The 63,552-nt window shown below is 47.8% G+C and overlaps 2 protein-coding genes across 8 annotated transcripts; both read right to left on the bottom strand.

Annotated features, from left to right (window-relative positions):
- Positions 1-23,305: 23,305 nt before the first annotated feature.
- On the bottom strand, positions 23,306-34,025 carry LOC105547925 (putative alpha-1-antitrypsin-related protein). The gene is made up of 5 exons (XM_011991706.1): positions 33,890-34,025; positions 27,646-28,298; positions 25,952-26,222; positions 24,415-24,562; positions 23,306-23,573 (listed from the first exon to the last, which is right to left on the bottom strand). The coding sequence occupies exons 2-5, from the start codon at positions 28,292-28,294 to the stop codon at positions 23,382-23,384; spliced, it is 1,260 nt and encodes a 419-aa protein (XP_011847096.1). The 5' UTR covers positions 28,295-28,298; positions 33,890-34,025; the 3' UTR covers positions 23,306-23,381.
- A 5,947-nt stretch (positions 34,026-39,972) lies between these two features.
- SERPINA1 (serpin peptidase inhibitor, clade A (alpha-1 antiproteinase, antitrypsin), member 1) lies at positions 39,973-52,318 on the bottom strand. 7 transcript variants are annotated; one of them, XM_011991701.1, is made up of 7 exons: positions 51,903-52,318; positions 50,254-50,462; positions 50,013-50,116; positions 44,077-44,726; positions 42,485-42,755; positions 41,098-41,245; positions 39,973-40,251 (listed from the first exon to the last, which is right to left on the bottom strand). In XM_011991701.1, the coding sequence occupies exons 4-7, from the start codon at positions 44,720-44,722 to the stop codon at positions 40,060-40,062; spliced, it is 1,257 nt and encodes a 418-aa protein (XP_011847091.1). In that variant the 5' UTR covers positions 44,723-44,726; positions 50,013-50,116; positions 50,254-50,462; positions 51,903-52,318; the 3' UTR covers positions 39,973-40,059. The 7 variants fall into 7 exon arrangements, with proteins under 7 accessions (XP_011847091.1, XP_011847092.1, XP_011847093.1 ...); XM_011991702.1 differs by having other exon boundaries at positions 50,013-50,113; XM_011991703.1 differs by having other exon boundaries at positions 50,272-50,462.
- Positions 52,319-63,552: the final 11,234 nt, after the last annotated feature.

Here is a 63,552-nt window from a genome sequence, read left to right as displayed (position 1 = left end):
TTGTCTGGGAACTTTCCTGGTTTTAGCATGAAAGTTTGCATCCTATGACTTCTGGTTTGAAAACTGAAAGATGCCATGTCCTGGAACCCTTTCATTTCCAGGCAAACTGGGGTGGCTAGTCACCTCAATTTGAAGACAGGGGAATAATTAAGTTTTTCAAGCAATGGTGTGTTAACTGGAGGAGGAAATGATATCTATCTATCATCTACCTACCTACGTACCTACCATCTATCTATTTGAATATGGAGGCAAAAAAGTGTGTTTGCATCCTGATAGAAAAAGCGCAGTAGATAGGGAAGATTTCTGAGTTAAGAGTAAGAGGGAAGGGTAGCTGGTGCAATGTCTTCATTATTGTATTTTATTAGAGTGAGATAAAATACAATGGCAGCATCAGTGGATGGGTGACCCTAGCAAGGAGCATGGCCAGGCATCCATTGTGGCAGGAGGGATGGCAGAGGCATGGCCAGAGCGGCAGGTGAGTGGGCAGATGATTGCCTACATTTTGCCAATGAAAATGGAAGTGATGTCATCAGCTCAGAGTGATTTGGGGATGAGGGTGTGGGAGGTGAAAGTATGAGAATGAAGGCATAAAGTATTCATTTAGGGCACTGGGAATATGGAAGGGTTCCAGGAGTAGAGAATGCTTGCTCTCCAGGATCCAAGCTCTCTTGAGGTTAGTGATCACGAATTTAAAATGGGGCCAGCCTGTGTAGTGTGGTTTTCTCTGGCTACATTTAGTAGCTTGAGTGTTGGCATGGAACAGGAAGTTGGAGGGCTTCTCAAGCAGCTCTGATAAAGTAAGAGGAGGACAAAGGAGCAGAGGCTGTGACTGATTATGACATTGAAGCTGGGCAAGATGGAAGTGAGGACCTGAGAGAAGAGAGATAAATGATAACAAGTAGTATCAATAGATGTGCATCCCAGTGAGACTAGAGGATTGTTGGAGTTGGGTACCAAAAGGAATGAGCTAGAAAGAAAGGAGGTGGTGGTTGGTCTGAGAGTAGAATACTTGAGATGGTGGGGGTTAGCTGTTGTAACAGCAATGACTATGGAATGACAGTAAGAGCAGTCAAAGTCCTGGTGGGTTCCTGTTCACTTGCAGCGGTTCTTTGACACCAGCTCAAAGTGAGGCTACACCCTTCTCCCTCTTGCGCATGAATCAGACTCTGTCACTACTGGGCTGCTTGCCCACGCAGCTTAAAACCATCTGGCACACCTCCCAGCAAGAACATGGATTCTATTTAAAGAGCAGGAAAATATGTCACACTGATGAACATTTGCCCACACACCCAGGGTGGCTGCATGATGGTAGCATGTTGTATACACCTGTGTGATGAGTTCTTGTAGGATGGACCCATCACCTCCATCTCTGTGTCCTTTCAGCCCTAGAACTGTGTCTGGCACACAGTTGCTACTCAATGGATACTTACTCAAATGACTCATATAGGATTGAATGTTAAATGGAGACTCTTATGAAGATGTCAGTCTCTGCTCTGCAGTCTGCTCTCATGCATTCCCTCATGGAGAGAATTTTACAGGCGGAGTTTAGGGACCCTTTGTTCTTGCTTCCCTGAATCCTTTGCAGGAACACAGCTGAGGCATGTGAATGGCCTTCAAATGCAACATAACACTAAGTAGCTCTCTTTTCAAAGAGAATCAGAGACAGTCCCTGCATGCTTTCCTTCTCAGACACTTGTGGAGGAGACCTGACACCCCATTTGACCCAGTGGATACCAGCGGGCAGCAATGACAGGACGGTCCTGCTCCCTCCATGTCACAAACATGTTTCCAGGACACTCTCCACAGAGTCCCCAAGTCCTGCCAGGGGGACCACCTGTTCGGCATCACCAGAACACCCACCCCCGCCACACACACACACAGAGTTGTCATTTGCTGCTTTATGAAGCCAACCTTTCAAAGGAGAACAACAGTTCTGCTACAATCCAGGTGGCGAGGGTCTGAGAAAACTGGAAGCCAGGGAAAAGTACAGAAGCCAGCAGAGGATAGGAAGCTGGTGAAAGTCCGTAACGGTGACTTAGGTCTAAGATCCTCACGGGAAAGTTGGCATTAAGGCAGTGAATGAGTTTGGCTGGTGATCTGTGTAACTGTGGACCTTGGTTTGTTGATCTGTGAAATGGGAAAATCACTCACAGGTGCTTTGTGCAAAGACCAGAGGATGGAGCCATAAGTTGCGTGCTGTGCCAATGAGCTCCAGCCATTATTTTCCTTTATCTTCAGGAGCCCCAAGCATTGCACAGCACTGGGAGGGCTGGGGGTGGGGACAAGGAGGCATGAGCTCTTGTCACCTGATGGTGACTTTGCTTTGGGATTCATCACTTCCTCTATGAAGGGGAGGTTGTGGCTGCCTTCCTCAAAAACGAATAGTAGGAAGAGCCTGTTGAAACGGAGGGTGGGAAGAAAGTGCCAAGGGAGGGACTGGAGGTGGGTGACATCTTCCTTTTCTGTTCCTTCCTCTTGCTCGGTCAGGTCCACCCTGTGCTCTGCCTTTGAGGGACTATGGTTCGCAGTGTTGATCCCAGCAGAAGCTGTCCCTTCCTCCAGGAGGTGCCACACTGAACCTCAGTCTGAGCTTGGCCCAGGAGGTCCAGATTCGAGTCCTGGTTCTGTCCTGATTAGAGGCATGAACTGGTGCATCTTGTTCCCTGGTGGAGTCTCGGTTTCTTCGTCTGTTCCTTCCCTCTCCACCAGGAGTGTGGGTGCTTGCCTTAGCAGTGAGCTTGGGAAACCCTTCCCCTGCGTCCCAGCCCCAGCCCGCCCCTCAGATCAGCTGTCCTCAGGACACCAGTGGGTGTTGTAATTTGACATTTCCACCTTTGACTTTCCCCAGCAGTGGAGCAACATCACAGTGACTCCATTGGTGCATGATGAATATATGAGAAAATGTATGCACTTTTAGAAATGACCGGACACCGGTGGATTTTAACTTACCTTGAAGGCCTTCATGGGCGTGGTTTGCAGGGAAATTCTCAAGGCCTGCATGGTAACTGAATGTATCTGAGATGCCCATTTCGGGCAAGAGCTGGTCCAGTTGAATATTCCCAGGTAGGGAGAATTTTGGAAAATATGGCCTCCTCCTTCTATTCACGGAGTGAGAGGAGAAAACAGAGCTGAAATAATGTCATCTAATAAACTGCCCCAGCCAGCAATCTCACTGCAGAATAACAGAATAAAATTAATGTCAGCTGTGTTTCCCAAGTGTGCCTGCAATACACGTGTCTGTGCCAGGTTCTTTACAAGGAAATTTTGATTCATCCTCCCTGTAATCCCAGGGACTAAGTGCTCCAAATATCCACTTAAAAACGAGAAAATGGAGGATTGAAGAGGTTGAGAAATTTGCCCAGTGGTTAGGAACATGGTTCGTGAAAGGCTCAGAGTGAACCCAGTGCTGAAGCCCCTTCTCCAGCTGCGTTGCTGCTTCTCCGACTGGACGTGGCCTGCTCCTGAGTGCAGTGGAATAGGAGCATCTCTCTGTCCGTCTGCTTACCTTTGTTCCAACACATAGCCTCGCCCTGTTTTCTTCCCTCTCTAAGCCCAGCCTTCAGGGCCTCGAAGGTCCCAGGGGAGGATTGAGAGCTACCTTTTTTTGTGTTTACCTTTCTATGTCTTACATCAATGGCACATGATGGGGACATGCTCTCACTTAGAAGTGGAATCTAAAAAGTCAAACTCGTAGAAGCAGGAGTTTTCTGGCCAGGGGCTGGGGAGAGGGAAATGAGGAGAAATTGATCAAGGGGTAAAAGTTCAGATGAATGCATCTGGATTTCTACTGTGCACCATGTGCCTAGAGGTATGTATACAGCGCTGTGTGCTTGAAATGTACTAAGAGGCTAGATCTTAAGCATTCTCACCATACACACAAAAATGGTACTCGTGTGAGGTGATGGATCTGTGAATTAGTTTGCTTATGGGAATTGTGTTCAATGTATACATACATTGAAACTGCACGTTGGACACCTTAAACATATGCAACTTTTATTTGTCAATTCTACCTCAAGAAAGCTGGAAACAGATACAAATGAAAAGCACAAATTAGAAAACAAAGACAAACCATCTGTGGGCACAGTTTCTGTGTGGCAACCTGATTGTGACTTGTGTCCACAGCCTGGGAGGTGACTCACCATTGAGAATTTATCTTTCCAGCTTTAGTTTCCCGACTGCCTTGGCTACAAGAAAGCGTGCCTTCTTCCCTCTTCCCACCATGACTCACCTAGTAGCTTCCTCGTGGCAGGAGGCTGGAGCCCCCTAGCAGCTCCAGCGTGGATAAACCAAGCAAAGTGGCGTGTGGAGGGGAAAGCTGGAGGCTGTCAGCCCTCTCCAGGGCAAGGGCACTTGAGGAGTGTTAGAAAGTCCCATCAGGATGGGCTCAACCCTCAGATCAATGCAGCCCGTTGCATATCTGTCAGACAGGCCTTTGGTGGCGAATGAAATCTCAGGACTGAGCGAAGTCCATGGTCCCCAACTTCTAGGATCCCACAGTCCACACACATAGTCTAGAATAGGAGTGACTCTGCTCCCTAGGAAACATTTGGGAATGACTGGGGACATTTTTGGCCATCGCTACTGTAGGGGTGCATGTGTGCTGCTGGCATCCAGTAGGTAGAACATCCAGGGATGCTGCTAAGCATCCTACAATGCACAGGAAAGCCCCTGAACTACACAGGACTCTCCAGCCCATGATGTGATGAGGTTGAGAAACCCTGAGCTGGAAGAAAGGGCCAGGTCTGAAGTCAGAATGATGGGTGTAGAGAAGGCACTTCAGGGCACAGCACGTGGGTCACCACTTGGTGATTCGTAATGACAGGTGATCTGGAAGATCTATCAGGAAGCAATGGGATTTAGGTCAGAGCTCCCCAGTTCTTAATGTGCTCATGAATCTCCTGGGATCTTGTGAAAATGAAGATTCTGTTTCAGTAGGTGTGGGGTGGGATCTGAGAGCCTCTAATTCTTACAACTCCCGATGAAGCCAGTGATGTTGGTCACAGACTACACATTGAGCAGCAAAGATCTCAAATACTTGAGAAAAGCAAGGAACTTGATCACAGAGTGTGGCCGAGAGGAGAGACGTACGGATAGCTGGAAAGTGGCTTTTGTGTAAAGCCTCCCTGAGAAGTGACCAGTAAAGCAGACGGGTCCCAGCTCCCTCTGAGTTAATTACCAGTCATGTTGACTGCATCAGTATATGAGCCGGAAAGATAGCTCCTTGGCCGCTACCCACCTACAGTCCATGGAACTGCAACTTGTTTAAACATCTTATGTTAAAATACCTGCCATGTTCACGTGCTGTTTGGGAAATGCTGAGTAAAGTTAAGTTAGACATTGTTCCATTCTGTACAACTTCTCAGTGCTTTGAAGTGCTAAAGTGAATTGCAAATCTCTCAGAGGAAGATGTAATGTGACAACATGGTGGTGGTGATGATGATGAGAATGATTTTATTGTGCCGGCACACTTGTTTCCATCTCTTGGAGGGATGAATGGCTGAATCCTGTTTGATAATTAGTGCGTGACCTAGCCCCACCCCCTCACGTCATGGTCCAGAAGACCAGAGGGATTTCAGCCTCCAGCTGCAGAGACTGCAGAGGTGGATGTCGAAAGGGTTCCATTGCATGCAGGGGGCAGGGATAGCTGAGGTTTTACCTTATTGGGAAGGGTTGAGTCCACGTATCAAAATTTTCCTTCATCAGTGCCCCTTCTATCTCTCTGACTTTCCCCATGTCAGAAAGAATGAAGACTGCAGTGCCATTGCAGCTGGATGGCAGCTGGAGGGCGTAACTGTGCAGGTGATAGAAACACAGGAGCAGGAACCTGCCCAGCCGCTGCACTGTGGGCACCAGGATCATGAGATCCTTGCTCATTGAGAAGGGCCTTGTCTCAGTGAGCTTTGGGTCAACCAGGGGAACAGTGCTATTTATCTTTATTTATTTATGTATTTGAGATGGAGTCTCACTCTGTTGTCCAGGCTGGAGTGCAGTGGCATGACCTTGGCTTGCTGCCACTTCCACCTCCTGGGTTGAGGCAATTCTCCTGCCTCAGCCTCCTGAGTAGCTGGGATTACAGGCACATGCCACCATGCCCAGCTTGATTGTTTTTTTTTTTTTTCTTTTTTTTGTATTTTTAGTAGAGATGGGTTTCATCATGTAGGCCAGGCTGGTTTTGAACTCCTGACCTCAAGTGATCTGCCCGCCTTGGCCTCTCAAAGTGCTAGGATTACAGGCATGAACCACTGCACTCGGCTGCTATTTGCCATTATTTGGGTGAGAGAAACTTATCTAGAGAGAGGGGGCTGGAGAAGGGTTACACAGATGCTCCATAAGAGATGGAGTGAGGACTTCTGGGTTCTTCAAGGTATTCCTGGTCTAACCCTGAGGCTTAAGGCTCCCTGCTATCTGTCAGGGCTGGCAGGCCATCCTTCCACTGTCCTCTGCTGTGGCCATCATTCTTCACGTCTCCGAGACCCCTGTGCATGGTGCGCCAGGGTTTGGCAGAAACCTTCGTTCAAAGCAAGTCATCAAGGAAAACCTGGAAGTGGGAATGGGAGTGGGGGTGTCACAAATCCCTGATTTCTTAAAAATGCCTCAAGTCTGAATTCACCTTCTGGTTCAGTGGGATATTTCATTCAGCCAATAATACAAGTTATAGTGTAGTGAGTGCCCCTGTGCTCAGGGCTTAGCTCTTTAATGAGCTGAGAAAAGAGACATAGTGTGTGTGCTCATGGCACACAGTAAGTGCTCAGCAAAAGCTGGCTATTACTGTTACTAGCAGTGATGCCTTTTCTGCAGGCTGTTCTCTGTTTGCCAGTTCCTGCCTGCCCCCCACCTCCTACCACCAGATCCTTTCTCTGCCCTGTTTTGTGCCCTGAGAGGCTGACCCCTTTGGACTGAGCTTCCGGACTCTCCTGCCAACTGGCTTCCTTTTGCGTTTGGCAGTGGGAGCCCTGGGCAGGAGAAGAGAGAGGCTAGGGTGTTCCTTCCCTGTTGGGGGAACCAGCCCCCAATATTTCAACACAGGTTCTTTCTATTTTCCCCTAAGTGTCAGCCGGTCTGAGAAATAAAGAGAAAGAATACAAAGAGATAAATTTTACAGCTGGGCCTCCGGGGATGAATTACATATTGGTAGGACCATGATGGTGACCTCGAGCCACAAAGCCAGCAAGTTTTTATTAGGGATTTTGAAAGGGGAGGGGATATACGCATAGGGAGTGGGTCACAGAGATCACATGCTTCAAAGGGCGATAAAGCATCACAAGACAAAGGGCAGAGCAAGATCACAAGGCAATGGTGAAATTAGAATTACTGATGAGGCTCCATGTCCCCTGGGCATGCATTGTCTTGATAAACATCTTAACAGGAAACAGGGTTCAAGAGCAGACAACCGGTCTGACTAGAATTTACCAGGCTGGAATTTCCCAATCCCAGTAAGCCTGAGGGCACTGTAGGAGACCAGGGTGTATTTCATCCCTTATCTCAACCACATAAGACAGACACTCCCAGAGCAGCCATTTATGGGAATGCATTCCTTCACCAAGGTTATTAATTATTAATATTCCTTGCTGGGAAAAGAATTCAGCAATATTTGTCCTACTCACACATCCATCTATAGGCTCCCTGCAAGAAGAAAAATGGCTCTATTCTGCCAGACCCCACAGAGAGTCAGACTTTATGGTTATCTTTCCTTGTTCCCTGAAAATCACTGTTATTCTGTTCTTTTTCAGGGTGCACTCATTTCATATTGTTCAAACACACATGTTTTACAAAAAATTTGTACAGTTAACACAATCATCACAGGGTCCTTAGGTGACATACATCCTCAGCTTACGAAGATGATGGGATTAAGAGATTAAAGACAGGCATAGGAAATTATAAGAGTATTGATTGGGAAGTGATAAATGTCCATGAAATCTTCACAATTTATGTTCAGAGATTGCAGTAAAGACAGGCATAAGAAATTATGAAAGTATTAATTTTGGGAACTAATAAATGTCCATGAAATCTTCACAATTTATGTTCTTCTGCTGCAACTTCAGCTGGTCTCTCTGTTTGGGGTCTCTGACTTCCCACAACACTTCCCATTCCCTCCCTGCTTGTGCTCCACTTCTTTTGGAGTAGCTGCATCCCCTGGTCATTGCAGATTGCCCCCTCCAAGCACCCCTTTTCTCCATGGCTCCAGCTCCCACCCTTTCCTCCCCTGGCTCCTTCAGCTTTGAGCAGGTAACAGCTCCCCGCTTTTACTAACCTCTCACCTTTGCATTTTTTTTTCCTTAACCCTTTCCACACTGCTCAACATAGTCTCTTCATTAAAGCCTTCTCCTTTGAACCGTTGAAGGGACTCTGAATAATACTCTATTTAATCCTGATGATCAACCCCTGCAAAAAACTGAGTCCCAGGGAGGTAAAGTGGCTTACTTGAGGTCAACAGCTTGCCAGTGGCTGAGCCGGGATTCCAGGCCAGTTCTGCTGCCTCCAAAGATGGCTTCTTTATTTGATCCTTTGCCGGCTGCCTTTTTCAGAATAAGGTAACCCACAACAAGATCCCTCTGCATGTGAGCCCTGCCTGCAAGGCTGAGCTCTTCTCCCCTCTTATTGCTGACAGCTATGCAGAGAGCTGTCTCCTCAGGTGCAAACTGGGAGCCTTGGGGACCCCCAGTGAAGCAAGGGGACAGGTAATTTTTACCTACAGATTGTGTACTAGGAGTCTGATGCATCCACAGCACCCTCAAGTCTCACCCTGGGCTGAGGAGTTCAGAGGGTAGCACATGTCATTTGCCAATTCTGGTGGTGGACATAGAGTTACATGAGAAGGTCAGCTTGTATCTTCCTTGGCAAATGTTTCAGCCCTCAGCTCACCGCGCTTATGTCTTTTGTGTGCTACAGTGTGTGGTGCTCATGGTGCCTGGGGAAACTGGAGGAACAGAACCTGCTGGGCTGGCCTAGCTTGGAATGTGGTCACACCTCATTGACAGAGAAGCTGAGAAGGGAAGAATGAAGGCCACCTTCTGCAGGGCAAGTGATTTCCAATATTTCCTTCCTCCCTCTCTTCCTCCCTTTTTCCTTCCTTCCTTTCCGCTGTCCACCCATCCGTGCACCCATCCACTTCTGAAGCACTTGCTGTATGTCTAACCATGGGTAGGCATTGAGAGGGATTTAGGGAAGAGTCAATCTTATCACTGCCCTCAACAGGCATGTCTCTCTTGATGCCCTACATATTAATCAGGGTTCTCTAGAAGGACAGAACTAATAGGATAGACGTATATATGAGAGGAGGTTTATTAAGGAGAATTGGCTCACATGATCACAATTCCACAATAAACTGTCTGCAAGCTGAGGAGCAGGGAAGCCAATCCAAGTCCCAAAACTTCAAAAGTAGGGAAGCTGACAGTGCAGCCTTCACTCTGTGGCCAAGAGCCCCTGGCAAACCACTGGCTTAAGTCCAAGAGTTTAAAAGCTGACGAACTTGGAGTCTGATGTTCAAGGGCAGGAAGCATCCAGCACACGAGAAAGCTGAAGGCCAGAAGACTTAGCAAGTAAAGTCCTTCTATGCTCTTCTTCCTGCTTTATTCTAGCCATGCTGGCAGCTGATTAGATGGTGTCCACCAGATTGAGGATGGATTGAGGGTGGGTCTGCGTCTCCCAGTCCACTGACTCAAATGTTAATCTCCTTTGTCAACACCCTCACAGACACACCCAGGAAGAATACTTTGTATCCTTCAATCCAATCAAGTTACACTCAATATTAACTATCACACCCTGGATGCATATTGTCTCTATCCTTCAATCCAATCAAGTTACACTCAATATTAACTATCACACCCTGGATGCATATTGTCTCCACGTTCAAATCCCACTACTTCTGGGATGGGAGGTGTAGGTGTAGAAAAAAATCTCTGAACTTGGGAAACACTGAATTGACTAAAAGAACACTGAGCTGACAAAGTTTATGCTGAACGAACAGAACTCAACTAGAACTGAATGAGGTCAAGTCTCCTCCACCAGGCAGGGTTGAGGTCTGAGGACTCAGTGGTGGTTCCTGTGAGCATGTGGCCTTGAGCTGGGTCCTGAAGGATGGGCAGGATTTCAGCAGCCAGAAAATAGGGGAGAGAAAACACTGGCTAAGCAACCACATGGACTCAGAGCCTCTTGCGGTCATGCTGTATTCCTCCAGTTTGTTCATCTGCCTTTGCTCCATGTTGTACTTCTCCAGGCATGAACAGCATCTTATTTCTGTATGCAAAAACCCAAGGACGTGGCTCAAGGACTGACAGATGAATATAGAAATAGTACTAATAATGATATTAACAACACCTTCAAGGATAGCAGCCATTCTTTTTATTTGTTAAGTGTCTTCTAAGTGGGAGAATATCTGCTATGTGCTAAAATGACCCTATGAGGAGGCATTAGTCCTGTTTTTCAGATGATCCCAAGAAAGGTTGAGGCAGTTGTTCAGAAGCAAACAGCTTATAGAGGCCAAGGCAGGCTTGGCATGTTGAGCTATGTGACACCCAGTTCTGCATTCTTTCTATTCTAACATGACTTCTTGGGAATAAGCACATTCTCAGGTTGCTGCTAAGGTAAGAAGAGAACCAGAGGGTGTCTTGAAGGCTTGGTTAGGCTCTTGACTATTGAAAAGAAAGAAATTCATTTGGTACTGGTTTGAAGCTGATATCTGTAACACACAAACACACACACACACACACACCCCCCCACACACATGAACAAACAGCTGTTTTTTTATTCTTGGTTTAATAATTTGACCTAGAGATTTTTGGACACACTTTCTTGGGATGAAATGGCCCCATCTCTACTAAAAATAAAAAAATTTCCTGGGCATGGTGGTGGGCACCTGTAATCCCAGCTACTTGGGAGGCTGAGGCAGGGAGAACTGCTTGAACCCAGAAGGCAGAGATTACGGCGAGCTGAGATCGCACCACTGCACTCCAGCCTGGGCAACAGAGTGAGACTCTGACTCAAAAAAAAAAAAAAAAAAAAAAATTTGTCTCAAAAAACCAAAACCAAAACCAAAAACAAAAACTGTTCACTGAACTTACATGGAATTCACACATAGCATGATGTGTAGCCAGCCTAGGACTGGCATGTGGTGGGCACAGAGTATAGGATACATAAGTGAGTGAATGAGTCACACAGCATGAGATGGTTGAATGAATGAATAATTGATTGACTGAATCTATTTTTTCATAAGCCTAGTTTGTGTGAACAATGACTAGCAATCAAAAAAATGTGTCCAGACACCAAACACAGGGAATGCCCACCAGGAAGAAATATACTCTTCTTAGAAACAGCTTGGATGGCACAATTACTGAAATGACTCAGATGACAATTATTCTGAAACCCTTGCACTGACAATTCATGTTGCTCTTGTTAGATTTCTGCTCCCACTCAGTCCCCCACCAGATTCTGGGAGGAACTTTCCCAGTGTGTAATGATAGAGGTTCAAGCTGTATATGTATGTGACTGTCATTGGGATCACCATCCCAGGCCACGAGAAAAGCCTTGAAGATCCAGCCAACAGAATGAGCAAAATCACGTTTATCAGGTCAGTGACTCTTGGGGTTGCTGGTGCTTCCCCAGGCTGGAGATTGAGTTAATATTAACAGGCCCAAGGTGATGTGGGCTTGTGCAATCACAGGCCCGGCCACCTCCCCCCAAGTGGACAGTCCTGTTCATTCACCCCACCTCCTGCACCCCAGGTATAATGCTCAGGAGGGAGAGAGGTGGGCTGGGACTCTGAACAGCAGCATATGTTGTCTCTCTGAACCAAGAATGTCGAACTCCAGGGGGCCACATCAGCATCTTTTTAGTGGATGCCACTGAGTCCTGGGGGTGTCTGAAGGCACCACATCACTGTCTCTGGGCACAAGGGCGTGTTGTCACAGAGAAGGCAACAGACGTGCATGACAGGAAAGTAAGCTGTGGGATCTCCTTGCAGCTGATCTTGTCTCCCAACAGATTCCCTTCGCTGCTGCCACAGTGAGCCACCGAAATGCAAACCTGCCCTTCCCACTACCCCATTTAAGAGCCTCGTCACCCCAGCAGCATTTTGCAGTGTGTATCCCATGGAACAGTAGAGATAATTTGTGAATAAATAGGCTCCATAGTCTAATAAGTTTGGGAAACCGCATCCTCTTTCTCCCACATGAGGAAGTATTTTCATATCCTAAATTGTAACATTTTAAAGGATCTGTGAAGTCCTGCAATAAAGATTTATCCAATTTTTCAAACCCATTTGACCAAGCAAACTTTATTCCCCTAATGCAAACAAACCCCAGAGAGAATTGTCTTGGGGGACCATCTTCCTTTAGGACAGCACCCTGCCTTCTCTGTCTAGGACGGAACCACCTGAGCTCCCACTTGCCCACCCACCCTCCCCCATCTCCCAGTACCCCCTTCTATTAGGTTGGTGCAAAAGTAATTGTGATTTTTGCCATTACTAATATTTGATTATTAAATTAATATTTGGTACTTTTTAAAAACAGAAAACTATAAAGAAGAAAATAAAATGGTCCACGATTCTACTACCCAGAAATACTCCACTTATTATTAAAAATAATAGTATGTGTCTTTATGAGAGTCTGTAAAAAAATCATTTTGTGCTTCTGCTGGATATCCTCTTTAGGGTCTAAGTACTCCTAAGGTTACTTAGAGAAAAAGTCAAAGTCTTTATAGGTGCACAGTTGAAGAGCCCCTGTCCACAGCAGGCACTGCTGTCATTTCCTGGGTCTCTTTTTTAGCTTCTCTCTCTCTCATACACTCCACTGCTCAAATCATGTGGTCTTCCTGCTTCGCTTGATCATACCAGACACGTTCCTACCCCAGGGCTTTTGCACTTCCTGTTTCCTTAGCCTGGCTGATCTTTTCCTACTCACATGGCTTGCTTTCTCACCTGCCTTGGGTCTCCAATGCCACCTTCTCATTGAGGTCTTCCTTGGCCATTCTTCATCTGAGTGTGCCCCACACTCCAGCACCCCCATTCCTCTCCCTGCATTATTTTTTCACTATAGGACTCATCATCTTCCTCTATTCTATGCATGGTATTGACTTACCTGGTTTATTTTCTGCATCCTCACTGAGCTCCTATGGGCAGGTATTTTGTCTGTTTGTTCATACCTGCACAGTCAGTGCTTGGCACCTACTACACACTCAATAAATAGTTGTTGAATAAATATGTGTGACATGGAAGAAGTCAGGCTGTGTACACCGTTCTGTGTTTTGCTTCTTACCATAGTTTTTGCTTTTAGAGATCTCTCCCTATGAGCCTCTACAGAGCTAGCCTGCCTCATGATATTTGAAGACTGCACGTCTAGTATAGAGGTGCACCTAAATTTATGTAATCAATTTCCTATTGATAGAATTTTTTTTTTTTTGCTCAGCAAACAATGCTGTAATTAAAAAGAAGACTTTTTTACATTTGTTTTGTTTGAAAATATTTTCATGGGGTAAGTTCCCATTAATAGACTTTCTGAGTCAAGTAGTAGGGTTTGTGTTCTTTTAACTTTAATAAATGTTACTAGCTTGTCTTCAGAAATAGCACAAATTTACATGCCCTCATATGACAAATGACAATGTCTGTTTCTTCACATGCTCATAGCTCTGCATATTACCAACCTCGTACATTTTTGCTAATCAGATAGCTGGAAAATGCCACTCTGTTAAGTTGATTTGCATTTAAAAAATTGAGAATGGGGTTTAGAATTCTTGCATATTTCCACTGTTAATTTGTATTTTTTTATAGACTACCTACTTAAATCTTTTGTCCATTTTTCTTTCGGATTGCTTACTGTTTCCCTATGGATTTAAAAGAGTTCTTTAAAACTAAAATGTTTATCTTAGTCATATCTGTTATACAATTTTTTAGTTTATCCTTTAGTTTTTTACGGCATTTTAAAAATATGCAGTTGAGTATCTATTTTTCTAAAAATTGATGTAAAAGTACCATTAAAACCATAAGGATTATGAGTAATAGTAGTATGTCAGAAATTTGACTGGTTTATTTTGAAAATATTGGCTGTACAATTATTATTATGTTATTTAAAGATAATTTGTATTTACTTTTTTTAATCGTAGTAAAGTACACTTAGTATAAAATTTATCATCTTGACTATTTTTAAGTATATAGTTTAATTGTGTTAAGTACATTCATTGTTGTGCAATCAATCCCAGAACTATTTTCATCTTGCAAAACTCAAAATTCATATCCATTAAACAATTACTCATTCTCCCCTGCACCCAGTACGTGGCAATCACCATTCTACTTTCTGTCTGTATGAATTTGACTATTCCAGGTACCTCACATAAGTGGAATCATATGCCTTTTGTTGACTGATTGATTTCACATAGCATAATGTCCTTAAGGTTCATCTGTCTTGTAGCATATGTCAGAATTTCCTTCCTTTTCAATGCTGAATACTATTCCATTGCATGTATATACTATATTTTGTTTATTTATTCACCTGTTGATGAATTTGGGTTGTTGTACTTTTTACCCATTGTGAATAGTGTTTCTGTGAACCTGGGTGTACAAATACTTCATCAAGAGCCTGCTTTCACACTTTGGAGATTTCTCAAACAACTTAAAATGTAATTCAATCTAGTAATACCATTACTGAGTATATACCCAAAGGAAAATAAGTTGTTCAACCAAAAATACCCATGCACATGTATGTTCATTGCAGCACTATTCACAACAGCACAGACATGGACTCAGTGTGTCCATCAATGGTGGATTGGATAAAGAAAATATGGTACATGGAAGATTCTCCTTCTGCCATAATTGTAAGTTTCCTGAGGCCTCCCCAGAAGCTGAGCAGATGCCAGCATCATGCTTCCTGTACAGCCTGTGGAACTATGAGCTAATTAAACTTATTTTCTTTCTTGTGTGGAAACACAGCTGATTTTTGTGTGTTGATTTTGTATCCTGCAACTTTGCTGAATTTGTATGCAGTTTAACAGTTTGTGTGTGTGAATCTTTAGCGTTTGCTACGTATGAGACTATGTTGTCAGTGACCAGAGATAAATTTATTTCTTCCTTTCCCATGTGGATACCATTTTATTCTTTTTCTTGCCCAAGGGCCCTGGTTTGAACCTCCAGTTCTAAATAGAAGTGGTTAAAGCAATCATCCTTAGTGAACATTATGTTAGGATTGTACTTCTGCAGAAATTTGAAAACTAACAGGTACAAAGTGTAGAAAGGAAAATACAAAATAAAATTAATACTAACATGGCAACCCCAGTTTGCATAATGGACTTGAACTATGAACATAGGCTTAAGGGCAACTAATTGAATAAATGAAATGACCATGAGAAATTAGGTGAGACCAGTTCACCATGTGAACTGTTTTTCTTCATTTTCTGTATATGGGTCTTAACTTCCCAGAAGAGTTTATTCAGGTACAGCATATAGTATTAGCAATAGCACAGACATTTCCTCATTTAGCCAGTAGATACTAAAGGATCTCTTCGGTCAGGTTCTGTCAAGTTACCAACAGAAGCTACTTACTGATTGTGAAAGTTCAATTACACCATTATTCTGTCAAAAGCAAAAAAGGTAGGCATAAAAAGGGAAAAATTAAAGGGCCAAGAGTTTCGTTATGACGGGTAGTCTTGTTTCTTTGTCTTGGGAAAATTGCCTACAGCATGAGCCCATCAACTTCTTTTCCTGGTTTGCAGTTTGAATGTCCCTGGTATGGTGTTAGGCAGTTTGGTGAACTCTCTGTGTGGCCCATACATCAGGCACAAGACTTGTCCCTTGAAATTTATACTAAATTGTCTGCTTTCAGGTTCTAGGGCTTTAGGAACAGAGCAATTCTTTTTCTTAGTTGGATAATTATAGCCAAATATTGAAGGAAATTAGGAAGTTAGGATCCAGTCCAATTTACAGGTAGATGACAAGAACTCAAAATATTAGGAAAACAAGGCACAGAGCTACAATCTAATAACAGGTGTATTACAGGGATTTTGTCTCTAGAAACATAACTTTTTCTCTCTATAGTCATCCTGATTTTTACTAAAGATGGTCAGAGTAAGACGAATTTCTTTACATATAGTTTAATTTTGCTTGCAAATGTAGGGATTTGTCCACATACCAATCTCAGATTTAAAAACCTCATGAGGCTAGGAAGCCAAGCCAAGGTAGACTACAAACGTTGTTGGTAGTACCTATAACAATTTAAACATGACATTCCAGGCACAACCTTGGTAATGTAATCAGTGTTTCCAATTGTATTCTGTTATAAGGAAAGCAGATTCTTAATGACTTACGTAAATAATTACATTGTCATAAAAATAAGAATACTCAGGAATAGTTTCCGAAGTCTGGAGGGATCAGGCAGGAAGAAAAAATAAATGTTTTCACTTTTGTTCACAAATATATACTTTATCAAGTTGCTGTAAACTATAATTTAAGACAAAAAGTATCCTTAAAACTGGAAATAATGTTTAAGAAAAGAACTCACAGTATTTCAAATAAAGAGGCTATACAAAGCCAAAATTACTTTTTATCAGTTCACTTAGTTTCAGTTCACTTAATTCTTGTTTTGCTTGATCTTGATTAGCAGTTTTATGAATTCATGTTTCTCCATTAGAATTCTGAAAATTTTTATTTAGCCCTTTTATCATAAAGTTATTAGAAGCCTGGAATAATCATGGTTAAAAATCTGATAAAAGTTCACCATAGCCAGAAATTCAGAAGGAAATTTGGTAATTTAGTGGTATACAACATGATAACTAGAATTATGACTAATAACATATTTGATTTCTAAGAGTTCTATACAATTTTAAAACATTCATATCAATATTATACTCATAAATGTAACTGAAAGAAGATCTAGCATTATTTATCATTTGAAAATGCTTCCCATACAAGTTACCCAATAAAGCTAATCATTTAGTATCTCTACAAGATGAGAGATATACCCACTGAAGCCCTCCAGGGGTTCAACTGGAAAATTTCAAAGATAATTTTAGGTCAGAAAAATTTAATTTAGAACTTAAACCTTAGGAAGCCTGTCAAAGATGTCAAAGGTTCAAAGCAATCAAAAGAGAATCACAGTTTACCATGGAAATAATAGTCACTCATTTAACTAGAGTGATCATCAAAGACATCAAAAGCAATAAAGAAAGTTACATGGATGTGAAAAAAAAAAGCCCTTCATCCTTTCAAAGCTCAGTTTCCCTAAGTAACTCAAAAACAAACAAACAAACAAACAAACAAACCAAAAACTAATAAAGAAAACATGAAGGACTGGAAATGACAAAAGTATTTTTTCCTAGGCCAATTGCCAGTAGGTAAAAATAAACCTCTTGCAGTGTGATTGCTTCCCCTTACAAGAAGCTCATGTAGATAAACTGGAAGTCAAGCTTTATGAAAGGGTACTTGAATTTAGTCAGAAGAAGAATGTGTTCAAGGTTATGAGTATACACCATATCATAGAATAAGTAAACAAAAAAATCAGTACCTGAAGCAGGGGAATACATGGCTCTTAGAAAAAGTGAAAGCATATGAACTTGCCTGGTTACAGGAAACAATTCAGACACATCAAGAAAACCCAAGAATTCAGAATTGAATTATACTGGAGAGAAACATTGCTTTTCTAGACCTTCAAGACAAATATTTTCATGTCAGGCCACAACAGCAGGGTTCGAACCAGGGAAAATGATTATAGGAGAGAAGAGGAAGAGTGGAGAAAGAGGAAGAGTAGAAGTCAATGATGTATGGCAAATCCCAGACTTTAAGGTACAGCAAAAGTTGAACTGAGATACGAATCTGAGAAGCTTCAAGAGGAAAACTTTACCTTGAGAAAGGAAATTACCATTGTAAATGAAGATGACAACATTTCTCACCTGAAACCAGGAAATAAAATGAAGACTAAAAAAGAAAAAGTCTTCAGTTTAGAAGATTGCTGAAAATGTTCAGAATTCAAAATCAAAACCTCTTGCAAATTTTACTAAGATCAGATTGATCAGATCAATACTTCAAGATGATTTTGTTGCTCTAACATAGGTGACCAAAATCTTAGTTTTATATCTATCTACGTATCTCTATCTATCTATCTATCTATCTATCTATCTATCTATCTATCTATCTATCTATCTTTCTATCTATCCATTTTATCAAAGCTCAATCTTTAGAAAGACTTATAATTTCTTTTTAATGGTAGCCAACTTGATTGCATACAAAATTCCTTTCATAAATTCATCCTTTAAAAACCTTTCGCGACCTGCACAGACCTTTGATGACACACTTAATAGTTTAGTTTTATCCTATACTTCCTCTTTTTTAAAAAAATAGTCATTTTACTTTAGGACAAAAATTGATTTTTTTCTCACTATTTTGAAAAGTTATTCTCTTCTCTTTTTAAAACTTTCTTACCAATAATGCATCTTTATACTTATAACTTTCTTCACATCTCTCTTCTACTTACCGGTTTCTTTCAACCCTGTTAATATTTCCTTTCCAAATCCATATTTAAAACAATCCTTAAATAACCTTTTTTCTCAATAAAGAGCATAGTTTTATGCCTGTCATAATTTTTCTCGTCAAATACACATTTTACTTTTTTGTACATTTTGTATACAAAATTATATACGTTAATTAAAAATTTAACTCTTAGTAACTTTATTTCTAATGAAAACCTAGAAAGCAAGAAATTTGGAACTGTCTGTTACATATCAATATTTCGTAGATGAGAACCATTTTGTAATTTTAGAAATCTGTTTTCCCTTAACATGGTTTTTTACGTATATTAATAGACCTAAATATATTTAATCTTTCTATAGAACTTAAGAAGCTAAGAACAAGCTTATATTTGTATTCAGAAATTTATGTTTCAGTATTTTATTTTATTTGAAAATAACCCAGACATTTCATAAATATCTATTACTTGATTTAACATAACTTTAAGATTTAAAATTACCAACAAGATTTTTGAAACTATAAAGTTTATTTATAAGTGTTTATGTCATTTAAATTTACCTTATTTATTTTTTAATAATTATACCTAGATTCCTTATGAAAACTGATATATTAAACAAAGCCAGTTATTATTTCAAGCTATTTCTTTGTTAACCATTTTTATGGCCTATGAATATCAGGCATTCGTCTTCCAAGTTAGTACCTTGCAGATTAATTACCTGGGTATCTTGCCCAAAAACTGGGGATCTGTAACACCTTTGTTATGGATCCTCATAGCCAAGGATAGTTATCTCAAAACATTTATGTAATCCTCCATATTTTTCCTTTAAAAATCCTTGTCTTCCTTTACCTTTCTGAATATGCACATAGCTTATGATTGTATTCCCATTGCAATGCCCATTCCTGAATACACACCACTTGCTTTTAGAGACTCTCCGTCTTTGTGTGTTACATAGGTTGGCATAACTGGAGTCAGAAGTGGGACCTGAAGCAAGATCACCTTCAGTGGGCCTCTGCGATGCCTGAGACTGGTGTTCAGTACTCACTTGAGCCCTCCGAACTCTGGTCTAAGGACTCCAGACCAGGAGTCGCAGACTGGTGAGTCGTCTCTCAGGCAAAGCCTCCATTTTTGTAGAAGCTCTTTGACTTTACTTGAGATCTGATTCCAGTAAGGCCATCTTAAATAAAGAACCTCATATTCCTCCCAGGATGATAAGAGACTTTTTGGCATTTCTGACGAGCCTTTTCTGGTACAAAGACCTTCATCTCTATGGTGAGTATACTCTTCTGGTTTCTATAGAACTTACCTTCTGTGAGGCATGTCTTTTCGTGAATTCACTTTTGGTGAATTCTGCTTGCCTGATTTAAGGTTTTGTTTCATCTGCACACCTGGCTTAAAATTTGTGGGCAATCTGATTTTGGTCTCATTTTGGTTTGGTTATGCACATATGTAAATAATTTAGATCTTTTACTTTTTTCCCGCCTCGCTTGTTTCTGAACATCTTCCAAGAGCAAAAATCAACGTTCTAAATGGTAAGCATGAGACAGCAAATTAAAAGTCATTCAGGCAGTTGCCACCATCTAAAACAAACTCCTGACATTACCTGGCAGGATTTACAGGACTTTCTTTGCTCTTGAGAGAGTAAAAGTAAATCAAATCTAATTCAGTTTGCATTTTATAAGGGTAAATATTATCAGTACTTGCTTTATGATTTTTGGGTTTTCTGCCTTCTTTAGAAAGGCCTTATCCACTTAAAAAATCAAGAAAATAAATCACCTCATACTTTCTTCCGGAACATTGATATTTCTGTTTTAATATTTGATATACCCAGAGGTCTCAACACCGTTATTTACCCTGGACTTTATCCCTTAACCCCTGAGCTCATTGTGGTCCACAAGAATACAGATCCCAAAGTTTTCTCCTCATTGTGTGGCCTCCCCAATTTACCCTTTTGTTACTCATGTCCTCTTTATTTATCTCTCCTAAAAAACTCTAAACACTCAATTAAGTGATCTGACCCACCTCCGGAAAGGTCTCTCTTTTGTCATTGCTGGCTCTATCTCTTAAATTTCCTCCTAGGAAATAACTACCTTTTATATCAGATGAGCTGTAGAGTTAGAGATACACGCCAGGGAAACAGTGAGGGCCCCAGTAGGTAAAGGATGGGGCCATGAACCCAGATAAGAGAGAGGGAGAAGGTGATGGAAAAGATCACCAGGTCATCTGAGGAGTTAATGAATACATATCTCCTTTTCAGGCCAGGAGTTCTAAACAAGAGATCAAAGGTAGAGTCCCCCTGGGATGGAAGGGTGGGGCCCAGAGAGCCGTGGGGAGAAGACATAGTGTCCTCTGGAATCTGGGTAACAAGCTCTGAGGGGCCAGAGCTAAAAGGACACTCTTTCCTCCTCTGAGACCCTTAGGGTGGGGGGCAGGGAGTCCACCAAGGTCTTGGACTCTGGGGTTTCTCAGGCTGGAGTTTCGAAGGAGTTGCATAGGAAAGAAGAAGCCTGAGGCAGTGGGGCCTGTTGCAGAGCTGGGCGGCATCCCCAAGGCTGAGTCCTTCCTGGCTCTGCAGGTGGAGACACAGGTGAACACCAGGACACCACAGGGGAGTCCCAGCCCGGGGAGGGCAGGAGAAGGGGAAAATCATACCCGACTGAGCCCCGCCCCCCAGCTCTTACCCTCTGTAGGGGCCCACCCTATGCTGGGCACTTTGTGAGAGATGCAATTCCATCCCCCAACTCACTCTGCCCCTCAGGATCACCAAGGTTCAGATGCCTGGGTTCAGATCCTGGCTCTGGCCAAGAGGAGTTAAAACTCTGTGTGCCTCAGTTTCCTTCTATATTAAGTGCAGATAATAATCCAGGCAGGGAGGCTCACGGTGCTCTCTCCAGTGTCAGCTCCAGAGGAGGCTGAGGGAGAACTCCTCACCCAGCGCAGCCTGTGGCTTCTGCAGAGAGGCTCGCTGCGCTGCCTTGCACACAGGCCACCCCCACGCACTCTCAGGGCTTCTCGTGCTCATGGGCCAGTCTCGGGGTGTGTGGGGATGCTCAGTGCCTGTGTCCAGGAATCCCCATTCCCAGAAATCAGCCTGGGGCTCCTCCAGCTCCTGTCAAGGTGTTTGTCTCCAGTGAGTCCGATCTCACCCAAGGGTCTCGCTGTTCTTCCCTGGATGGGCTCAGTCCAGCAGAACCAGCCTGTGCTGTGCAGCCATGTGGGAGTGTGGGTGGAAGGAAGCCCCATGGCCATCCAAGATCCGGGTTCCTCTCTCCTTGACACGTTCTCTGAGAAGTGAGGAGAGGAGTCAAGGAATTCGTACACGCTAGGGGCCTGGAACCGTGCCCGACCCTTGGAAGATGCCCAGTAATTGCCAGCTGCCTGAAGTCACCAGGCTTGTGTCTACCAAGACCCTGGCCTGGGAATCTCTCACCAGGAGCTGGAATTTATGTTGCTTGGGCTTCCTAGTCCATTTGTGTGGGCACTTAGGGTGGTGACACCAGCTGCCAAGCGCCACCTGAGGGCTCCTGGGTGTGACTGGGAAGGACTGGTTCTCTCCACCCCAGTGAGGGGTCCTTGTTTCAGGATAAAGAGAGTTAGACCCCCTCATTCTCACTACATCTGCTTCTGTTTCATGTAACACACACAGTCACAGACGCACACCGACTCAGAGACACACAATCACAGAAACACACACACACACAGACGCACTCACAGCCACAGACACATCTTCAGTCTAGATAGAAACACCTAGACACACAGACACATCTAGACTCAGACACACACTCACACAAACAGAGAAACATCGCACACACAGCCTCACCCACAACCACATGCAAGCACACAGGAACACCTAGGGACCCTAACACACATAGACTCAGACACACAGACACACAGACTTAGATTCATATTGACTCAGGGACACACAAACACACAAACGCACAGACACACACATACATATCCACAGCCATATGCAGACACACACAAAGACAGAAATACCTAGACACACAGACACAAACACACACACTCACAGACACTGACACACAGACACACATGGTCACACACAGAGAGACACACGCACACAGACATACGCACACAGAGACACACACACACACACAGACATACCCACGCAACCACACACATACACACAGACAGATGCACACACAGAGAGACGCACAGCCACACACAGAGACACACACATACACAGACACACAGACACACACAGAGACACACACACACAGACACACAGACACACACAGAGACCCACACATAGACACAAACAGACATGCCCACACAGAGACACACACACACAGAGACACACCCACGCAGCCACACACACACACAGACACACACAAACACACACACGGTGGAGCCCCTCTCACTCTGGGCCACACGGACGCCACCAAAGGCTGCACATCTGGCTTCCCCGACCCCTGGGTTAGGGCCTGGCGGGGAGGGAAGGTGTGGCAGTGGCCCCGCCGACGCCTCTGACAGCCTGCTTTGCACTCACAGGGTGGGGGCGTTCTCTCCTCATGCTGCCTATGAGAACAGGAGGCTCAGCAATGTGGCTTCTCTGGGTCCCACAGTGCCACAGCGTTCTCCTAGCACTCAGGCCCAGGCCCGGCTCTCTCCGGGTGACCCACACTTGGCGGCCACTCCTGGTAGCCCCTTGCTCTTCCATAAGCTCCCAGGTCCAGGCCCTTAAACTGAGGATTCGGCCCCCTCCATCCTGGCCCAGCACGTGCCTGCCCAGCCAGGTGCTCCATGAACACAGTTGAGGGGGACCTGGAGTCCACACACGGCCTCAGCGCACAAAGGGAGACTCAGAAACAACAGGGGAGGGGTTTGCAGTCACACGCAGGCAGGGGGCAGGTCAGCCTTTCTTTAATGTCATCCGGGGAGGAGGCCAGGGATGGAGGGGAGGGGCTGAGGCGTGACAGGCAGTTATTTTTGGGTGGGATTCACCACTTTTCCAATGAAGAGCAGAAAGTTGGTGATGTCATCCTTGATGATGACCAGGAAGGGCCGGTTGAACATGATTGTCTGATACTTAGACCAGGCCTTCTCTTCCAAATGGAGGGCTCCGGTGGCTTCGGTCCCTTTCTCATCAACCGTCAGCACAGCCACATGCACAGCCTGGAGCGGAGAGAAGCAGAGATATGTTCCGAGGCTGAGCTTTGCCCCAGCCCAGGCCTGGAGCAACGCCCATGTGGACAGCCGTATCCTGGGAGGTGAGGCACTCACTCCAGCCTTTCTCCACTTGGGTGGCCCTGACCCTCCACGTCCTCTCCCTCCCTGTCACACAGGCCTTGCTCCCCATCAAGACTCTGGGTGATGGGGCTGGCTCCCCGCTGTCCACCTTCCCTACAAGTGCCTCTCCCCTGCTCAGGATGCACCCACAACTCCCCGCTGCACGTCTGCCTCCAGGGCTCTCTCCTTTCTAGTACCCGGCTTTAAGCTCCTTGGGGACGTGGACTCTGACAGTGACCTTCACGGTGCCCAGACCCTGAAATAACGCAGCCATTCACGGAACTGCAGTTGCTCTTTGGTCACCTTTAGTTTTCCTAAATTAGTGTCATCTTTTGCTCAAATCACTCATTGGTTCAGGCTTGGTGATGCACCAAAAACTCCAAATCTCACAGATGAGAGGGGCCAAAAAGGCTTTCAAAATGACTGAGCCTAAGCTTTTTTGTATCAATACGGATAAATTAAGGCCCAGAACTAGAAGGTCCTGGGCAAAGGGTCAGTGACACAATAGCAGGCGAGGCCCTGAAAGTGGCAGCTGCACAGGAGGCACCTCCCCAGCTCCGCCGTCTGGCCGTGGCCCGTCTCAGTGAATCTCGGGCATCCTCAGGGCTCAGCCTGGGTCTTCATTTGTGTCTCTTAGCCCCTTCCTCAGCCTCAGGATGGAACTGTGACTGCCACACAATCTGCCAGCTGACACCAGGGGACGACACGGTCTTCTGGGTGACCTCACCTTGGAGAGCTTCAGGGGTGCCTCCTGACTGACTCCAGAGAGGTCGGCCTCGTTGCTGAAGATCTTGATGATGCCCAGATTCCTGAGGACTCTCTTGAGTTCGTAGGTTCCAGAAACGGACAGTTTGGGGAAATGTAGACTGACAGACCTGCCATGCAGGAAAGAGAGTCAAGGCATGGAGCAGCATTTCTCCTGTTCTTCTGGAACCCACCACAGTACCAGGGCTTTCTTTCCTGACTGTTTCTACCACTTAGTGCCGTGTCCTCACCCATACCAAGATCAGAAGTCAGAGGGAGAGGATCAGAGAAAATAACTATTGGGTACTATGCGTAGTACCTGGGTGACGAAATAATCTACACAACAAACCCCCAGGGTTTACCTATATAACAAACCTGCACATGGACCCCTGAACCTAAAAGAAAAGTTAAAAATAAAATAAAATAAAGCAATCGGAAGTTGACCTTGGTTTGTTTTTCTTTGAGCTCCTCTATACCCAGAATCAAAGAATGTTAATACCAAACTAATCATCTTGTTAAGGCAGTTTGAAATGCCACCTCCGTTGAGAAGCCCTCCAGGCAGATTCTAGGTGTCCTGGAAGCGTGTCTCATCCTGTAGTGTTGGGTCACCTGGCCCCCAGCCTGGAACATCCCCAGGGCCTCACACCCAGGGGAACATGGGGCTGGCAGCAGTACCCAGTGACGTCCATTCAAGGTATGATAGAAGACTGACCACACCAGGTTGAGTGCTCCCCTCTTGTTTTCCATGGGGAGACAGAGCCGCCCCGGGCAGGGTCTGGTGTGAGCGGGTAGCCTGGCTCTGGGCTCTGATCAGTTACCCTCTCAGCCTCCTTGTTCTTTCTCAACCCCTGGAGCAGGGACCTCAGGAGGCGTTTGCATGGGACAGAGAAATTCCAGCCTCCATACTTACTATGAACCTGAGACCTTTCGTATTTTCATCTTGGTTTTACAGCGTAAAAATAAAAATAAACCAGATCAAGAGGACATGGGCATAATTACGAATGCACAGATACACTAATGTGTGGCTTATGCTCAAGTATCGTTTACTACAGGGCACCCAATCTAACAGCACCGATAAAGTGACAGAGAAACTCAAGCCTTCTGCTAACATGCCCTGGCTGTTCCAATTCCAACCCTTGCTTTTCTGGGTCTAGCCACACAGGCTCTTCCCCCATCCCCGCAGGGACATTCTACCCTTGAACTCCACACTCCCCTGCTGCCTTTGCCAGGAAGCCCATCTGTTCCTTCTTGGTTCTGCCAGAATGTGTAGTGGTGCTGCTGTCCCTGCCCTGGGCACTGGATATTGGGAAGGGAGAGCGTCCACGCTGGAGTGACAAGACCTTTACCTCCTCATGGACCATGGATGGCGCTACCTGAACTCAGTGGTGGTCTCTGTTGGCTGCAGTAGCTGTGACCCAGGGATGTGGGGTCCACCCTCCCCAGCCCTCTGGCCAGTCCTGATGGGCCTCATTCCTGACATGGCTCAAAGGTCTGAGCTCAGCCCCTGCACTGGAAATCACCTTATGTCAAAGGCTCTCTGGATATTTTCAAGGTGGCTGTAGGTCAGTTTCTCTTCCAAGTGCCACATCTTCTTTGGGTCGGGCAGGATGAAGAAGGCAGTGGCGTTCCCCACATAGTGCTGTGCCAGCACCCAGCTGGATAACTCCTTGTCCCGGTGGATCTCAAATCTGCCCAGGTGGTTTATCATAGGCACTTTGATGATGGTCTTATCATCCACATGGAAGCCCTCTATCGTAATGCGCTCAGCCTTGAATTTATCTTTCCATTTGCCTGGGAAGAAAAAGGAAGGTGGGCATCACCCAGGTATGCGATAAAAGGGTGGAAGTGTGTGAATGAAAGGAACGCTGAGCCCCTTTGACGAGACACTTCCCTCTGCTTCACCTTCATCCTCTGTAAAATGGGATTCAAATGAAACTATCCGGCTGCTGGAGAGCTTTTGTGAGAATCACCTGAAGATAAAGAAGAATCCAGAGTTTCTAAGCAGCATTTATATTCGACTCTGTTTATCCTATAGTGGCTTGGGAATGGTTAATGAAAGTTAATGAGGAAAACCGGAACTCCTTATGCCTTGCCACCTCTGGCTGGAGGCTTCCTGTCTCATGCAGAGGGCTGGCTCCCTCGAGATACAAGGACACATTCTGCTTACTACTCCTGAGGCCTTTCCCTGGAGCGGCAGGGGAAACACAAGTGCCTAGGCAGCCTGCCCTCTGCCAAACCAAGAAAGCTTCACCATCGAGGCATGCCCAGTGGGCAGGCGCCTTAGGGACCCCTGATCCCAGCTTTCTCATTGGACAGAAGGAGGAGACTGGGGCTGGAGAGGGCCGGGGACCTGCCCTAAGGCCCCAGCAGAGCCAGGACCTCAGTTGTGCTGACTGCAGCCTGGCTGCTCTCCACTGCCCTCCTTTGCCTCAAGAGCAAGGGAGCCTCAGAGTGGAGGAAGCAGCCCCTGGCCCTGCCTCCCACCTCCCCTCCCCTGTGCTGTTTTCCTGGAACAGTGGGAGCTGGCTTAGAATGCCCTGGGGTCCCCAGGACCCGGACATTTTAACCCTTCAAGGGTAGGAAGGCAGCCTGAGATACAGAAGAGTCTATCACCTGCTGTATGCCACACATTGTCCCCACGGTCTTTGTCACTTGTTTAATCCTTAAAACAACCTGACAACAAGGATGCTATTTTGTCCATGCTAAGATGGGAAATTAGCACCTCAGAGAGGTAGAATGCATTGTCCTTTATCAAAAGCTAGTAAGTGGTAGAGGCAGGGTTTGAGCCCCAATATTTTAGACCACAAAGCTGACGCTGCTTCTGGGACACTAGAGCCGTCTAAAGTGTTTCCATGGAACTATCCCTTTATGCATGTGCCACAAAACATTTTTCTGGCTTTAGCATGTGGGAAGCATTTCATATTCTGTCCCCTACCTGTTAGGGATTTCCAATGAGTATTAGGACAATAAAGGCTCTGACAAGGTCTGTAGGGAAGATGATGGTTTGGCTGTCTTGAACTCATCATTCTTCAATCTTATTTGATCATGGGAAGTATTTTACTGTTTGTGTTTGGAAAATTGCAGAATCCATGTTAAATGCCCTGCCCTGCCATATCTCATAGTACGTTGTCTAGGAAAGCTTAAGAACTAGTAGTTTGAGAATATGTTTGGATTATTTCAGTGGAACGGGCTTGGGCAGGTGGTGCCACCTTACCGTGAAAGGAAATGTAATCCACCAGGGCAAGACTTGTGTTTTTTTTCAGATGTTTGACCAAATCCACTATTTTTCTTCCAGTTCTCTTCTCCACATAGTTGTTGATCTGCTCCTTGGCCTCCTCGGTGTCCCTGAAGTTGATGGAGGAGGCTTCTGAGTGGTACAGTTTCTTGATATCCTCCAAAAACGTGTCCACTAGCTTCACACTCTTGTTGACAAACAGGCTACTGCCGGTGGTCAGCTGGAGCCGGGTGTCTGGCCTGGCTTGGAGAACTTGCTGGAAGCATTCATGGATCTTGGCCTCAGGCGTCTCCGTGAGATTGAAATTCAGGCCTTCCAGGATCTCCGTGCGAGTGTCAGCCTTAGTCCCCAGGGAGAGCATTACAAAGGCCACAGCCACGCTCGTTGGGGCGACTAAGATATTGCTGGTTTGTGATAGATCAGCCAGCTCTTTGTACAAATCAAAGGCGAGGTCGATGATATTATAGGAGATCTTCCGGCAAGCAGGGTCCTCCCAGTCCCCTTGATCATGGTGGGATGTATTCGTCTTCTGGGCAGCATCTTCCTGGGGATCCTCAGCCAGGGAGCTGGGGACCAGGTAGCACAGGCCTGCCAGCAGGAGGACACCCCATGAGACAGAGAATGGCATTGTCCTGCAAGACAGAGACAGAAGGCCAGGCCCCAAGTCAGGGCACAGGCTGACTCCCAGTGACCAGGGACTGACATCGTGTGAATGCAACCATGAGTTATTAAACATCCACCATGTGCCCAGCCCATTGCAAGCACTTTCCTACATCATCATCATTGAAAGAATCAGAAAGACAGCAAGCATGTAGAAGGTGCTTAGCATATGCCAAGAACTGTTCTAAGCACACACGTGTGTTAACTCATTGCTTTCTTGTAACAATCCTGTGAGGTGGTAATGCTACTATCCTCCTTTTACAGATGAGGAAACCAAAGCCCAGAGAGGTTAGGCTCATGCCCAAGGTCAGCAAACAGGAAAAGCCAGCATCCCTCAGCTTGGCCAGCTGGGTCTTGAGTCCTTGCTCTCTGCAGCTCCACTTAACTCTGTAATGACCTTGAGGTGCAAGTGCCACAGCCCCATTTTGTTTTATTTCATATTATTTCATTTTTTTGGAGGCAGAGTCTAGCTCTATCGCCCAGGCTGGAGTGCAGTGGCATAACCTCGGCTCACTGAAACCTCCGCCTCCCGAGTTCAAGCGTTTCTCCTGCCTCGGTCTGCCGAGTAGTGGGGATTATAGGTGTGCACACCATGCCAGGCTAATTTTTTGTATTTTAATGGAGACAGGGTTTCGTCATGTTGCCCAGGCTGGTCTCAAACTCCTGACCTCAAGTGATCCTCCCTACTTGGCCTCCCAAAATGCTGGGATTAGAGGCATGAGCCACGGCGTCCAGCCCCCATTTTAGAAAAGAGGAAAAGGGGGCACAGGAAGCATAAGGAACTTGCTCAGGGTTACTAAGGAAGTGGGTTAAGTCAGGATCAGCAATGACTTCCACACACCACAACAGTCCTTGGAGATCTCCATTAACCTCCCTTATTTAATGGACAAAGAAGCTCTGTCCCCAGAGGGACAGGATACTGTGCCGTGACACACAGCCAGAGCTCAGAGGCGCTGTGTAAATCCAGCCTGCCTGATTTCTGTCTAGGCTCTCCCCAGATTCCACACACTTCATGCCTCTCCCTCTCCTCCCAACTGCGATAGCCTTCCCTTACAGGACCCTGGAGCCTGGTTTGATAATTGTCTGCGCCCTGTGGCATTCCTTGCCTGGGGAATGCTGCTGATTAAAGCACAGGACAGCCCTGTTTCTAGAGGCAATCGCAGACTTTGCCTTTCGTCTAAAGGTGTGTCTTGTAATTTCTATTTTCATAGGATGGGAAAGGTGAACTCAGAGGGGTTCAGTAACTTGTTCATTTTCGTAGGATGGGAAAGGTGAACTTAGAGCGGTTCAGTAACTTGTTCAAGGCCACACAGCTGGTCAGGCAGAACCGGGAGCCGACAGGCCACCAACTGCTGGCCAAGTGCTCTGTGTAGAGCTGTAATACTGCCTCCTCAGAGGCTGGGACCTTGGATACTGCTCTTGGCCAGACCCGGAGGACGTCAGGGCTCCTGATCCTGGCCGTGTGGACATACTGGGCTGGGCAGTGCTATGCTGTGGGGGACTCTGCCATGCATCCTAGGATGTTTGACAACATTCTCAATAAAACCAGTCATGTAGTGACCCTCAACTCACAGGGATGATGACAAACCATCCCCTGGCCTTGCTAATTGCCCCCTGTGGAGCTCCCCTGGGGTGGGGGCTCAGATCACCCTGGCTGTCTTGAAGGTCTCCTCTTGCCTGATTGGACAGAAGCTTCTCTCCTTTCAGACCGGACTTAAGTCAAGTGAGGCCCAGCTGAATCTGCCTGGGCCCAGGCCGTGTGGGATATCCATTCCTCCGGGATGGGGGCCCTGTTTAGGGTCCCCAGGATTGCATTGTGCCTGCTGTCCCAGGTCTCAGGAACCTACAGCCACTCTCCTGACTGACATGATGGAGCTCTGACATCTATAAGGTTCCTCCTGGACCCAGGGCTTAATGACAGCCCCCAGGGAGAGTCAGGGGCTGTGCCCACAGAGGAACCTGTGCCCCAGCCCCTGGAGCCTGGCCTGGACTTGCCCCACTATGGGTCGGGGATCCCCGCCACACACATGGGCTGAGGCACCTGCTGTCAGCTCAGGGGAGACTAAGGTATTGCTGGTTCCAGTCCTGGGCCTAACAGCAATACAGGACCTGGAGAGGTTGTTCTCTGCAGAAAAACATGAGTGTGTGGGAGAGGAAGTGGTGAGAGCAGGCCTGGCTTCTCATCCAGGCTCCGTCACTCACCAACGATATGACCTCGGAAAAAGAATTCCACCTCTCCATCTTCCTTTTGAAATGGGAATATTGGGAGAATGAAGTGGAATCAATGTAAATATGAAGCTGGACAACGGGAAGGGGCCTCAGACGGGGAGGAGAGGGCTGGGTTTCGAACCCGCAAAGCCTTCAGGACCTGTGAGGGCCCCAGCAGGTAGAGGAGGGGACCATGAACCAGGTAGGAGAGAGGGAAGAGGGGACTGAAACGGTCCTCAGGCCATCAGAGAAGTTAATGAATTCACCTCGCCCTTTCGGGCCAGAAGTTCTAACCAAGCGCTCAATGGCAGAGGCCCCTGGGGGCAGGAAGGTGGGGTCCAGAGAGCAGTGGGCAGAGGACACGGTGTCCTCTGGAATCTGGGTAACAAGCTCTGACGGGCCAGAGCTAAAAGGGCACCCCTCCTCCTCTGAGACCCTTAGGGAGTGGCCGTGGGATCCACCAGGGTCTCGGACTCTGGCTCAGGCTGGAGGTTCGAAGGAGTAGGGTAAGAAAAAGAGAGCCTGGCTGGGCGCGTTGACTTATGCCTGTAATCTCAGCACTTTGGGAGGCCAAGGCGGGTGGATCAGCTGAGGCCAGGAGTTCAAGACCAGCCTGACCAACATGGTGAAACCCGGTCTCTATTAAATAAAAAAAAAAAATTAGCTGGGCTTGGTGGCGCATGCCTGTAATGCCAGCTACCTGGGAGGCTGAGGCAGGAAAATCACTGGAGCCCGGGAGGTAGAGGCTATAGTGAGCCAAGATTGTGCCATTGCACTCCAGCCTGGACAACAGAGGGAAACTCCGTCTCAAAAAAAAAAAAGGAAAAGAAAAAAGGAAAAAGGAGCCTGAGGCAGAGGGGCCTGTTGGAGAGCAAGGGGGCATCCCTAAGGCTGAATCCTTTCCGCCTCTACAGTTGGAGACACAGGTGAACACCAGGACTCCACAGGGGAGTCCCAGCCTGGGGAGGGCAGGAGAAGGGGAAAATCACACCCGACTGAGTCCCCCAGCTCTTACCCTCTGTAGGTGCCCACCCTGTGCTGGGCACTTTGTAAAAGATGCAATTCCATCCCCCAACTCATTCTGCCCCTCAGGATCACCAAGGTTCAGATGCCTGGGTTCAAATCCTCACTCCGGCCAAGAGGAGTTAAAACTCTGTGTGCCTCAGTTTCCTTCTATATTAAGTGCAGACAATAATCCAGGCAGGGAGGCTCACGGTGCTCTCTCCAGTGTCAGCTCCAGAGGAGGCTGAGGGAGAACTCCTCACCCAGCGCAGCCTGTGGCTTCTGCAGAGAGGCTCGCTGCGCTGCCTTGCACACAGGCCACCCCCACGCACTCTCAAGGCTTCTCGTGCTCATGGGCCAGTCTCGGGGTGTGTGGGGATGCTCAGTGCCTGTGTCCAGGAACCCTCTGTCCTGGAAAACAGCCTGGGGCTCCTCCAGCTCCTGTCAAGGTGTTTGTCTCCAGTGAGTCCGATCTCACCCGAGGGTCTCGCTGTTCTTCCCTGGATGGGCTCAGTCCAGCAGAACCAGCCTGCGCTGTGCAGCCATGTGGGAGTGTGGATGGAAGGAAGCCCCATGGCCATCCAAGATCCGGGTTCCTCTCTCCTTGACACGCCCTCTGAGAAGTGAGGAGAGGAGTCAAGGAATTCGTACACGCTAGGGGCCTGGAACCGTGCCCGACCCTTGGAAGATGCCCAGTAATTGCCAGCTGCCTGAAGTCACCAGGCTTGTGTCTACCAAGACCCTGGCCTGGGAATCTCTCACCAGGAGCTGGAATTTTTGTTGCTTTGGCTTCCTAGTCCATTTGTGTGGGCACTTAGGGTGGTGACACCAGCTGCCAAGCGCCACCTGAGGGCTCCTAGGTGTGACTGGGAAGGACTGGTTCTCTCCACCCCAGTGAGGGATCCTTGTTTCAGGATAAAGAGAGTTAGACCCCCTCATTCTCACTACATCTGCTTCTGTTTCATGTAACACACACAGTCACAGACACACACCGACTCAGAGACACACAATCACAGAAACACATAGACACACCCTCAGTCTAGATAGAAACACCTAGAGACAGAGACACGTGTGCACTCAGGCACACACACTCACAGACACACACACAAACAAGGAAAGACATTACAGTTATGCACCAACACACAGAGACACACACACACAAAGGCACATTGACATATAACATCACACAGAGACACAGATACTCAGATGCGCACTCACACACGCGCACACACACACGGTGGAGCCCCTCTCTTCCTGGGCCATACAGACACCACAAAAGGCCACACACCTGACCTCCAGCACCTCAGGGCCCCTGACTTCCAGCACCTCAGGACCCGGGCCTGGCAGGGAGGGAAGCTGTTGCCGTGACCCCGGCGGTCACCTGCAGACACCCTGTTCAGCAGGCCAAGGACAGTGATTCTCTGCTAACGAGAGCGGGAGGCTCAGGATGGTGGCTTGTCCATGTCACTCAGTGTCACAGCATTCCGCCTGCACTCAGGCTGGGGTGGGCCCTCCTGCGGTGACTGACGCCAGGCTACATCTCCTAGCAGCTCTGTGAGCTCCCCAAATCACCGATTTCTCTGACCGTCTGTTGACCACCTGTAAGCGAACCTGATAATACCTGCCCTACCTCCCCTCATGGGGACATAGCTTCTAAGACAGTGCTTTGTGAGTTGTAAGAAACTGTAAACATTCTTAGCCACCTTGATGGAGAAGATAATGAGAACGAGCACCTGCCCCTTGGGAGAGGCTCCCAATAAGCCCGGGTCAGCCATGTTCACTTCAGTATAAGGCAGTCTGTTGTATTCCTTTCCCTGGGCTAAGAGAGAAATCGCAGCTGTGCCCCGGGGAAGGAATAGGATAAAACGTTGGTGGTGAGAGTGCTCGGGAGAAGGTGCCTGCTGTACAGAGAGACTCCAGGCTCAGCGAGGGGCCTGTCCTCCTGCTGCCTCTCCTCAGGAGGCCAAGGCCTGTCTCTGTCTGGAACAGGGGACATGGGACCCAGACACCATTGCAGGGTGAGCTTACAAAGGCCACCTATATCCCGTTCCTGAGGCTACACACAGGTCACCTCTGAAGTCATTTTTGCTGCAGAATCTGCCTGATAGTCGGGGTTTTGCCCTCTTTTCCACTTTGCTCTCACCTGGAGAGGCTCCCTGTTGGAGGGGCTGTGAGTCTGCACCCCCCAGGGGGCACACCCACCTCCAGATCTGGCCCTGGCCCTACTGTGCCACTCCCTGAGAGAGCGACCCCACCATTTCTCTCCGTCCCCTGGCGGGGGAGTTTCTCCCTGACTTGGAGCTTTGGTGCTGCTGGCCCTCCACCTCCAACCCTCTTCCTTCTCCTTCTGCACCTTGGCCCTTCCCGACATCCCAGTGCGGTCTGGGTTGGGCTTCCACAGCTCTCCCTGGTGGCGCTTCCTTCACACTCATTTCATTTCTTCCCTCTTCCGGCCCCATCATCCCCTCACTGGTAAAGAAAGGCCTTCTACAGGCTCAACAGCGCCCCCCAGAGATATGTTACCATCTATGGGAGAAATGTCCTTGCAGATGTCATTAAGGATCTTGATAGGAGAAGAGAATCCAGGTGGGCCCTAAATGCTATTACAGGTATCCTCCTGAGGGGAAGGGAGAGGGAGACCTGACAGAGATGGAGGAAGAGGGGGCAGTGTGACAACAGAGTCCGCGACTGGAGGGGTAACTAATCAAGCAACACCGGCAGCCACCAGAAATTGCAAGAGGAGGAAGTGGCACATCCCCTAGAGCCTCCAAGGGCACTCGGCCTTCCTGAAACTCTGACCTTGTCCCGGTGACACTGTTCTGGATTTCTGGCCTCCAGAACTGTAAGAGAATGCATTTCTATTGGAAACCACGGAGCTCGTGGTAATCAGCTACGGCAGCCACAGGGGCTCACACGGGGTCCTCACCTCTGCTGCTTCTGCCGCAGTCTCCACACGTCGGTCTCAATGTGAGGTGTGATTTTTAAGAGCAGCCCGGGCCCTTTCCCTGTGCCTCCCCTGCCCCAGATCAGGCGTGGGCACAGGGCACATAGGTGAAACACTGACGTGGGGCTGGCCTGAAGCCCTTAGAGCTCTATAGACTGTCAGGACTCCAGGGACCTCAATGCTCACATTCTCTGGTGAGGAAACGGAGGCTCGGGGAGGGGATGTCCCCAGTGTCAGGTGGCACATTACTGGTGGACCTGGTAAAAGATCCCAGGCTGACTCCCAGCTCAGGATCATTGGTAACAAACGCGTGATTATCTGTAATTTATTCCTCTGTTAGTTCCTTGCCAGAGCATTGGGCATTGGAAGAAGGTAGCCACACCACTCAACTAATACTTTTGGAATCTACAGTATTCATTAATGTTTGATGGTCATTTAAGTAGCAGCACTTTTTTAGGGTGACGCTTTGCACATTAATCCACGAAAGTAACCTAGGAGTTAGGTATTATTTTACCTGTCTTGCAGGTGAGGGCGCTGAGGCACAGACAGCTGTAACAGCCCACTCAGGATTGCATGCTAAGGAGACGGTGGAGTTGGGATTCCTGTGTTCTTTCAACTTTGCTAAGAAGCCCTTAGCAATTGCATCCTAATATTTTAATGCTGAAGGACACTTACTTGATCAATCTCAGAACATATTTTGAGGGTATTAACTGCCAATTAAAAGGAAAAAAAAGTTTTTTTACTTAATACACACTGCTGACTTTTTTTGCTCCCCGTGCCCTCTGTCAAGGAAGCCCAACAGAGTTTAAACACAATTCTATTAATCCTGATTGTTCATTCGTTTTTGCTGATGTTGTTCCTAAATCATCCCAAACAATGAGCACTTCAATTCTGGAAAATCAGCTTTGACTTCTGAGAGCAAATGCGCCGGAAGCTGTTGGCCAACACTGCGTGGGGTGGTGGCCGTCCCCTTGCTGGCTCGAGCCTCTATTAGTCTCTCCTGTGTGGCTCAGCACTCACATCCCCACCCTTTCCTGCTCACCACTGGATCTGGGCTTATTTCTGCATGGCCTGTGCTGAGTACCTTGTAACTAGAACTTTCTAATGGGGTTTCCTTGTGGGAGCTCCTTTAGCTTTCCTTGTGTTTTTCAGATCTTAGTCACCCTCCCAGGCTTGCATAGTAGGTGAAGGCTTATTTGATGCATTTCATGAATTCTGGTTATATCAGTCAGGACGGGCAAGGATTGTGCTGCAGCAGTCAAGAAGCTCACAGCTCAGTTCTTCAACCCTTTAGCAAGGACTGATTCTACTCTATTTGTTCCATGTGGGATGAACAGAGGGGCTTTACCCACCCTGGGAACACAGCAACCAGGTTGAAGGAGGTTTCAGCTCCTCACTTCCCTGCTCCAGACCATGTGACTCTAGTTCCTTGCATCATTCCTGATGTCACGATTTCAATAGTAAGTGTGATACCAATGACAGTTATCAGAAAACTCCTAGCCTCCCATTGAAGCGTCTGCTGTCAGCGTCTTCCCAGCTTGGATAATCAGCCCCTCTGCCCTGCCCAAGTGCCACTCATTTAAGGAAAAGGACAAATGGATATGACATGTTATTTTTTTGTTTCTGATAAAGCTGATATTGGAGGGTGAGGCTTATGCCTGTTGGGATTTGGGCTTCTAAAACCTGACCTCTCATGCTGGTCAGCTTCACCATCTCCAGCAATGTGAGATTCAGGCCCGGTCTATCCTTGGCTCCACAACTAGGCCAGAGGAAGATTTCTAGGCTGCATGGGACAAGGACAAGGAACTTTAGAGAAATAAGTCATTTCATCGAGACCTCAAATTCGATTTACATTTTGCAGATGAGGAAACTATGGCACAGAGAAGTTGAGGAACTTCCCTGAGATCACACAGCCTGCCCTCTCCCATATGATGAAGAAGTGAGACTCCTGCTTTTTTGGGTTGCTGCTGGGTCCCTGCTGGGGAGGGAGTTTGCCTCAGTGAGGGTGCCCTTCTCTGACTTCTTTACTCAGGGTCGTTCCATTTGTCCTTTTAGAACTGAGCCGGGTTCTTGCAGAAGCTGTCCCTGGCTCTGAGTCCTGCCGCGTGCCTTGTTCACTCCACTGCCTGTGAATTTTCCAACCAAGAACAATACAAAGGCCTCAGCCTTTCAAGGAGCCCTTGGGGTGTTTGAGGTCATCTGCGGGTGTATGCTGACCATTTCTCACGCCTCTGGAAAGGTCCCGGGCTGCACCCTGACCCTCTCCACCCAGATCCATGGACGCACGCCTCATTTATTCACCGTTCCCCACCGCCGTAGACCAGCATTCTCCCAGGGACGGACCTGGGTTTCATCTCTCTATCCCCCATACGCAGCTCCTGTTTGCTTGTTTGTTGTTTGAATAAATGCTGCCTGCTCGGATTTATGGGAGGATCAAGTTGCTCCTGGGAGGGAGATCAATGTATAATCTGTATTTCCCATTTCTGGTGTGAGAACCTAGAAGCTCCCTGACTATTGTCCTCTTAACAAATGGGGCTCACAGGGTGCCCCCTGTCTGGCAGAGCTTGCACTTCAAACCAAGGCTTCCTTTATTTAGGCTTAAAATCTAAAATTCGTGTGTTCTGTCCCCTGCAAACTCCTAGGTGGGGTAAAAGGTCATGACTCTGAGGTTCCCGGCTGAGCTCGAAGCTGTTTTCTGTGTTTCCCTCTCATCTGTTTCAGAGCAGGATGAGGTTCCTGCCTGCAGTGGGAAACTGACTCGGAACACCCAGGATGCCCCGCAGCTCGGCCTTCAGCTGCTGTTAGAGCACAGCCGGTTGACGCAGTGCGGTTCTGGAGGATGGAGTTTTTATTGTGATCCCATATGGACTGAGGAAGTGTGTGCAGTTGGGGACAGCCAGGCCTAAGAGCGGAGAAGTCCTGCCTTCCAGGCCCACACTGGACAGACCATTTGACCTGCTGGGCCTCAGTTTCCCCATGTGTACTTTGGGGATAATGATTCCTAGGCTGAGTCCTGCAGGACCTGTCTGGAGGATCACATTAGACAGTGAATACATTTTTTAAAAAACTCTGGAAGATACGGTGAAGCTGAGGTCTTATGGCTGTTGCCTCACGGACTTGTGACATGTATTTGTCTTCCTCCTAACGAGGTTGTCATGACGCTCTGCCCATCCCTGACTGATCCCTGTTGGTTCCCACGGGAGCCCGGGAATTCCTCTGGGAGCTTATGCTGGTTTGAATGGAGTCTCTCCCAACCAGACTGTCAACTCGTGTGTGACAGACGATTCTTCAAAGTAAAACGATGGTGTCTAAGGTGATGCCCTCAACACTGCAGCCTCCTTCCCTGTCCTGGCTGCTCCGGAAAGCCCACTTGTCTTTGACTCTACCCCTGTTCTCCTACCAAATGCCAGTTAAATAAGAGGAGTCCTGTGGGTCACCCAAGGCCGCGGGCTGTGTCAACATCTGGTGGATGAGCTTCTGCTCACCACCTTCAGCTCAGGGCCTGCTCCACATTGGGTGGAGGGCGTTTTTCTCATGAAGCGTGCTAGGCGTGAGCTGTGGGCCACCAGCAACCCTTATGGTTTAAGGAGGAATTAGCTCTGCAGAAGTTTAGCATGACCCTCGAAGGGGAGAGTGTGGTGAGGTGGTGTGGTTCAGAGGAACGAGTAGCCCATCAAGCCAGCTTTGCCACTTATGAACTATGTGACATTGTGGGAGACCAGCAGCCTCTCTGAGCCTCAGTTTCCTCATATGTAGATTTGGAGTTTAAGAGCACAGCGGATCTACTCACACATCACAGTGCTGCTACAGTGATTAAATGAGAAATAGCCAGGGAGGTTCTTCACAGGGATGTCTGATTCACAGAAAGCTCATCAATGCAAGAAATGTAGCTCTATTTATTCTCTGCTCTAATAGGTGTAAACGTTGTTTTACTATCTGACTTGAACATCGTACCAACTCAAAGGCAGGTCTTACTGGCCATGGCTGTGGCTCAGAGAGGTTTGGCGACTTCACGAAGGTCACACAGCTGGCAGGGGGAAGAGTCAGAACTTGGATACCGGTCTTCAGACTCTCAGGTCTGGTGTCATCCTAGGAGGCTTGGTGACGGTCATATCTTTAATGTATTTGTGGAGAGTGAAAGGCTGTCACTGAGTAAGCTTAAGAGAACGGGAGACTTGTGTGGGAAACAGTTGGTATCCATTGATTAGACTGAATCGTGTTGAATTGCTAATTTCACCATTTTGAACTACAAAAATCACTATTTGGTATGACTCAACCTCATCCTTTAAGCACACATTCATGACAGTGAGTGGTTAGACAGGGATTCCAAGACTAGTTTGGGATGGGTCAGTGCCTTCCACAGGACAAGGCAATTCCTGGTAGAGACAGAGGGAGCAGCCTGTCCTTCAGCTGGGGGCTCAGGGGACCTCCTGGCTGCTGTGCCCTTTAGCAGAGCCTTGGAGGATGGAAGGACCCTCCTGGCCCTTACCACAAGGGCTATTCAGGAACAGCCTCCTTCCATGGCATTGGAGCTGCGGCTGCCCTCTGAAGACTGCAGGGACAGCAACAGGCACAAAGAAATCAGGCTGCATGTGGCCCCAGTCAGGACTCAGGGGAGAAAGAGAGGGGTTGCAGGGGTCAGTGGGTGCTGTGCTTCCTCTCCCATAGCTGGGGAATCCTTGCGATGGCCTTCGTGAGCCATCAGCAGGCCTATGGCCACATGACTAGGGAGGAGAAGGGATATAGGGTAATGGTCTTGTGGGGACTGCTGGGCCTGGTTGAGTCTGAGGAGGAGATAGAGAAAAAAAAGCAGAGACCCTCCTCTTCATCTGAGGAGAAGGGACCTGATTCTAAACTGAGACATGTGAGGCTTTACGGGGCAGCGATGGAAGGACAAGGGCAGAATAGGTGTCCTTGTCGCCCCATGGAGAATGGGCTTCAGGAGGAATCTGCTTCAGTCATTTTCCAGAAGTGCCCAAGAGGCGCAGGGCCCAAGCCTGGTTAGGTGACAGTGGGACAAGAAGAGGACACGGTCCTCTCTCTTTTGTTGTTGCAGATGCCACAAAACAGGGCTAGGGCATGATCAGGCAGTTCTCAGGCTCCCAGGAGGGCAGCCTTGGGGTGGGCACAGCCAGCCCTGGCAGGATGAGGAACTCTGGGTGGCGGGGAGTGGGGGATGAGCAGGGGGACATGAAGATGCTTGGAGGAGCCTGGGGTCATGGGCTGGTATCTGATTCCTCCCCTGTGATTCCTTATTAGGGACTCCAAGACAGGACAAGGAAGACTGGAGCTCTTCAGAAACAGATGGGCCCAGGTCCGTAAGCTGAGGATTCAGCCCCCTCCGTCCTGGCCCAGCATATGCCTGCCCAGCCAGATGCCCCATGAACACAGTTGACGGGGTCTGGAGAGAGCACTGTGACCTGGAGCCCACACACGGCCTCAGCAGGCAAAGGAAGACCCAGAGACAACATGGGAGGGGTTTGCAGTCACACGCAGGCAGGGACCAGCTCGACCCTTCTTTAATGTCATCCAGGGAGGTGGCCAGGGATGGAGGGGAGGGGCTGAGGAGTGACAGGCAGTTATTTCTGGGTGGGATTCACCACTTTTCCCATGAAGAGGGGAGACTTGGTATTTTGTTCAATCATTAAGAAGACAAAGGGTTTGTTGAACTTGACCTCGGGGGGAATAGACATGGGTATGGCCTCTAAAAACACAGCCCCAGCAGCTTCAGTCCCTTTCTCATCGATGGTCAGCACAGCCTTATGCACGGCCTGGAAGGGAGAGAAGCAGAGACATGTTCTAAGGCTGAGTTGTGCCCCAGCCCGGGCCTGGAGCAAGGCTCACGTGGACACCTCCCAGAAAGTGTTCACTCAGGCCTTTCTGCCGCTGCACAGCCCTGGCCCTGCACATCCTCTCCCTCCCTGTCACACAGGCCTTGCTCCTCCTCAAGGCTTTGGCTGACAGGGCTGGCTCCCCTCTGTCTATCTTCCCGACAAGCGCCTATGCCCCTGCTCAGGGTGCACCCACAACTCAGAACGGGGAAGAGCATCGCCACTCCACGCCTGCCTCCAGGGCTCTCTCCTTTCTAGCACACAGCTTGAAGCTCCTCGAGGACATGGACCCTGACAGTGACCTTCACAATGCCCAGACCCCAAGACAACGCAGCCGTTCACGGAACTGCAGTTGTTCTTTGGTCACCTTTAGTTTTCCAAAGTAAGAGTCATCTTTCGCTGACATCATTCATTCATTCAGACACCAAATCTCACAGATTGAAGGAGTCACAAAGTCCTTTGAAACAACTTAGCCCAAACCTTTCTGTGTCAATATGGATAAATCAAGGCCCAATGTCTAGAAGGTCCTGGGCAAAGATGAAATTCGAGGTCAGTGACACAACCTCAAGGGAGGCCCTGAAAGTGCCAGCGGCACAGCAGGCCCCTGCCTGGCTTTGCCGTCTGACCACGTCCCGCATCAGTGAATCACGGGCATCCTCAGGAGCTCAGCCTCGGTTTTCATTTGTTTCCCTTGGCCCCTTCCTCAGCCTCAGGACAGAACTGCAGCCCCCATACATTCTTCCCTACAGATCCCGGGGTGCAACAGGGTCATCAGGGTGATCTCACCTTGGAGAGCTTCAGGGGTGCCTCCTCCGTGACCCCCGAGAGGTCAGCCCCATTGCTGAAGACCTTAGTGATACCCAGGTGGCCCAGGACTGTCTTCAGATCATAGGTTCCAGTAATGGCCAGTTTGGGTAAATGTAAGTTGGCAGACCTGCCGTGCAGAAAAGAAATTCAGGGCATGGCACAGCATTCCTCTTGTTCTTCTGGGACCCACCGCAGTGCAAGTGTTTTCCTTTCTGATTATTTCTGCCACTTACTCCTGTGTCCTCCACCCACTCTAACATGGGAACTTGACTTTGGTTTGTTCTACTATTAGCTCTTCTACACTGAGTCAAAGAATGTTAACATCAAATGAATCATGAAAGCTTGAAATGCCACCTCCTCTGAGATTCTAGGTGTACTGGAAGCATGTCTCATCCTGCCCTGTAGTGTTTGGTCACTGGGCCCCCAGCCTGAAACATCCCCAGGGCCCTATACCCAGAGGAACATGGGCTGGTGGCAGTGCCCCCAGAAGACTGACCACACCAGGCTGAGTGCTCCCCTCTTGTTTTCCATGGGGAGACAGAGCTGCCCCGAGCAGGGTCTGGTGTGAGCGGGTAGCCTGGCTCTGGGCTCTCTGATCAGTTACCCTCTCAGCCTCCTTGTTCTTTCTCAACCCCTGGAGCAGGGACCTCAGGAGGTGCTGGCGTGAAACAAAGAAATTCCAGCCTCAATTCCTATTATGAACCCAACACCTTTTGTATTTTCATCTTGGTTTTACAGTGGACAAAATAAACTAGATCAGGAGGGCATGGGCATAATTACGAATGCACACAGACACACTAATGTGTGGCTCATATTCGAGTATCATTTACTACAGGGCACCCAATCTAACAGCACCGATAAAGTGACAGAGAAACTCAAGCCTTTTGCTAACATGCCCTGGCTATTCCAATTTTGAACCTTGCTTTTCTGGGCCTAGCCACACAGGCTCTTCCCCCATCCCCACAGGGACAGTCTACCCTTGAACTCCACACTCCACTACTGCCTTTGCCAGGAAGCCCATCTGTTCCTTTTTGGTTCTGCCAGAACGTGTGGTGGTGCTGCTGCTGTCCCTGTCCTGGGCACTGGATATTGGGAAGGGACAGTGTCCACGCTGGAGTGGGAAGTCCCCAAGGACGAGACCTTTACCTCCTCACCCCTGGGTACTGTCCTCCTCATGGAGCATGGCCGGTGCCACCTGAACTCAGTGGTGGCCTCATTCTGGAAGCCAAGTTTATGCAGAGTAGCAGTGACCCAGGGATGTGCTGTTCACCCTCTCCCACCCTCTGGTCAGTCCTGATGGGGCTCAGTCCCAAAGTGGCTAAGAGTTGTGGGCGGCTTCTTGGTCACCCTCAGGTTGGGGAATCACCTTCTGTTTTCATCTGCCAGGAACTTGGTGATGATATCATGGGTGAGTTCATTTTCCAGGTGCTGCAGTTTCCCCTCATCGGGCAGGAAGAAGACGGCGGTGGCATTGCCCAGGTATTTCATCAGCAGCACCCAGCTGGACAGCTTCTCACAGTGGTAGATGTTAAACATGCCTAAACGCCTCATCATGGGCACCTTCACGGTGGTCGCCTGGTCCACGTGGAAGTCCTCTTCCTTGGTGGCCTCGACATCAAAGGGTCTCTCCCATTTGCCTGGACAGAGAGGGTAAGGTGGGCATCAGTAGGGGTGGGTGAAGGTTTGGAAGAGTGTGGTAGAATAAAGGAGGCATCAGTCCCCTCCCTGAGAAGCCCTGAACCCCCTTGATGACACACATCCCTCAAGCCTCAGCTTCATCATCTGCAAAAGGTGCTGAAACCAACCATCCAGGCTGCCAAAAAGGTCTGTGTGGAGATAATTCAAAACTAGAGGAAGATGCAGAATTTCTACATCGCAGAGATGTAAGGCTAAGAGATGCCATCCTGACTGTGCATTTTATTGGAATCGTATGTTTATTTGAGGGTGTCTTGGATATGACAAATAAAATGTTGGAGCATCAGGCATATTTGTTACCTCCTGTCTAAGGCTCCCTGCCTCTTGTTAATTGGCAGCTCAGTTATTCATTCAGGGCAAACATTCTGCTTACTATTCCTGAGGGTTTTCTTTATCCCCTGGATTGGCAGGGGAAATGCAGATGCCTGAGCAGCCTCCCCTCTGCCACGCCAAGAGAGCTTCACCATCGAGGCATGCAGAGTGGACAGGGGCCTCAGGGACCCCGATCCCAGCTTTCTCATTGGACAGAAGGAGGAGACTGGGGCTGGAGAGGGACCGGGGCCTGCCCTAAGCCACAGCAGAGCCAGGACCCCAGTTGTGCTGACTGCAGCCTGGCTGCTCTCCACTGCCCTCCTTTGCCTCAAGAGCACCCCTCAGGGGCAGGAAGGCAGCCTGAGATACAGAAGAGTCCACCACCTACTGTATGCCACACTTTTCCCAAGGTGTTTGTCACTTGTTTAATCCTAAAAAAAACCTGACAGCAAGAATGGTATTTTGTCCATGCTAAGATGGGAAATTAACACCTCAAGGAGGTAGAATGCATTGTTCGGTGTCAAAAGCTAATAGTGGTAGAGGCAGGATTTGAACCCAGGTCTTTCAGACTGCAAAACTGATACTGATTCTGGGACACTAGAGTCGTCTAAAGTACGTTCCATGAAACTATCCCTTTATGCAGTATATTACAATTTGTTCTATAGTTCTAAGCGTTATATATTCTACATATACGGTACACACAAGGACATTAAAGGCTCTGGAAAGTTCTGCAGAGCTGTCAGCGGTTTTGACAATTTAATCTATTATTCCCTCAAATTACTCAATGATGGAAAACATTTTAGTGTTTGTGTGTAGAAAATTGAAGAGCCCACACTGACATGCATTTCTATAGCCCATAATGCATTGCCAAGGAGAGTTCAAGAGATGATGGTTTGAGAATATTTTTGGTTGTTTCTATGGGAACAGCTCAGGCTGGTTTTGCAACCTTACCTTTAAAGAAGATGTAATTCACCAGAGCAAAAACTGTGTCTCCGTCAAGCTCCTTGACCAAATCCACAATCTTCCCTTGAGTTCCCTTCTCCACGTAATTGTTGATCTGTTTCTTGGCCTCTTCGGTGTCCTCAAAGTTGACAGAGAAGGCTTCTGAGTGGTACAGTTTTTTGACATCCTCCAAAAACTTACCCACTACCTTCAGGCTCTTGTTGAGGAACAGGCCGTTGCCGGTGGTCAGCTGGAGCTGGCTGTCTGGCTTGTTGAGGGTACGGAGGAGTTCCTGGAAGCCTTCATGGACCTGAGCCTCCGGAATCTCCGTGAGGTTGAAATTCAGGCCCTCCAGGATTTCACTGTGAGTGTCAGCCTTGGTCCCCAGGGAGAGCATTGCAAAGGCTGTAGCGATGCTCACTGGGGAGAAGAAGATATTGGTGCTGTTGGACTGGTGTGCCAGCTGGCGGTATAGGCTGAAGCCGAACTCAGTCAGGCTGGGGGTGATCGTGTTGAGGGTTGGGTGGTCCTGATCATGGTGGGATGTATCCGTCTTCTGGGCAGCATCTCCCTGGGGATCCTCAGCCAGAGAGCCGGGGAGCAGGCAGCACAGGCCTGCCAGCAGGAGGACGCCCCATGAGACAGAAGATGGCATTGTCCTGCAAGACAGAGACGGGGGCCAGGCCCCGAGTCAGGGCACATGATGACTCCCAGTGACCCGGGATTGACACCACGTGGAAGTGCCTAAGGCTTATTAAACCAGCCTGTGCCAAGTACTTGCTGACATCAGCAACACTGAAAGAATCAGAAGAATAGCAAAATGTATGTAGTGCTTACCATATGCCAAGCACTGTTCTACGTGCGCACATGTGTTAACTCATTGCTTTCTTGTAACAATCCTGTGAGGTGCTGATGCTACTATCCTTCTTTTTCCGATGAAGAAACCAAAGCCAGAGAGATTAGGTCACCTATTCAATGTCACGGAGGAAGTAAAGTAGCAGAACCAGAATCCTACATCTAGGTCCTGCGCCCAGGCTCTGGACAGCTCCACTTACACCTGCAATGACCCTAAGATGCAAGTGGTACAGCCATTGTTTTACAAAAGAAGCAAATGAGGCATAAGAAGAGGAATGGGCCTGGCCACGATTATCCAGGAATCGGGCCAGATCAGAATGAAGAATCACGTCAAGCTAGAAGCCCTTGGAGGGCTTCTATCTAATCCCACTGTTGAGTGGCCAGGGACACTGCTGCACAGAAGGGAAACGCATCTTGCACAATGGCACCAGCTAGAGCATGGTGGGGCTGTGATTAAATCCCCTGGGAGCTGTTCCCCCCCAACACTCACAAGGATCCTCAGCCCTTAGGGTTTTTTCCTAAGAGAGGGGGCTGTCCCCACAATGCTCTGTGGTCCCAGCCACAAGAAGAGGCTGATATCCCTGCAGTCAGCTCACCTGCCATCTGGATCACCAATGGTGTCCCAGTTCTGGGCTCTTGCTGTCAGGGACTTTAGAGAAGCTCACCTCTCCTGTAAAGCAAGGCTTTGTGCTGCTTTAAAGGAGATGGGGGCGGTGGGAAGTGAAAAAGCATCTCTTTTAGCTTCAGATAGACCTGGGATCTAATCTGACTCTGTCACTTTCCAGGTGTATGAGCCAGGACACGTCATTTCTCTCCCTGGTCCTCATTTTGCCTCATACATAAAGTGAGGCTGTTGGAAGAATTTAGTGAAATAAGTCTAGAAACCAAAGCTTACATCAGAAGGATCTGAGAGGGCAACCCTTCTGAGGGAGGGGTTGACAGGTGTTGCAAATTCAAAGCCTTCAGGTGATAGTCCAGTGAGGAATACATGTTTCATAGCTGGGGCTGAGACAATAGGGAGTGGTGGGGCCTGTGGCTGAACCGGCGAGAGCAGGCTCTGCTGAGCAATGCTCAAAGTCAGTGTCATCCACAGCAACGCAGAGCCTGCCCTGCCCCACAGTGCTCCTTCTACTCCAGATATGCCCAGACTTCGGACCACCAATCTGCAGCCCCCTAAGTAGAACCTGCTGTCTACACAGATGGGAAAACTGAGGTCCTAGCTGAGGAGAATATGCCTGGCAGCCACATAGTTAACTACTAGTCACAAAAGTAAAATCATCATCTTAACAAAATACAAAGAAAAAGGTGTCCTTGAATTTGGGAAACGAAACACTGGAGAAAAAAGTTGGAAATAACAAATATTGAGATTCATTGACCCCCCTGGACTGTTAAAAGTTTCTTTCCAGTAAAGCAACAAAATGAAGCCTAAAGCTGGTTTCTCTCTATCACCTTTCTCCTGGGCCTCTTGCCTCTAAGTAATCCAAATGGAACGGACCACACACTACATAATACATGTTTGTATTTTTCTTCAACTAGCTAGTGTTGTTAGAACTGAAGACGGTGCTAAAATTAGTGCTGTATATTTCCATCTCCCTTAGGTTTCTCTTTCACTTCCCAACTGGATTTTGTGCAGTCCTTCATGGTTTATGGAAATTCCCCCATCATTACAGGGCTCAGAGGTCAGGAGGGAGTTGGGCCTCTGCAGGGTGGGGACACTAAATACGCTGAGTGGCCTTAGGGCCAGAAGTTGTGGCTTCTAGTCCTGGCAGGGCCATCACTATCCATTTGGCCTTGAGTAAGCATCCCCTGGTCCTGGGGCCTCACTCTCCCCAGTTGTGCAAAGTGGGGCTGGGAGAAGACCTCACTGGGGACCTCTGTACGCTAACATAGGATTTTTTTTTTTTTTTTTTTGAGACAGAGTCTTGCTTTATCCCCCAGGCTGGAGTGTAGTGGCATGATCTTGGCTCACTGAAACCTCTGCCTCCTGGGTTCAAGCAGTTCTCCTGCCTCAGTTTCCCAAGTAGCTGGGATTACAGGCACATGCCACCACGTCTGGCTAATTTTTGTATTTTTAGTAGAGATGAGATTTCACCATGTTGGCCAGGCAGCTCTTGAACCCCTGACCTCTTGATCCGCCTGCCTTGGCCTCCCAAAGTGCTGGGGTTACAGGCGAGCGTCACTGCACCCAGCCAGGATTCTTGGTTAGAATGGCATCTGAGTTCGATGTAGCAAAACAGATGGAGAATTCCTGTGACTAGGCATGAGGAGAGGCACCCTCCTAGATGGGGCTGCTGGGCTCAGAGGAGGTGGCAAGGCTGGTGTAGGGAGGGTGGAGAGGGGGTGACAGCTGGGAGGAGCACAATTCCCCCACACCCATCCATCTTTCCTGGCGTCACATCACCTCCTCTGGTTTCCTCCTTTCACAGTGAAGAGTTTGAAGCCCGGAGAGGGTCAGGGCCTTGTCGAGGCCATACAGCAAGTCGGTGACAAAGCTGGAACAAGTCTTGGCTTTCCCAGCACTCAGATCACGGACTGAGACAGCTGTGCCCTCAAATCTCAGATGATGAATGGCAGAATTGGGCTCTGACATGGGTCTCAAGCATCGTGTTGGGTTCATTATGCCTCCCAAGCTGTTCCTTATAGCATCAGGACTCCAAAACCTGCTCTCTCCTGGCCCTTCTATCAGAGGCAGCACCCTGCATCCTCAAAAGCTAGTGCCTGGGAGGGCGACTGGAGAGGAGAAAGTAGATGGTCAAGTACCCCATGGTGTATGGACACTGAGGCCAAGCTTTAAAACAAAAGAATGAAGACTTCATGGTGACATTTCTGGAACTGGGGCAGGTGGGAGCACCCTTTGCAGGGCCAGGGAGAGGGAAGCGAGCCACTTCCTGCCTAATCTCACACCATTTCTACCCGGGAGCATAAAATAAGGGACCAAGAGCAACCCAGCAGGGTGCAGGGAAGAGAATCTCGCCTATGGTCAAACAACCTGTTGAAATGGGCAGTAAATAAACCCAAGTGTGACCAGGCCCTGTCACTTACTGGCAGGGGGCCTGGGGTAAATGACTTCACTTCTGTGAGCATTGGCTTCAGCGCTGTACAGTGGAGAAAAGGATCCCTTGGAGAGAGATGAGGAATAACTGACGTAATGCGCGAGTGGGCACCAGGTGCCTGCACACAGGTTGAGCTCCTGCCCGAGAGACGGCAGATTTCTTCCTGGCCAGCTGCTGCACTCCCCAGGACCCATTTCAGCAGGAAGGGGCTCCTGCTCAGCAGTGAACAGCATCCGAGTTTGGCCAATTTTCCATTAAATTCTCCAAGTATTTGTTTACTGCCTGCTAGCTGCCTAACCTATGCTAAGCAAACATCAGCCTCAGTATCACCATCATTGCCACACTTACTAACACCAGGCGATTTACAGGCACTGTATCATCTAATCTGTCCTCAAAGCTTACCCTATGAGGTGCAAATGATTAACCCTATTTTATAGACAGAAAAATTGAGGCCCAAAGAGGATTAAATAACTCACTAAAAATCACAGAGCTACTTGCTTACAAAACTGAGATTTAATCCCAGATGTTTTGTCTGGGATTAAACAGATTTGACTGCAAAACCTGACATTTAATCGTCTCTGTGTACAAAGTTGGAGCCAGAAGTCTTGAACCAGAAGACTTTAGAGGTGGCCTGGCTAAATGAAGAGGGGCAGCCTCAGTTTGTGGCTAAAATTAGAGGCTCTCAGGCCAGATTGCTCCAGATCAACTTGCTATTAGCTGTGTGACCTTGGACACGTTACTTAACCTCTCTGAACCTCAGTTTCCTGGAGATGAGAAAGGTGGACTTTGTCATAGGGTTATTGTGAAATTAAATATGCACAAAATACCAAGAAGTGCCGGTGCACAGTAAGTTCTCAAGAATACGAGTTCTTGCTGCTAGTGCTGCAGGTCTTTTAGAGACGTTCTATGGGAAACTGGCCAGCTTGGCCTTGGTCAGCTTTTTGACCCCTGTCTCCAAACTCAGTGCAGGAAAAATTAAATTCTTCCAACACTCCAGAGATCAAGGTCGGGTGGGGTGAGGGGAGGGGACAGAGATCAAAGGTTATCATGTTTTGCCCAAGAGAACAGAGAGGTTGAGCAACTGTCTGAAGTCACCAAGCATCAGAGAGGCCTCAAGTCCAGCCCAGGCTTCCTGTTCCCCATCCAGCGCCTGAGACCCGAGAGAAACGGTGAGCACTAGGGCCAGGCTCAGGATTTCGGGGCCTGGAGCCAGGTGCCTGAGCCCAAATTATGGATGGTGTGTGATTTGGGGCCAGTTATTAACCACTCGGTCCCCAACTTCCTCATCTGTAAAATGGGAATCACCCTGGTAACTGCCTTGGAGGGTTATGAGGCTTAATCGTGCACTGAGCTTAGCCGTGGCTTGGCACATAGCGATTATTCAGGAATGCCAGCTTGAACCTTGGGTGACGGTGCCCCTCACAGCTTCCTGTCCTCCACTGGGACAGGAGGGCCCAGAGGTCCACAGTGCATGGGGAGACCCATCTTGATGTAAGGCTGAGACCTGGCACAGGTCTGTTCCTGGCCATATCTGGAGGGGATGGAGAATGTGAGCTGGCGTTCCTCCCCACCCCTCCCTGAACCTTAACCTCCTCATCCATAGAAGGGGAAGAAGATGCGTGTCCAAGTAGTAGGAGAGGTGGTGAGGCTTACAGGAGACAACAGATAGGAACCCCCTGACAGACACAGGAGCTGCACAAACAGAAAGAAATGGCTGCGCTTCCTTGCTGTTGCTGTATCTTGGGGTGCCAGGACAGCGGAGCTAGACACCCTCATGCACCTCTGCTTACAAAAGCCAGTGTATCCACCAGTAGGTACTGAGTGGGGACCGGACAGGACTGGGAAGCAGGACACAACCCTCATGGCTGCTGTTATTACGACAATAGGAGCCCAGCTGCAGCCCCTCCATCTGCCCGGCACCTCAGCGGGCGGATACCCGCTCCACAACCCCCCTCCTGCCCCAGACCTGCTGCCTGCCTGGGCCGTGGGGGACTCAGAAGCCTCTCCAGAACCTCTCGCAGTGAAAGGCATACTTACGATTCACCGTCCCAGGTCAGTGGTGGTGCCTGAGGCTGAGGAGACAGAGCCCTGTCCTTGTCCGTATTTAAGCAGTGGATGCAGAGGGGCAACGGGGGAGGCTGCTGGTGAATATTAACCAAGATCACCCCAGTTACCGGAGGAGCAAACAGGGACTAAGTTCACAGGCTGGGCTCTGAGTCGCCCGCCCACGCTGTCCGGACGCTCTGCCTGAGCAGCATACAGCCTCCACTGCACGTACCAAAAGGAGTCATTGTACCTGGCTCAGAAACCACAGTGTCCTGCGTCCAAGGTGGAGGGGGTGGCGTGAGTCAGACAGTCGCTGGGAGAGTACCACTTTGCTGGCCCTCTGCTCTCACTGCAGAATCCTTAGCGGCTGTTCCACTGGTAGCAAGATCTACCATTTACTAATTCACCCCGAAATGCCTGATGCTGAAGACTGATGCCGCCCTGGGAGATCAGAGTGGGTTAGAGCCCATTTGACAGATGAGGAAACTGAGGCTCAGAGCAGAGAGGCCGCTCATCCGAAGTTACCCAGTCAGCCTTAGACACAAAAACCCTCTTGATTGTCCGGATGGAAAAATGAAGCATGACTGAGGCAGACACAAGCGTCGGGCTGGCATGGGGGACCATGAGACAGGGTAGAGGTGGGAGAGCAAATCTGTAAAGAAGAGTGATGCTGTCTCAGGCAGGCCGCTTCACCTGTTTGAACCAGGAAGTGTTTCACCTGCATCCTAGAGAGTTGGAAGTCTCATTCCCAAGCATGCTTGTGAAGTGCCTTGGGTGAAGTGCCTGGCACACAGTAGACTCTTTATGTGGGTCTGCACAGCCCTCTGCTTAGCCTGCCCTGCAGGCTGCTCAGAGCAGGAGGAGGTTCATTTCTGACCAGCCTCAGGCCTGTTTCTGTTTCTGCTCCTGGAAAATCAGTGTGATGCATATACAGCTTGGATTTTCTTTGGGAACACGGCCCCCATCCTGGGGTTGATGGAGGTCTTTGGGGACTACTGGGGATGGAAGGGAGGGGTGGTACAGGGTTGAGGCCAGTGGGGCCCCACTTGATTGCAATCCCTTTAAAAACCTAAATCAGATTGCATCACCCTTTGTGCAATGTGCAAACTTGCTTGGGAGCTGGCGTACGTGCCGTGGATACTTCCAGAATGAATGGATGAGTGCGTTTTTTGCCCCTTCTGTCATTCACCAGTCCCACTTATGCCTCCACCTTGGGGCTCTACCAGGCGAGTGACCACAGGATCCTCCAGCACACATAGTCAGACCAGGGAACCCACTTACTGGCTGTGAGGCCTCAGGTGAGTTGTTTAACTGCTCTGAGCCTCAATTTCCCCATCTGTAAAATGGGGACGGTGACGGTATGTACCTTGTTGAGCTGCTGTGAGGATTAAAATGCAACAGTTCAAGGACAGCTCAAGCTGGGTGCTGGGTGTGCCCGGAAAGTCCCTTCTGATGCTGTCCTTCCTCCCCCATGTCAGGCGTCACTGGGGTGGGGTGGGCCACATTTGAAGAGCTTTCCTCCAGGCAGTCTCATTCAGTTACCCTGTGAGGGGAGTAGGTACCACCCTCTTTTCGGGCAGTGGGAAACTGAGCTCAGACTCCCCTCCCCTTCTCTCTGAGCTCTCTTCCCTGCCAGCTCCATGCCCTGGCTTCAGGGCCCCTGTCCTTCCCCTGAGCTGGCTGAATGGATATTCTGCTACTCTACGTCTACTCACAGCTTCAGTGCTGGGCTGTGGTTGAGGTCGCCTGCCCTCGGTACCTCCTGGGCATTTCTTGCCCTCTCTGAGCCTTCGTTTTCCCATCTGTGCCATGACCCCCACTCCAAGCCCCACTGTCCCTCCCATCTGTGGAACGGAGTGAGCAGCAGCAGCATTGCCCCACCTTTCCTGCTCTCCTCAAGCTCCGTCCCCTCTGGCAGGCACAGGAGAGTGGCCTGGGGGCTGGCAGAAGGTTGCCGCCCCTCCTACCTGGAATTCCTGGCAGCAGCAGTGGCTAGGCTTTCCTCAGAGTGCCGATCCCCTCTTCCTCCTTGGCTCAGCTCAGTACTCTGAGGGTTGCAGCGTGGAGGCAGTGCACGCCCTGGGCACAGGGCCCAGTTCCTGCCCACCCAGGAAGTCGGCCTCGGGTGGCGGGTGTCAGAGGCAATAGGTTGGGGAGGGGCGGGGAGCTTGGGCAGGAAGGGGCCTTGCCCATTGCCAGGCAGACACAAGACTGGGCCCTCATAAACTCAGAGAGCCCTGCATGTCACCTGTTCTGCCCGCCCTGTCAGCTCTGTGACCCAGGACGAGTCACCCTCTTCCTTTGAGCTGCCGTAAAAGGTGCAGTCACACTGCCCAGAGGATTACTAGAAATGACAGGCCTTGCCTTCCTGGCACAGACCTGGCACCAACATCTGGCAGGTTTCTGGGGCCAGTTGCAGAGGGAAGAGGACTGAGCCACCTATGATGTGCCCAGTGGGCAGCCCTGCAGCTGGGCAGGTCTGTGTGCACTGGGGAGGTGTGTGTCATAGGACCTGGCTGGGTGCAGAAGGGATTGCAGTGGGGAGCTGGGGCATTTGGAGGAGGAATGAAGAAAGCATGGGTGGGAGCAGGTGGGGCAAGTAAGGGGCTCAGAATTTGGGGTCCTGTTCTTTTGGTTTCAGGGCTCTAGGCTCAGCCCCTGCCCTGCTCTGGACATCCATCCTGGGAGGAAGGGCTGGGAAGATCTGGGAAAATGTACCAGGACAAAACCCCGGGGGGTAGGGGGAGGTGGGAGCACTCAGTGGCCATTCACAAGGACACTGTGACCACAGGAACCCCAGGACACGATGGGGAAAGTCTTGTCCACTCGGTTACTTCCAGAATTGTCTATTGCAGCATCTGGGCTGATCCCCTCGGAGGAAATACATCATGGGAAGATCCCGTGAGCTGGTAATGAATAAGGGGCATCTGGGGAGGCCCTGCCCCATCACAGGGCCCTGCCTGGAGATGGGAGCCTCATGGTATAGGCTGGATAGGGATGTGGGAGTCAAGATTTGGAGTCTGCAGCAAGACAGCGGTTAAGGGGGTAAGCCTGGCCACCATGTTGGCCAGGCTGGTGCCAGTGGCCTTGGGCCAAGTAAATCCAGACTGAGTGACTGGTCAGGAGAACAACAGTGGACTTCAGGGGAGCTGAACTCGTTGGCAAAGTGCCCCGAAGAGTGCTGGCCACCCCACAAACACACACATGCACCATGCACACCCTCGCTGTGCACCCTCCCTCCCAGGCACCAGCTTCCTTCTTTGGGAGGCAGTGCAGGTCACTGGTTAAAGCATGGGCTCAGGATCTAACATCTGGGGTCAAGCCTTAGCTCCGCCGCTCTTTCTGTGAGCTCTTAGACAAGCCACTTAACCTCTCTGTGCCTCGGTTCCCTCATCTGTGAGATAGGGAGACTCTAAGAAGAGTCACTTCCGTTAGGATTGTGAAGATCAAATGAGGTAATAACATTTAAGCACTTCGGGCAGCCTCGGGCATGTGATGGGCCCCAAGTCAATGCTAACCACCAGACGCCACGACCTTTGGGGATGTGTCCTCGCTCTGAAAAACCTTATAGACGGGTCTCAGGGGTCTAAGTGGGAGAACAGCTGCTGCGTTTGGCCCCAGACTTGGTGAGCAGCACCTGTTGTTGAGGGATACCTCCTCAGATTCAAACTTCCATTTTTTCCAGAAAGAGGCCGTCAATCTGCTCTTTAGGGGCTCTGCTCATTTTGACTTCCTGAAGGTGCATCTGCATCTTTCTGAGCACCTGTGACATGCAGAGGACGTGGGGTGACTGGAGCTAAGCGGACTTGGATCTGGGGGAGGGCCTCAGTTCTCTGAGCGTTGGTTTCCTTATCTGTAAAATGGGGATAAAAGTCTCTTTCCCACATAGTTGTGAGGCTTAAATGAGGCGATGCTGGTGGGGTATTTAACACAGAGCTCTGTTAGCATAATTGACACTTGTGTCTGTCTTCCTATAACTCATTTAATTGGTGGGGTTAGTTGGGTGTTCGAAGTTTATCTTCCAGGAGATGAATGAATGAAGTTTGCACCATTTGTTTACCTCCTTGAGGGATCTTTCAAATTAACCAACTTGCAAAACCCCAGCAGACACACTTTCCTTCTCTGCGTCACCTCCTGAGCCGCTTCCTGTGTGTTGGGGGTGGGAGGGGGGATTTCTGCTTTTTCTGGAACTATTTGGCCTACTCACAACTTCTTGTTTTTACTTTTTTTTTTTTTTTTTTTTTGAGGCAGAGTCTCAGTCACCCAGGCTGGAGTTACAGTGGCGCAATCTTGGCTTACTGAAAACTCCACCTCCTGAATTCCGGGATTACAAGCGATTCTCGTGCCTCAGCCTCCAGAGTAGCTGGCATTACAGGCATGCGCTACCATTTCCAACTAATTTTTATATTTTTAGTAGTGGCGAGATTTCATCATGTTGGCCACGCTGGTCTCAAACTCCTGGCCTCAAGTGATCCTCCTGCCTCGGCCTCCCAAAGCGCTGGAATTACAGGTGTGAGCCACCATGCCCGGCCTTTACTCTTTATCCTTACTCAGAGAAAAATAAGGCAAAGCTGTACATTGTAAGGGGCAACATAGTTAAAAGAAGGAATAAAAATGCATCTATAGCTTCATCCCCCTTCTTGTTAAAATTAATAAAACTAATGTTTTATTGCAACTAACCTTTTCTGAACTTTATTGTAACTTTACTCTTTTGAGGTTATGGGCCATGATGGTCATTATGGATTGGAAGATTTAAGAGACGAAATGTGTCCTATTGAACTATAATTATGATTTGATTTTAGATGGTCAACTTGTCTCATTTTGGTCAGTAGGAACCCTTTTAAGCCATCTCTTTATCCCTTTGACAGCCTCTGCTGATGTTTCAGCAACACACACTTGCTTTCTGACAAGGCCACCATGTTCATGTTCCAGGTCTGTCTTCATTTTCTCTTGCCCCGAGACACGGCACTGGGGTATCTTCCCTGGGAGAGGAAGTGAGCAGGCAGTGACAGAGGCCTTCCGGGAACCACAGGCAGGGCTGAGCGTGCAGGACTCACTCTTGCATGGGGACTGTGGGAGACCCAGCAGGACTTTAGGGCTTATTATTCAGAAATACATGCCCTACGTGGGTGGCTTAGATAACAGAGAGCAATAGGGCTCTTAATTTGCCCAACTCTGGCCTTGGCTTCAAATGGTTCGATTTACCCTGTTGACTCCTTCATGTTGACTTTGAGCATTTCTATTTGCTTGATTTTAACAGGCCTCTTGCTTCCATTTTATAATATAAATCTCCAAATACTCCAACGGTGGTATGCCACCCCCTGAATCATGGCTAAGAGTCCTTGCACACGTGGCCTCTGCCAGGCCCTGTCTTAAACACTTCATCTGCGCAGTTCACTCTATCCTGTGCAGTGGGCACCACTGTTATCTCCTTAGAACAGATGAGGAAACCAAGGCAGAGTGTTACCCTAATGCTGAAACGGGTACCTCCCTCTCTCCCTTCCTCTCTTTCTCCCTGCTTGTTGCTTCCACAACACTTCGTACACATTCCTTTGTAACATTAGCATATAACTAACAGTGAGCACATGGCTCATGCCAGAGCCCTTCCAAGCATTTGTTACAGATTAACTCCTTGTCCTCACATCAAGCCTATGAAGTCAATATTTCTGTTATCTCATTTTATAGATGAGGAAACTGAGGTTCATAGACGTCGAACACCTAGCCCCAGCTCACAGAGCTGGCAAGTGATGGAGGGCAGATTCTAACCAGGCTGTGAGACTCACGACCCCAAAGCTTGGTGGCATCACCAGGCTGCAAGTGACCTGAGGGCAGGGATTGTGTTTTTTCCATCTCGGTGGCTTTGTACTGAGCACAAAATAGGTGATGGAAAGTTGCTTCATGAACGGAGTTAATCAAGGATCATGGAAATGGAGCGTTTCTTTCATCCGATGGCTAAGGTGTCTTGCCAGGGTGAAAGTGTGAAACTTTTGCATATGCTAAAAATTTGTGTGAGGTGTGCAACTTCTTAGGTAAAACAAAACACAAAACCAGTCGCTTTGTTATTCAAGCTGGAGTCTAACACCGAGGAAGGAGAGGTTAGCAGGCTGCCAACGCCTCCCAGTCAGGACCTAGAACCTGATGCCAAGCCTGGGCTTCCACCTCCACCCAAGCTGCTTTTCCACCCGCCTCCTCTGTCTGCCCATGAGAAAAGGACAGCAGTCTGGGGGAGGACAGCAGAGCGAGGACTGAGCTGTCATGATGAAATCCACTGATGGGGAAGGAGGTTGCATCACGCCCCTGCCGTCCCTCTTTCCATTCTCCTTGTGGCCCCTACTGAGCTCATCAGCAGAATCCCAGCCAAAGCCACCCATTCGCTGATTGGTTACCAGAGGCCAAGGCCTCTGTCAGAAATTTGTGCTCACAAACGTTCATTTCCCCAACAGCACTGCAAGGAAGGCTTTATTATACCTACTTTGCAAGTGAGGATTGAAGAGAATATATAAGATGACACTATAAAGCCACTGCTGAATCCTCCAGCCTCTCCGCATCCCCCCTGTGCCGCCACCCCTTCCCTGTCTTTGTTGATTTACTTTTTATGGAGGTGTTACTTGCATGTAGTAAAACAATAACTCCTAAATACATAGCTCAATACATTTTTACATGCGTGTGCATCTGTGTAACCACCCCTCTGAGCAAGACAGCAAATTCTTCCATCCGTGAAGTCCCCTTTCTATCAATGCCTCCTGAAGGTAACTTCTGTTCTGATTTCTGTCTCCATAGGCTGGTTTTTCCTCTTCTAGAAGAGCTTGTAAATGGGATAATACACTACCTATGTTTCTGTGTCTGGCTTCTTTAGTTCAACATCATGCTTCCGAGATTGATCTACGTTGTCACCAATATCAGCAGTGCGCTTATGCTTCTTGCTGAGTCCTATTCCATCAACATCGTGTGGACGGACCACAATGACCCCGTTTACTGACAGATGTCTGGGTGGTGTCCACTTTGGTCTGTTATGGATGAAGCTTCTATGGGCATTCATGTAGAAGTCTTTGTATTTTCACTTTTTTGGGTGGAATGGCTAGTTGTAGACTATGCTAAACTATATTTAAAAAGTCTTTTCTCTCCCCTCCACCTCCCCCTTTCCTTACTGTCTTGGAAAGATTTCAGGAATTAAGTGGAAAAGAAGTCAGACATAGTTCAAATCCCAGATCTGCCATTAACCACCAAGAACCCAGAGCCAGTGACTTCATCTCTTTTATGTGTGGAAAGGAGATGATAGTCCTGACATGGTGGGACTGCAGAGGGGATTACAGAAAGTGGCTGGTCGAATAGATAGTATTTCCTTGTTCTTTCACCCTTGGGACTGTGTGCCTGTTGTTTTGACGGCAGGCAAATAGAAGTTTAATTCAGTGAAATGACTGGGAACAAAAAACAAAGTTGTTTCAGGAATTTAGTGAAAAATCAATTATTTCCATTCTACTTAAACCGGTTCTTGGGGCCTGGTGTTTGGCTCTCCCCCTCAGAGAGCATTGGGCAAGGAGAGCAAACACAAGCTGGGTCAACATCAGCCCTCCTAGCAAACAATGAGGACGTGTGTGTTCTGGACTTCGCTGCCCTCTTCCCTCTACCTCTGTTCTCCAGCGGGGCTACGTGGGAAGCAGATAGGGAAGACTCTGTGAAGCAACTTAGGCTCAGATACTGGAAGCTGTGTGGATGGGATTCAGGGAGCTGAGGACACACTTGGAGAAGTGCCCTGCTCTCTCGGGCTGGTGCCCTCAGGTTTACCAGGGAGGGCAGGGCAAGGCACTCAAGGTACTGAAGACAAACAGCTTGAACACGTGTGCACACACACACTAACATCCCCACGTAAGACTTTTGGGGGTCTCCTTCCTTATTTAAAGGGCTCTGGAAAAAATGATGGCCCTGACACCACCTGAAATAGTGTAGACTATGGCAAGATTTTGAGATTTGGGAGAGTTAGAGCTAGGCTCAGTTTACTGTGAACAAGTTACTTAACTCCTTGTGGCTTCACTGTCCATATGTGCAAGTGGAGATTATAGTTCCAAGGTCTTAGAGTTGGTTGTTAAGACAAAATAAATGAGTACACAGAGAGGACCAGCATAGAGAAGACACTTTATAATGTCAGAGGTGTTTGAATGAGAGTAACTCCATCTTGAATAGGGACTGGTTAAAATGAGGCTGAGACTTACTGGGATGCATTCCTAGATGGTTAAGAGATTCTAAATCACAGGATGAGAGAGGAGGTCAGCACAAGGTCATAAAGATCTTGCCGATAAAACAGATTGCAGTAAAGAAGCCGGCCAAAACCTACCAAAATCAAGATGGCCACAAGAGTGACCTCTGGTTGTCTTCACTGCCACATTTTCACCAGTGCCTGACAGTTCACGAATACCATGGCAATGTCAGGAATTTACTCTATGTGGTCTAAAAAGGGAAGGCATGAATAACCCACCCGTTGTTTAGCATACCATCAAGAAATAACCATAAAAATGGGCAACCAGCAGCCCTCAGGGCTGCTCTGTCTATGGAGTAGCCGTTCTTTTATTCCTCTGCTTTCTTAATAAGCTTGCTTTCACTTTACTCTATGGACTCACCCTGCATTGTTTCTTGTGCGAGATCCAAGAGCCCTCTTCTGGGGTCTGGATCGGGATCCCTTTCTGGTAACAATAATATTGATTCCCTTTCTTTTCCTTTCTGAAAAAAAAAATTGCGCAGTCCCCAAACCAGAATATGTTCAGAGAGACTCCTCCTCTTTTTATTTTCCTCTTCTCTTTTGGTCTTTTGTTTTGGTTGGAAGTAAGAGAACAAAGCCATGTACAATACATTGTGTAGGGTAAGAGTCTATGCATATATAGAGAAACTAAAGGAGACGCATGGACGCCTCTGAGACACAACCCAGTGACTCTCCTGGAATGCAGATTTACCAGCTGGGACAATGACTTCTACTTTGCTCTTTATGTTTCTCTGTGTTTATGTTTTCACAAGAATAGGTTGCCTTTATAAGAAAGCATGCCTTTAATTCCTTTTAACTTAAACAAACGGAAACACTCTGTTCAAATACATGACAGTTTCTTTCAGGGTCTCCAAAAAGGTGACTTTCCCAGGGGTTCTCCTTCACCGTTTTGGCTTTGCTCCAAATGCCCTAACCCTCAGAAGGCAGTCTGATGGAGTGGAAGAGCTTCTGTGGTGAAGTTGGACAACATGGGGCTGAAATCCTAATCTGTTGCTTATTAGCTGTGGGAATTTAGGAAATTATGTAATCTCTCATTGAGCCCAGGAATAAACCTGGGAATGTACTTACTTTGGTGTGTTTTGGAGATGGCTGATGTAGTAATAATATATGGTCCAAGCATATAGAAGCTCCTTGAGGAGCAGCAGTTTTGTGACTGTCCAGTGGGTTCACCTTGCCCGTTGCCTAGACAGAGCTGATTTATCAAGATGGAGCAACTGCAATGAAGAAAGAGTAATTCACACAGAGCCTGCTGTGCGGAGACTGGAGTTCTATTATTTCTCAAAGCAGTCTCCCCAGGCATTCAGGAATTGGAGTTTTTAAAGATAATTTGGCAGGGAGGGGCTTGGGAAATGGGGAGTGCCGATTGGTCAGGTTGGAGGTAGAATCATAGCGGGGTCGAAGTGAGTTTTCTCGCTGTCTTCTGTTCCTGGGTGGTTTGGCAGAACTGATTGAGCCAGATTATTGGTCTGGGTGGTATCAGCTGATCCATCGAGTGTAGGGTCTGTAAAATATCTCAAGCACTGAGCTTAGGTTTCACAATAAGTGATGTTATCCCCAGGAGAAATTTGGAGAGGTTCAGACTCTTGAAACCAGATGTTGCATGACCCGTGAACTGTAATATTGAATCCGTAGCTAATTTGTTAGTCCTGCAAAGGCAAACTGGTTCTCAGGGAAGAAGGATATCTTTTCGGGAAAGGGCTATTATCAATTTTGTTTCAGAGTCAAAACCATGAACTGAATTCCCTCCCAAAGTTAATTCGGCCTATGCCCAGGAATGAATGACGACAGCTTAAAGGTTAGAAGCAAGATGGAGTCGGTTAGGTCTGATTTCTTTCACTGTCACGATTTCCCGAGTTATAATTTTTTCAGTGGTGGTTTCAGTCTCCTTCCCTGTGTGTTAGTTCAGTCTGCAAGGATATGACCTCCAGCAATGCTGTGCCATAGTCCCTGCATGCTGTCGTCTCACTCTGCAGAGGAGCAACCGAAACTCAGAGAATTTAAGTGACTTGTTGAGTTGTGCCCTGGAAAACCAGCATTGTTACTTGTTCTCGGTGTTTACATTACAATAGGTATTCTCTATGCATTATGGCCATGCCATATTTTGGCTTTGACCCTGGTACCTGAAGAGGTCATTAGATCTGTGTTTGTCCTTCACTTATCCTTGCATTTTGCACGAGGGGTGTATTCTCCAAGTGCAGTCTGGAGGCTTCCCTGGGGATGGGATCGCATGACCTGGATTTCAAGTCTTATGACATTAGCCTCATTAGCGTGGAAAGACCCTGGGGAATACAGTATTTTTGTCCCTAAAGAACATTTTTCAGAAGTAAAAGCAGTACCTCCAGCATCCCTGTGTGGATCCTTTGACTTAATAGTTCATCATGTTAATCATCTGGTCACCTAAGGTAGAACTCTTCTGCAAGTGATCATTGAGGATTTGTAGTTCTCCTGAGCTCAGGGCAGTTCTGAAATAGGTCCCCAAGCATGGTTTTTTAAATCCTGATTCCAAACTAAGTGTGAAAACATGAATTAATCAACAAAAATGATGTTGGTATTTCCCCCCTGCAACTTCAAGCTCAGCATATTAAAACATCACATCAGGTACACACCTGTAATCCCGGCTACGCGGGAGATTGAGGCAGAAGAATTGCTTGAGCCCAGGAGGCGGAGGGTGCAGTGAGCCAAGATCGCGCCACTGCACTCCAGCCTGGTGACAGAGCGAGACTCCGTCTCAAAAAAACCCCCAAAACCCAAAACCCAAAAAACCAAACCCATCACATCAGGAAGGAACTACATGCTGTGAGCCACTGGGATTCTTAGTCGGATGGCTCTCTCGGAGCTCTGGGATTACAAAGCTTTAATCCGAGGAAGTTACTGAGTAAATATCTTAATTTCACAATTTATAGTTTTTCATACTTTGTTTCAACTTCTTTCCTCTTTCACTTAAATTTGGCATTAGTGAGGACCCTAGCAGGAAGCCAGTTTGTAATTTTGATCACTTGTCTGCCACACTGTGCAATAAGTCTAATTAGTAAATCTCTTGCATATCGATATTTCCTGATACATTTTCCCATGGAGGCCAGAGCACTACCTTTGATTTTATGATTTATGTCAGCTGTCCCTCATCTTTTCGGTACCAGGGATCAGTTTCCTAAAAGTCAGTTTCCACAGATGGAGGTCGGGGCAATGGGTTTGGGATGAAACTGTTCCACCTGAGCTTATCCTTAGATTCTCATAAGGAGCGTGCAACCTAGATCCTTTGCATGTGCAGTTCACAGTAGGGTTTGCACTCCTATGGGAATCTAATGCCACCACTGATCTAACAGGAGGGCACTGATCTCACCCACTGCTCCCCTCCTGCTCTGTAGCTGGGTTCCCAACAGGCCAAGAACCGGTACTGGTCCACAGCCTGGGGATTGAAGACCCCTGATTTACGTGAACCTTTGAAATCTCCATTTCCCGTTAGGCTTATGGATTAGTCTCATCCAAAAATGGGCTGTAAAACATTATAGCAAATTTCATATGCTTAGCATGTGTGTTATGTACACATATACCTGCAGAAGTTTAGCACTTCACATTTAAATGCCTTGGATATCACATCTATCTTGCCATTGTAGCTAGGGAAAATGAGCCTGCTTCTCAGTAGGGGCTGCAGGGAGCTGTGCAATGGAAGAAAAATAACAGTGACATATTGTTCTTCCAAATTCCTTATGTCTGGTTTGAATGCCAATAAGCTTAGCAAGTGACAACAGCCAACTCCAGAATTCCCCTGTTTCCTAGGCCCAGCCAACAGTTGGCTTTACACCTTCCTTGCCTGCTAACAATTGGAGGAATGCAAATATCAAACATTTGCACTGAGCAGTGTCTGCAGGACTGGGACATTTGAAGTAGCAGTCTCCCTGACAGAGACTACAAACTGACCCTAAAGAAGAAATGATTGGCACCCACTATCAGAGCACCAGCATCTTTTGGGGAGTGTTCCAGAAGCCATATGCCAGGCCACAGATGGCTGCATAGAAACTTTCAAAAGGAAGGCTAAGTTGAGTGTGAGAGACATCACTAACGCTTGCCAATATCTGATTCTCTTTTTCCTCTGGGCATATAGAAGACAACAATTTCCAGCCAAGTTGCAGGTGGATGGGTCTGTGTTCTAGCCAAAAATAATGCTAGAATAAATGCTACATATCACATCCGGACAGAAGCAGGGAAAGGCCTCTGAGTGATTCTCCAGTCTGTCTTTCCTTACTATGGTCAAGATGAGGGCTCACGCTGAGATTGGAAGCTGTGAGAATGGACACCTTGATCACTGCATCGATTCAGACATGATGCCTTGAAGAACAGTTGGTCTGAGAGTTGTTGAAACCCATACCCAATTTGCATGAGAGAGAGATTTTATCCTGAAGCCACTGAGATTGTTGGAGTTGGATGCTACTGCAGCATAACCTAATCCTCCCTGACTAATACAATAAGACATTGATATTTTGCTGATGCCACCTCATGTTACAGCTTGCTCACAACCATAACCATAGAATTGCTGTTATAAAAAGTGTCATTTCTATCTTTGGCAACATAGCAAAACCCCGTATCTACAAAAATAAAAAAAAAATTAGATGGGCATGGTGGTGTGCGCCTGTAGCCTCAGCTACTTGGGAAGCTGAGGTGGGAGAATAGCTTGAGCCTGGGAGTCTGAGGCTGCAGTGAGCTGTGAGCTGTGATTGCACCACTGCACTCCAGCCTGAGCAACAGTATGAGGCCCTATCTCAAAAAAAAATCATTTTAGTTAAAATAATAAATCTCTTATTTGCCTTGAAGTGACTGAGGTTATTACTTTGGTTTTTAGCAAGCCAAAAATAGGAATAATGATTCCATGTGGTTGATATAAGATTAGATTCTATCTTAGTCCATTTATGGACATAAGAATTCAAATTTTTCATTTTTAGATAAAACTTCTAAAATTATTGTAACTGCATATGAGATGGTTCTACTTTCCTGTGTACTGGCATATTAAGTAATTTACTTAAAAAAAATCTCAGGCACATCATAGTTGAGATTAAGTGGCTTCTGTGAAAGTCACGTAGAATGTATTTTAACAGTTCCCCAAGTGAGCCTGATTGCAGTGCGTCTGGACCATGAACAAATATTTGGAAACAAATAATCTAAGCAGTGTGAGTGGCTGGCTCAAATTTCTTTCTTTCTTTCTTTCTTTCTTTCTTTCTTTCTTTCTTTCTTTCTTTCTTTCTTTCTTTCTTTCTTTCTTTCTTTCTTTCTTTCTTTCTCTCT

The sequence above is a fragment of the Mandrillus leucophaeus genome, unplaced genomic scaffold (assembly GCF_000951045.1).
Source record: "Mandrillus leucophaeus isolate KB7577 unplaced genomic scaffold, Mleu.le_1.0 Scaffold4, whole genome shotgun sequence".
NCBI classification, from domain to species: domain Eukaryota; kingdom Metazoa; phylum Chordata; class Mammalia; order Primates; family Cercopithecidae; genus Mandrillus; species Mandrillus leucophaeus.
Note: the sequence above shows the minus strand (reverse complement) of the source record. Positions and strands in the feature narration are given on the sequence as shown.

Bases quoted from the DNA above. Each gene is read 5' to 3' on its own strand.
- LOC105547925 (XM_011991706.1), bottom strand. From the start codon at position 28,294: ATGCCATTCTCTGTCTCATGGGGTGTCCTCCTGCTGGCAGGCCTGTGC. The intron at 24,563-25,951 runs GTGATTTCCAGT...CCTGCATGGCAG, and splicing joins CAGAGAGCCTTTGACATAAG to GTCTGTCAGTCTACATTTCC. The intron at 23,574-24,414 runs GTGAGGTCACCC...TCTCCGCTCCAG, and splicing joins CACCCCTGAAGCTCTCCAAG to GCTGTGCATGTGGCTGTGCT.
- SERPINA1 (XM_011991701.1), bottom strand. From the start codon at position 44,722: ATGCCATCTTCTGTCTCATGGGGCGTCCTCCTGCTGGCAGGCCTGTGC. The intron at 42,756-44,076 runs GTAAGGTTGCAA...CTCTCTGTCCAG, and splicing joins GAATTACATCTTCTTTAAAG to GCAAATGGGAGAGACCCTTT. The intron at 40,252-41,097 runs GTGAGATCACCC...TCTCCCTTCCAG, and splicing joins CACCCCTGAAGCTCTCCAAG to GCCGTGCATAAGGCTGTGCT.